Below are 72,089 nucleotides of genomic sequence, written 5' to 3'. Positions count from 1 at the left end.
TTTGTTTTTTTTGATTTTATTTCTGGATTGCTGTTTGACAGGAAGTATTCAAGGATACTCTATAAAGTACTGGAGTTGACTTTCTGAAAGTAGTTGAGGTGCCACAACTGTGAAATAAGAACATCAGGGTCTCCTAATTTGCAGCAAGGTTTTCCTGGCTCTTTTAGAAAGGAGATCACATCTGTGGTGCAAAGATGGCTGGATATGCTGTCCCTGATATGGATGGCCGGGTGAATTATAGGGCATAAGGGAATGAGGCCCCAGAATGTATATACATATTTGTGTGTGTGTGTGTACAAACACACAAGCAGAACCACTGCTTTCAGATATCACTGCAAAATGTGACAAAATACAACTGGCAAACAGGCTTCAACCAGCTGAAGAGCTGTTTTTAATTAACCACATTGCAAGATGATAATGGAAGTGCATTTTTCTTTTCCTGTTGAATGAAGATGCACTGATTCAGCAATAATTGAACCCTAAACACTTTGTAAACTTCTTCTGGGAGGAACTGCAGGAAATGCCAGCAAAGTCATCTGTGAGTCATTAAGAAGAAGAACAGAGGACTCTCTTGAAGCCAGCCTTCCCAGGCCCAGGTCACAAAGGGAAGGCAGTGATAGTGGCAGATCATCCTAAAGTGTCCTACTTGGCATAACCAGTTCATGTTGTGAGTTTTCTGAAAGTAGTTGTTATGAGACAAAAGGGTAGTCTGATGTGGTCTAAGTCTTCTTAATCAAAGTTGCTCTCATCTAACAGCTCTTTTACCCATTACAGTAGAACTGTTTTTACAGTGCTTATGTTAGAAGAGCAGAACTACATTTATGTTTCTGCTTTGTGACTGCCAGAGCCCTCAAGTGCTTTATTATAGTACATTGCCAGTTTTGTTGTAACTAAGGTGGAGAACTCCTTACGTCTGCAAGTTGGGGTTTTTTTAATGTGAAACCATAAACTCTTTCTGGTCTTGTCTAGAATTTCTCATGATGCAAGATTGACTTTTTGGTCCAGACTGGTTCAATAAGCAAAAGTTTCTTAAGATACAGCTTTCTGAACAAAACACCATGAAACCTGTTGCTGTGTCTTCATGTGAATCTCTATGTAACTGCCTTTAGAGCAAAACCTGGCTCCTATCCCAGGATCTCTTATATGCTCATTATATGCTCACTGCAAAGATGCTGTTTCCATGAAAAACAAGACCAGGAAAGCCATTTATTTTTAATTTGAAAAATAAAAAAAAAGTCGAGGAAAAAAAAAAAAACAGAAGAAAAAAGGGAAAGAGATTAGTCTTTGCAGAGAGTTATTCTTAGCTGTAAGGCACCAGATGAATCAAAGCGAGCACTGGCAGGCAGAATATCCCAGCAAGTATCTGCCCACCAGCCGGGGGTTATATGAACTTAATTGCTCAAGGGAACATACTTTGGTTGCTGATTCCATGTCACACCCAAGCAATGTAAATCTGAACCTTGCTCTTGACTGAAATTTGAGAAACCTCTGCAGGCATTTCACTTAAATGCAGCTCTGCTGAAGGGGGATATATGTGCATGGAAGAAATGTAATCAGTCTTCCAGCTAACTAGAAGCTGGTTGTGAAAAGAAAGTGCAAGATGTGTGTGCTGGATGGGAAGTGTTGGATGAATATCCAGCAGCAACTTTGGGAAAGAAGGAGGAACTGCACAGAGACAGAGAATAAGGAAAGGAATTAAAAGTCAGGGAGCAGCTAAAGGAGGGGGCTGGGAATTCAGGGCAGCAGAAGGAGGAAGAAAGCAAGTGAGGGAGGTAGGGGAATGTCAGATGGGGCTGGCACCAGAGATCACTCTGCTCTTCCTTCCCAGACGTGTTCTGGGTTACAGAAACTGGTCAAGGGTCAACAGTGCCCTCCTCCTCCTGTCTCCAGTTTTGTCAGAAATTGGACTAGGTAAAAAATAAAGAGAGAAAGATCATATGGATTTAATCATTAGAAAAGGAGGTCATTTAAAGGTAAGACATGGACAACTGGAAGAGTGCTGGTGGCCTAGATGATGTGTTGTGAGCAGAGAAAGTTCTTGGAGGTGCATGGATCAGATAAACCTAGCAAAAAAGAAAACTGACTAAAAAAGCTGCAGTGATGTCCTAGACGTGACCTGCTTGAATGATAGCTCCACAATCCAGGAAAACTTCAAAGCCTGTGTTATTTCTAGCATCTTCTGCAACAGAGGATGCTGAACAGAACCATCTCCTGTTATGTGCTAGCTGGCTAGCTGGCTTTGGCGTAGTAATTGTTCAAGGAGAGATAGAGCAAAGGAAGGAGAGGGGCAGATGGAGGAAACAACTGAAAAAATAGAAAAATTGCAGGTAACTTGTTGGGAGGGAAGGAAAGATGAAGAAGGAGAGAGACCACGTATTTGTATTTTCCCTACAATATGAATTTTTCAAAAATGAAATTTTTCTGGAAGTGTTTGTATGGGTTGTACAGATATTCTATCAGGTAAACAGCTGTTTGACAGTGCTGGCAGATGAGATGTGGTTGCTCTCAGTCAGAAACTCCATCCAGGCTGCCATACATCCAAATGTCTCGGGTATGTTTTTAAGCAACTGAGCAATACACATACATGGATCTGAAGAGCTCTGGGCCCTCTTTGTATCTGCTTCCTAGGTGAGCAGCTGTGCTCATTATCACTGTACTGAAATCACCAGATTTACTCTGCAAAAGCTAATATTGTAAAATGAGCACAGTAAGTGGATGCAGCACATCTTGACTACATCACTTAGCACAGTCACCTGTATATCAGGACTGAAGAGAAATGTGGCAGCCCTAAATTACTCTTCTCTTCCAAGTTTTTTAATTTGCTATAGCTACTATTTATTCTATACTACTATCTACATATTTGCGATTTATCTCAAAAGCCTTATTAGAAATTAAGAATGTAGGCATTTCCCTATTACCTTAGCCCCTTGTCACAGCAAAAGGTATGCTGTGTAGGAGTAGAAGTAATTAGGTCTCCCAAGAGCAACCATGTTGCCTTAGAAAGAGAAACGTTATATTAGCACGCAGACCCCCGAAGAAGCTCAGAATTAACGGTGTTGGAAGGTGCTGACAACCTGGGAGAAACTGCTCATGCCAAAATGGGCACACTTGCTGTTTGCTGCTCATGGTTTCTAGGCAAGATCAAGATCAAAAAATGGGTGAAAGGTGATCTCCAATGGGTAAAATTATACATCCTGATTGGAACTATGACGCAGTAAATGCTCTACAGTGCCAGTACAACTAACTGCTGACAGTAATTGCAGGATCAGTGACAAACACCACCCTTGGTGAAGCAATAAGTGCAATTGTGCCATAAAGTGTGAATTATCTCTTGTAAATGCTGAGCAAGAGACTTCCTGTAATATGTGAAAAATTGGTATAGATTGAGTAGGAACCTATGAGATCATGCATCTTTTCAACTTTCAGACATACGTTTCCCTTACTTCATGCAGTCGAAATTGTCTGGAGAGCTCTAGAGAAAGAAAGGAAGCTGGGAGGGGAGATTATTTTTCACAATTGTAAACATGGTGGTTCCAAAGTTCCCTGGTATCTTCACCATTTACCCATTTGAAACTATTCAGAGCACTAAATCCCTTTGCACATAGCTTTTTAGATACTATCAAGATATGAAACTCCCTTCTGAAATTTCTTTCACTTGTCTTGCAATGTTTTATATTACCTTGTTATTTCTAGCATGTAGATAATAGAAGCTTAGTCCTGGATTTCAAAGTTAAGCCTCTAAGCTGGTCTGTGATCTTCTATTAAACAGACAGTCAGAAAATAAGACTTATGTGGAAAAGCTGAGATTTGTTTAGTCTAGAAAGAAAAAGTTGAAAAAGCAAATGATAACAGGTATGCCAAGACAGCTACATGGAAAGAAGTGACTGATTTTGTTCCTGGATCACAGGGAATAGATGTGAAGAAACTGCCTTATTTTGAAACAAGACAGATTTAGATTAGTCATTAATTGAGAACGTGTATTCTGTTCTGTTACTGTTACTTAGAGAAATTGCAGAATCCCTTTAAAGAGCTAAAATATGTTCATTCAAATGCACAGAGATCTCACAGTGCAGGTACGCTTGAAGCTGCCCCCAAGCACAAGGATGAGTTGAACCTCTGCCCTCTTGGGGCACCTTCCAACCACCTGCTTCTATGATGTTGTCTCAAGAAAGTAGTGCAGGGACAGCCCTGAGACCTGCCAGTGCTGGAAGATGTCATATGACCTGACACTAAGAAGGGAAGGGGAGGAAGCCACAGAGGCCACGACACTCAGAGCACCCAGGATGGTCATCAGAAGGAGCACCAGCAGCACTCAGAAGCTCAGCTGCCCATAGTGCATGGTGTGGGTGAAGCTTGCTGTGGCTGTGCCAAGAGCAGGAAGCAGCTCCCTGCAGCCCTGTGGTGCTCACACAGGCCATTTCTTCCTCTGGACTCTCCATGCACCATAGGAGATGGGTAAACCCAACCTAATGGGAAGAAGCAAACAAGAGAATACCTCTCTTGCTCCCCTGGCTGTCTGAGAAGTCTGACCAAAGCTCCCAACAGTAGCTCTGATGCCAGACAAAACAAAAACCTTCCCTGTTCCTGCTCCATCACAGTAGCTGTCCCATCTTTCTTACATGCTGTCCTCTGCTCCTCACACAGACCACAGACTCTACTTTGATCACTCCACCATTACTTCACTTTCTGAGGTCCTGTGGGACCTCTGTGGAACAGCCCCAGACATTTTCTTTTCATGAATGCTCCAGATCCTATGTGAAGTCCTCAGGTTTGTGCCATTTAGGATGGTGCCGTGCTCTTGTATTCACAATAACAAGTTAAGGAGTGCCATAGGAGACACACACTGTGAAAACAAAATAAAGTCTCAAACAAATTTGTGGTGCAGGAGTTTGGTAGATGTTCCTTGAACCTCCTTTTTTTTCCTCCTGTGCGAATGGTGACTGCATTTCCCAATTTTTGTGCAGAAGTGGAAATTCCAAAATGCTCATGGAAAAGTTTTACTTGTGGTCTATGACCAAGGCATGGGCATAAAATACTGGAAACTTTGTGAGAACATTCTACCCACCAGCTTGGAGAAGGGTAGGGATATTTATTTATTTACTGCCTAGACCAGCTCAAGCATTGAAGCAGTAAGCACCAGGGCTTCTCAGACATTTATTTATAGCATATTTTTCTATTTCATAAACAAGAGAGTTCATACTTGTGATTGCCAGCATATCCTTCTGTACTCTGTACTGGTTCAGCATGCTCTTAAAAACCACTAAATAACACACCTTCCAAATTTCTGAACTATTTTGCACTCATCAGAGTGCTGTAAGCAGCCTCAGGACAGTGTTAGCTCAACCAGCTAATCTACATCATGAGATGAAACTTAAAAGCTTGCCTTCTGTCCCTCAGGTTGCTTTTTTCTTCTTCCTCTGGAACATATTGATAAGCTCCAGAACTGCCACAGTGGTGACATTGTCTTGTCTACTTCCCTGGCTTTAAATGTCCCTGATTCTTTGCTTCATGGGGAGCTATTAAAATACTGCCTTGGACAATTCTTAATTTGATCTCAATTTGCTGAAACCATTAACTCATTTTTCTGTTTGTTATTTTTCTTTGGTATTTGCCTTACCACTGCTACACTATTTTTATCTTTTAATAGGTATTTTAATCAAACATGAGGACAATATCTTTCTGTACTAAAAGTAATTCAGAACTTTGCTCTTTGCTACAGAGCAACAGATTTCATATTTACCTTGAAAGTTCATGAAATTAAACTGATTTTTGCAAAGGGTAGAGCCTATATTTTGAATTTCTTTCTCATTCTGACAAAGTAGACAGTTTCAACCCCAAAATCACCCAGTTCTGTACTCTCATCAGTTTGTGGAGATGATTTCCCCAATGTTACTCAACCTCTGCACACACCTGGACCTCTGGCTTTGAGGATGGCAGTCATCTTTTTCTAGGAAGGAGCTCAAGGGTTTCTTCCATTTGGCCAGATTGAAGAACAATTCAAATATTCAAGGCTTATAAACTAGCTCAAATACTAGCAGCTCTCAGAACGTCTTTGTGATTGCTGAATGAAAGATGTAGACTGACAGGTATAAAGCCAACATTTAATTTAGCTCTGAGAGAGATGTTCATGGTGTTTTATTTTCCAATAAAAAACTTCATTTCAGTTCCTGAACTGTTGATGGATGAATACCACCTCTGACCCCTGAAAGCAAACACTCCTCCACAGCCAGTTGTTTAAAAAAAAACCAGCAAAAACACACAAAGGGCTGTTTAGGGCCTGATTTTTGTTCAGATTTCATTGTGTGAATTAAAAAATTGCACTCATATTTCACAGATGAAAAGAGAAAAAATGTGACAATTAAGCATTCTAGTTTGGCAATCAAAGTTCCTAAAACCATGCTGAGTGTCAACAATTACAGGTTCTGTTCAAATGATATTACAGCCTGTGTCCCCGTGGAAACAGCTCTCATTATAGGCATTGTATTGGATCATGCAAAGAAAAAAGAGCTCAGGAGAAAAATTGATTGTCTCTCTGGAAAATCGCATACATTTCCTTTTGTCCCAAGGAATTACACTAGCACACCCACAGCTAGCTCAAAAGAACACCCTTTTGGAAGCAAATTTTGCATTTCATGTAACACCAGACTGACACCTCACCACGAGGTTTTCCAAGCAGAAAGAGAATGCACTTCCAAGCGAATTTTTATCTCCTTTCCACAATATGCAACGTATGTTCTGGCCTTTATTAAGAACATCAAACAAAACTGCTATACTGATGGGAAGCTCTTATGCAGGCCTCACATCCCAAATATTTTTATAGTTAGCCCATTTTTGAGGGTGAACATAAGATACATTATTCTTCTTTCCAACATTAAGTCGCTACATATGTAAAACATCACCAGAGGTTCCTTTTCTTAGAGCAGACTTTCCCTGCCTCTCTACATTAGTTTGGCTATTACAGCACTTTTAAGGCACTCCACATGTTGATGAGTAAACCGTCATTTCCCACTTGTAATAAGATTACTCAGTCCTTGGGAGCAGATTTATTATCTACAGTTATTTCATGTCTAATCACAGACTTACTCTCTGTAAAGAAAACGAGCAGGCATGGATTGCATTTGAGAGCTTGGGGTCCTAAATATTTGGGTTATATGAATGTAGATTTTGCTGTATGGAAGGATACCAAAAGGAAACAATAAAAGAGGGAGGGAGGGCTTTTTAACAAACCTAGGCTAATAATGGACTTTCTGCACATGTTTTACAGCTTTTACAAAGGCTGAAAACACCTTCGGCATACATTTGTCCTGCAACAATGTCATCTGTTATGAATAAATGGGTGGGAACAGAAAAATGCAAAAGAGGGAATATGTTCCAACAGTGGAATAAACATGCCTTGTAGTGACTGTGTAGTGAGAGAGACTTTGTGTGAGGTATAAACCACATTTCTATCAGATGGCATGGGCAGCTGTCCTGGAGGAGAAGGGATATGACAGGGCCCAGCTGTTAACTCTTGAACTCCAAAGTATCATTCTGACCCTGGAACCACACAAAAGGGAATTTTGGGAAATTTAAAGTTCAGACCATCTTCTTTCTTTCCTAGGTGTCTTCCAGGGTGAAATTCAGAGACAAGATCTAGCCAGAGACTTCAGCTACCAGGGCAGCTCCAGATGTAGCCCAAGGAGGGTCTGGTGAGGATTGGAGACATTCCAACCTAGGGGATATGTGGACCTGTAACTACCATTAACTCACCTCCATCTAAGCCCAGCTGGCTCTCCTCTGACACTGTTTCAGTATCCCCTGATCCTTTCAATGTCCCTTTTCTTCTTATCTTTGCTTTTACTTAGTGTTTTCCCTGCAACTATTGCCACTCTCTCTGACACTATCGCCAGTCTGAGATCTGCTGCCACTCCAGGGGTCATGTTTGTGTTTCCAAACCATTCAGGAGTCTATCTTGTCTGTTTAGAGTAGATGCTTTTAGCAGCACTGCAGCTGTGGTTCTTCCAGAGCTGTCTCTTAGGTCAGTGTTAATGTGTAGTCATTCTCCATTGTTAACACATAGGAATCAATAAACAAGAAATCCATCTTTCTTATTTTTATCAGTTTCAGAATCACCTTGGATGTCTTATTGGATGGCCAGTGCAGTTAGATGTGATGAAATAATAGAAAATACTATTTTCCAAGTATATTTCTTAATGTGGAAGTTCACTTTCCACCATTTCTCTTCTCTTAATTGGTGTGTTTTTGCAGTTTCAGGGAGTTAGTACAAAAAGTTATAAATTACTTCAGAATCTCTTACTGCTTGGGAAGAAGTTTATATATGTATTTGAATATAGGCAAATGAACTGTAAATATTTTTTAACCATGGAAACCTGAGTTTGGTGATGACTTCACTCCTACAGAACACTCCAGCGATCTTCTCAGTTTTCAAGAGAGGGTTATATTCACCAAAAGATCCAGGAAATGCTGTTGGGATTTATAGGGCTCGTTGGCTGGTGCATCTGTCACACAGTGCCTGTGTTGCCAAGTTACATGGGAAAAGCAGTGCATAGCTCCACTGCTGTAATGGCATACAGTTGGGGTGGGTGCCTGCTAAATTTGAGAGAATCATGCAGCCATAGAGTATCTGAGTTGGGACCCACCAGGGCCTTCCAGCTCCTGGTCCTGTGCAGGAACACCCCAAGATCAGTGGTGCTATCACATTGATTTAATACATTAGTATTGAGATTAGAAGTAGGAATTGAAATGGCATTTTTTCCTTTGCAAAGATAGTTCACAGTACATTTTAAAATGTGATTGCTATAATGTGATTTAATGGTGTAAGCAGTGTGCTGTTACTTGTGTCTCTGTAGTCACACAGCTACACAAGTGGAAAAAATGATACCGTGGTAAAAATGTACTCAGAAACAATACAAATGGGAATAATTAGTTTAGGATGCAAGTGCATGGTAGAAATTATTCAGTTTATATCATGCAGCTTTGCCCAAATCTCTTCAGATATGTGTGGCTACTATCCTTGTGAGTGGCAAAATGCTTAGAAGAGACAAAAAAAAAAAGAAAAAAGAAAAAAGAAAAAAAGAAAAAAGAAAAAAGAAAAAAGAAAAAAGAAAAAAATCTCATTCCTTTAGAGAACTTGCAGTTTAGCAACTATGCACAGGCAAACAGCAGAAAAGAGGGAGTTCCTAAAAACAAGCAGCAGATACTTCCCTCTTTATCTTCAGTGTAAAAAACCCTGCAAACCCAGCTGTTTGATGATAGTGCAGCATTTAAACCACAGTACTATTTTGCTTTTTTAAGAGTTGAAATGCTGCATAAGTAGTGATTGCAGTATACTTTTCCTTTGGCTTTGGATAATTCTGGGTTCACAAAAAACTTGTGTCTATTCTACTGTTTTTATTGGACTTTCTGCTGTCATATCTACTGATTCTCTTGAGATCTGACTACTACAAATATGCAGGAATTAGCTGAAAGTTTCATTTTAAATGACCTTTTTGCCTAAAGATATTATATTACTCCTTAGAGAATGTTTTCACGTATGGTCTTCAAATTAAAGATGCTCAGACGCTCCTCTGATATCTAAGTCATTCAAAACAATGTATATATTACTCATGTTATTGAGGTATAAAATGTCTTTATATTTCATCAAGAAGTATTTCAAACCAAAAAACAGACAGAACATTCATAATTAAAGCTTCCATTTTGTCCTCAGTTCAGATAGTTTTTTTTTTTAAATACTTTTTTTTTCCTGTAAATAAAAAAGGAAGAGTTTTGAAATTAGATGTGAAATCTGAAATATTGGGGAAGAAAACCAAAGCTGTCTCTTCAAAATGATGCATTAGGGGGCTTGTAGAGTGGCTCTCACTGCTGCTGGCATTCCCTTTCTCCTATAGGCTCAAAAATGCCCTTGGCCTTACTCTGAAAGAGGCACTTTGGCTGTGACAGAAGTATTTTTAATAAGGTTGACTGGTTGTTTTTTTCCCACAGGAATGCTGCTTCAGTTTCCTTTTGAGGCCCAAACTTAGCCTCTTGTGTTTGGATAGTACTATTATCTTACCTCCTTTATTATCCTAACTCCTTTCTGGAAGGAAGAATTTGAACCTCTGATCACAATACTCATTTGGAACTCAGCACAACACCAAGAACTGTTTCATCACATTAATCTCCTTACCTGAAACAAGGAGAAATGTAGGTCTTAAAGAGGCAGTATTCATTTGTAGTCTTCTCAGCTTTCCAGAAAATGATTCAAGACAGCGAGCACACCTTCACCAAGGGCAGGTCCTGTCTGACCAACCCAGTGATATTCTGTGATTGAGTGACTCCAACAGTGGACAAGTGACAGGATGAGGATGCCCTTTATCTGGATTTCTCTAAAGCCCTTGACATCATCCCCCCCAACATCCCTCCCTCTAAACTGGAGGGCAATGGATTTTATAAGCAGCCTCTTAGATGGGTAAGAAAGCAGATGGATAATTGTATCCAGAGGGTAGTGATCAGTGGCTCAGAGAGATGGACATCAGTGAAAAGTATTGTCCCTCAAGGATCTGCACTGGGACCAGTGTCATTTAATATCTTCATTAATGACATAGAAGAAGAGGTTGAGTGCACCCTCAGCAGATTTGCTGATGACACCAAGCTGAGTGGTGTGATTGACACACCTGAAGGATGGGATGCCATCCAAAGGGACCTGGACAAGCTCAAGAAATGGGTCCATGGAATCTCATGAGGTTTAATAGGACTGAGTGCAAGGTGCTGCACCTGGAACAGCCCCCGGTATCAATCCAGGCTGAGGGATGGACAGATGGACAGCAGCCATGCTGAGAAGGACTTGTGGGTGCAGGTGGATGAGAGGCTGGACATGACCCAGCAATGGCACTCCCAGCCCAGAAAGCCAAAGGTGTCCTGGGCTGCATCCAAAGCAGCGTGGGCAGCAGAGAAGGGAGGGGATTCTGCCCCTCTGCTCCTGTATGGTGGGACCCCACCTGCAGGGCTGCATCCAGCTCTGGGGTCCCAGCACAGAGACATTGATGTGTGGGAGCAAGTCCAGAGGAGGCCACCAAGATGATGAGAGGGATAGAACATCTCTCCTATGAGGAGAAGCTGAGAGAATTGTGATTTTTCAGCCTGGAGAAGAGAAGGCTTAGGGTGACCTAATTGTGGCCTCCCAGTACTTGAAGGGTGTACAAGTACAAGAGAGGTGGAGAGGGACTATTTACAAGAGCATGTAGTGACACAACAAGAAGGAATGGCTTCAAACTGGAAAAGACTAGCTTCCTAGATATTAGGAAGACATTCTTTGCTGTGAGGGGATGAGACAATGAAACAGGTTAACCAGAACAGCTGTGCCTGCCCCATTCCTGGAAGTCTTCAAGGCCAGGTGAGATGAGATGAGAGCAACCCAGTCTAGTGGAAGCTGTCCCTGCCCATAGCAGGGGGCTTGAAATGAGATCCTGTTAAAGGTCTCTTCCAACACAAACCACTGTGATGAAACTGAAGCAACTTTCAGTCCTCTTCCTATTTTGATTTGAATTTTTTCATGTTTAATTTCTCTTTTCCTTTTGTCAATTGTAGTTGACAATTTAAGTTGTCAACTACATTGTGTTGCCATTCCCCATAGCAACACAAAACAATGGAAAGCTTTCTGTGTATACATTGGAAAAGGCAGAATCAGAAAATTTTTGATTAGTGACAGAGCTCCAAATCACTAATCAGTAGCAAAAGTGTTTGTCATTAATGATGAAAAGCACACTTTCTTTAGCAACTGGCCTAAAACTGTCAAGTTGGGACAGACTCCTACACCCATGGAGAGGCCAAGATTCCCTGCTGATATTCACATATGAAAAAACAGTCCCCCACTGGAAAAAAAAGGACAATAGGACATCTCCGTGCTTCTGGCTTCAATTTAAATTCTTTTTTTTCTAGTTATACAGCTTCCTGATTGCAGTTATATTTGTAGTCATATTTTCTTATGCATAATTTGGTTTATTCTACTAAATATTTAAGCAACTGTCATAGCACAAGTAGTATTTTATGACTCTCTGTAGCCAAGATGCATAAAACTGCATTTCATTTGCTTTCTGTTAATCATTCCCAATTTTTTATCTTTACTCTTAGCTTGTCAGCTGTCTGTTCATTAATTAATTTTAAGGAAGCATATAGAATGCTAATATGATTTTAGTTATCAAGCTCTAACACTTTTTAGTAACTCAAACACTTTGCTTTTTTGTCTGTTTACAAATGATATTCATTGAGGTCCAGTAGAATTAGCAGCAAAACATTTCCAAAGGATGTTTATGAAGGTAGCATATTTGCAGTGCTAAAGGTGTTAAAACAGGCATCTTACTGTCTCTAACATTTATCAGCAGACAAACCATATATTTCATGAAATCATTAATAGCTTGCAGCCTTCTATTTTTTTAAACCTACACTGATATGGTCACAGCAATCAATGAAGAATGATTCAATGGCTTTTAAGTAAAATAAAGAGAAACCATACATTCAACTGGGTGCTTAGCTGCTAGGAAATCATTAGCAAGCCCCAGAAAAATGCCCTAATTTTCAGATATGAACAGATATGGTTCAGCAGTCTTGTTCAGTAATGAGCAAACCAGTACTGGGCCAAGATTTCAGACAATATATCTAATAATAAGTGGGTTATGTTTTACTGTTTAGAGGAAGAAAATTATTCCCTGCTAACAATTTCAATTTTATTTTGTGTCCACACTTGGGCATATCTACAAGGTGGATCAAGAAATATGATGGTGCATGTCAAAACCAGTATGTTACCTAATATTTACAGTGCGTGGATTGACTAATATTTATGACCATCTTATAAAGTATAATTTTAACTCAGACTAATGCAAGCAATAATTTATCTGTGGGATCCTAAGGCTTGCCTGTCTCCATGAATCATATCCAAAATCTCAAGCAGCTGTAAGCATATTTAGAAAATGTGAAGTTGTTCCTAAGATTCAGCACCTGTCTATAGAAATCTCTGTCTGAAAAAACATGAGCTGGAAATTGCACACACCTATGGGAATTAAAAGGTATTTAACCAAGACTGAATCCTGAGTTATCGCTACATTTGGGTGCATATAGGGGCAAAATATTTTCAAATATTCGAATATGTTGTAAATTATTTTCCTTTTTTTTTCTGTGTTTGTTTTTACTAAACTTATATACATGCGGAAGTTGGTTCAAATCAACATCTGAATGCTACCTTCTGCAGAAATTGCAACAACTGTCAATATATTTTAAAATCACTGAGAGAGAACAGTTCAAAGGCAGAAATTATCCATATTTGAAAGACAAGTCATATGCCAAGAATGTTATTCCAGTTTAGTGACTTTTGCTGTTTTCTGGTTGCTGCCTTTGTCAATATCTCTGTATTTCCATTAGTGCTGCTAAATGCAAAGTACATATTCCTAAAAGACTGCAAGGACAGAACACAAAAATCAGCCTTTCAAATGTCACTTAAATATATATAATTATAATATTATTATTAGTGCCATAGCTCCTAGAGTACTGATGAGCTTTGTTTTCATGTAACTAGATAAATATCTGAAAAGAAACACTTCTAGTCAAACCCCAACAAAGTCTACAGATTTAAATTTTCTATTTTTTCAATTTTTAGGTGGCAGAAATATGTTTTCTGGCATAAAAATTTTTCCTACTTGATATTTAGAAGTACTCCTAGTACACTGAAAAGCAATAAGCAAAAGAGTAATGCTGCCAAGAAGTCTGTGCATTCTGTCTGGATAATTTACTAAACATGTTTCCACCATAAGTGCCTGGTACTCTGCCCATGGTAATAACATAAAACTCAGCATCATGAACACACAGCAGTATATTCCATGCTATTTCAAAGATATTCCCTACATGAAGAATGTCAGGCCAAGGAAGACTAATGTGTTAGATACTGGAGCTGGGGGATGTGAAATGGGTCTTAATTATTAGTGGAGAAAAATGCAATCTGGGCTAAATCCATATTAGTGAAATTAATGGTCCTTCTAAACATGTCCTGCAGAAATAAAAATACAAGTCTTTATTAAAGTGTATGCAAGCCAACAATTTTTGAGTACATGAAATATCTGCTCACTCTTCCGCTAACATTTTATTCATACATGATTTCATAGTAGCTTAAATTTTCTAATACAACTCCCAAAATATATGCTTATATCCAGATGTGTGGTCTCATTTCAGAAGGACAGAATTTTCCCACAAGTCCCACTAAACAATCACAGCTGAGCTGATGTGCAAAATTGACTTATTTATTTATGGTCTTATTCAAAACTAACTGAAATAAAGGAAGAAAATATCTTGTGTGCAATAAGATGAAGGAATTTGCTATATACTTTAAATTTAAGCACTCACACAAAAGTTTGTCAAAAGAATCTTTAAAATACAAGAACAAGAATGTGGTTAAGGAGTTTGGGTTTGGAGGAAAATTATTATTTCTGATCATTTACCTATTTTGGGAAATGTGTTTCTAAGTCTTTCCTGTTGTAATTTATCTTTAATTAAAAGAAGTTGCAAAAAACCCTCTATATTACTGTATTTCTTACTCAGAATATCACGCTCGCACAAAGATTTTCCTTCCAAACTATTTTTGAGAAAAAACTGTTTCAGTGTTCTGCCATAGGGCAGAAGACATGTATCTGGAGACTAATGAAAATAGCCTTGAGCAAATGCACTATAATGATATGAGCAAATGGCCTATAATAATGCTATTCAAACTATTTTAATTTCTCAGCCTATTAATGCAGTGTGTTTTCTCCCAGCCTCTCCTATAATCTGTTCTGTGTCTGTCTGAACAGTATGTGACTGAGAATGGTATTTATTTTATTTTTACATCATACTGGGAAGCGTTCATTGCCCTCTTTTAAATAAGCATTTTGAACTTCCTGTGGCTTGTGGAAAAAAAATGTTTTCTTTTAAATTATGTGCAAAACTGGATGAGTTTTGAGAAAAGAAAATCACTTAGTGACTAACTTACTCCAAAGAGCAGAATTATTTGTTAAATAAACCAAATTAAAGTTGTTAAATATGTGAAATAAATATTTGAGGAAAAATCCTTATTAAAAAATACAAAAAACCATGCAATGCCTATTGAGTAAACAGATTTGCCTGCTAATTTATGAATGTCTCTGAGACTTCTGCTTCTGTTGGAGCCCATCCTACATAAGCTACAGAAGCTTTCCCACATGCCTCTGACAGCTTCTTACTCTTCTGTTCTTATCTTACTCTGAGAAACCCAAAAACTACAACAAGGCAGCCCACTGAAATGTCCAGTCAAGGTCAGATAGCAGACAGGTTGCTTTTAGTGGCCTCTGTACCACATGCAGGCTTGAAAGGAGTCTAGCACTTAATGATTATTATTCCAGTGTTCATTCCACTCTGTCAGTTATCTGCCATTTAGAGATTTTTAGGAAGTACGCTTTTTAATTTAGAAACTTGGAACACAGAATTTGCCTTGTAACAATATGGGTTACTTTTTCTAGGAGTTACCCGAGAAATTTGTTGGTGTGAGAGAAAGTAGAAAGTATTACCCTGTGGGAATGTTTAAGTCTACATATTATTAAAGTCTCATTGGTGAATAATGGGAGAAGATAACAGAAAAATATATGTTTCAAGGGAGGAAAACTTTAGGTGATTCAGTCTGGTGAGCAATAGGTTTTTAATCTGTCTCCATCTAGTACTCTCCTTCCCCCTTTTCTGTCTTATCTTCTGATTTTCTCCTTTAATTTAGTTAATATTTTTATTTATTCCCATTCAATTATCTGCATGATGCATTTTTTTCAAAAGATATGTTTATTCCTAGGTACCACTCATTATTTATAGCACTATGTGCTAAAGCATAAACTTTTCAAGGCATACATATTTTTGCTTACTGGACTGCCTTACATTTAGTGACATTTACTACAAAATATAATAAACACAACTACTTTGCCTTTTCCATATCCACCCTCCAAGAAGGGCTTTCACAAGTAAATATCTGGATTGCAAACAGTCTCCTCAATGCCAGAAAAAAACCTGTGATGTCTTTATATGATTCTACAGTCCTGTTGAGTTGAATTTTTTAAGTTGCCTGCATATTCTTTCATGCCTAAAAGTCACATAATGGTGTGTCTCAGCATTAATATGTTCCCCCAGTAACTGGTTCATGTGAAATGGATTGCTATAAAATCCACATCCACATTTTCATTGTACCAATGAAAAGGAAAACTTGCAAATTTACTCCAGAATTTTCAACTTCAGATACATTAAAAGACAGGAATATATTTCTTTACCAAATTAAACAAAGCACAAGATTTATCTGAAATAATATGTGTTTCCCATTAAACATTTACAAATTACAAATAATCTATGCAAAGCTAAAAGTAACTGAATCAGTCCAATTTAAATTACTTCTGTAAACCCAGTTATAATAGGTTGAACATAGCCTTATATTAAATTTTATTCTGTAACATTTACACCAGAGATACTGAAGAAATCCAAGCCTGCAATCCCTCAAGGAGAACAGCAGTCTTTGTGCACATCTTATTTGTTGTTAAGTCTCAGAAAACTCTCTTACTCCAGGCATTTGAAGTGGATGTCCAGTGTCATTCATTTGCTGTTAAATGCAGAAGTGTTCAGAAATAACCTCCCCACCATATGTATATTTTTGCTGCTGATCACTTCCTCTGCCTCCAAGACACACACAATGGAGCTCAGCTCAAATCTGATCAGAACTGATTTGCTGGGTTCTACTAGTGTTTACTGAAGAGAAGTGCCTGTGAAGTCTTTGGAGCAGTCTTCCAGTACCCCGCTTTAAGATTTAAATAAGAGAATCCATGGGAGAATCATAAATGGTTTATATTGGACGAGACCTTAAAAATCATAAACAAAAGAATAAATGAAAAATCAGAACATTTGGATGAAAAGTGGAGCAAGCAAAATAGTTGGAGAATTAACAGTTTGGAGAACAAGAAGGAAGTGGTGACACTTCAAGTACACAAAATGTTGCTATGAAGAAGACTGTCATGAGATGTCTCACAGAAAGTAGAACAAAATGTAATTGGCTTAATTTGCAGCAGATACTCATGTTTGGGAAATATTGGGAAACCTTTGCTAACCATCAGTAGAGCTGAGTAACTGAGTTAGACAGGAATAAAATAAATGTGCTTGTACAGGAGCTACTTAGAATCCAGGAGAATCAAGTATTGAATGAAATTCTTTCCACAGAATTTTTACATGGAACAGGATGTAGAAAAGTGGTCTGTAATAAGAATTGAATTTTTCATTGATTTTACATTTGAATGTGTTGGTTGTTTTAAAAATACTATACAACATTAATTTTGATTCTATTAAATATTATTGTACTTTTTCAACACACAATTTGGAAAATCAGATTTCCTCTCTGATGATTTTGTGTCTTTTTGCCTTCAAAGTGATAGATGATTATAAAGACAAAGTAAATTATATTCAGATAAAAAAGGTTAATTCTACGATTTCTAAAACAAAATACATGTTGATGTAAAACCATTTTTCATGGTGATAGAAATTATCCTTTTGCCCAGTTACTGCCTATATGGAATATGTTGTTCTGCAAGAGCTGAGACATGGAAAGAAGAAAAGGATGCACAGAGTTCTGTATCTTATGTAATCAAGCGTTTATGGGTCTTGGACTTCTGAAAAGCTAACACAAAAATCCAAAATTTAGTAAGCAGCAGATCTAAACTAAAATCAAGCTTCTATGCTTAAGATAAGCCTGGAAAGTCTGGGAAAAGGGCACACTGTAGGTCAGAGATTGGTAAAGCTGTTGCACATGTCACATCAGTCACTTCTGTTCACCAGCTTTATACAAACAAAATGAAACCAGGGAAAAAAAGAGGGTTAGGTACTCTAAATGTCTAGAAATTCCGTATTTAATTAAGTCACATTTTGTACTAATTTACTATTAAATTGCCAGCTGCCCTAAGTCAAGAGTTCATAGTCACAGGAGTCATAGGGTCAGTACAATATTTTTTATGGTCCCACTTAGCACCCAACACAAGGCTTATCTATCCTCACCACCAAAACACAATTCCTTCTCATTTAGTCTACAAACTGGCAAATCCCTAAATGCACATCACATCTTAACCAGACAAGATGAAAATATACCCTTGTGTCTTGGTTAAAAGCTAGAGTATGGAAAAGGTAAAATTCACATTTTTCAGAATAGGCCCAGGAATTCTCAGACTGGTAAATATTGTACAAACTTCTTTCACAAAGGTGTAATTTGACTCACTTTTTCATTGATGAAAGATATCTAGTATTATTTTTAAAAGGTTCTGACCTGAAATATAAAAATGTGAATTTTCATCATCTACATCTGCTGATCTTTTATTACAAAGAGAAGGTCATATTATGGCTTTGGTTTTTAGAAATAAAATATACTGAGATATACCTTTTAAGAAAAGCTATAAAAAAAAATTGTAATCTAAAACAGGCTGAACTTTCTTTCAAGATTCAAATACTTTTATAAACTACAAAAGCCATTTTGCTGTCTCCAGTTTATTTCACAATTACATTTCATACTTTTTGGCATTACTAATATTGTTCTCCTTTAATCTGAAACATACTGTAATAAATTATAAGTGCACTCTTTGAAAAAGAAACCATACAAAGAATGCTTGATTTGGAAAGTAGCACCAAACTGTTTCAATGAACACAAAATGGAGAGGCCGTGGGAAAACTTGCAGGAAAAAAGGGAGAATTTCAGTAGATGGTGCCAGCTCCATAACTCTGTATTCATTCATATAAAATGGCTGACCAGCAACATTTGTGGATGGGAGTCAACATATTCAGAGATGAGGCTGTGGGCCATGGTGACAAGGGGTGACATTGAGATCTACACAGAGAGCAACGTTTTGCTGTCATTGTGGGTGGGTACCTGGGCTCAACAGACAAATCAGGTCTTTGAGCCTCTCGGGCTGGCAATGCTGTCTCCTGTGTGTCCTGGGAACAGTAATAACAAAGTAGAGAAGATATCCCAATCACCTCAGGTTTAGCACTTCAAAGCCACAAAACAAAATAAAGATGTATTAAAGAAATCTTAAACCTGACTAACCCTAGCTTGTCCCCAACAGCCTGCTGTAGTTTATAATACAGATGTTTATTCTGTTAAAGCTGGGGGAATGCAACATTTTTGGGACACAGGAAGGAAGAGAGGATTGCAAAATGGAGGCATAAACTATATTTGCTTCCATCCTAGATATTCCCTTAACAAATAGATGATGGTTCTTAGGCATCTCACACTAAATATCAGGTGTCCTTCAGGCTAAAATTGACCTAACCTATAGCCATAGTGAGACATCTGGGGAAAAACAAACAAACAAACAAACAAAATAAAGCCACAAAAGTAAGGGTTTTGTGAGGCCAAAAAGGTTCAACAGAGTTTACGAGCTACTAGCATTTTCTTGGATGTATTTTTAAAACCTGCTTTTCTCACTCCTAATAATTTGTACAATAATTGTTTATTTTATCTAACTTAATTCCATTGTTTCTTTTGTCAACTCTTTCTCATTTTAAATTGACACAAGAATGAATGGCATTGCAGGCTAAAAGTAGGTTAGATAGAGCCTGAACTCCTCAGAGAGATGAATTTTCTAATTGTGACTGAAAGATAGGCATTTCCTCTTGTGAAGCTGTTTCAAATTTTTTGAAGGAGATACAGTGTGCAGGAGTTCACTGAACAACATTTTCAGAAAAAACTGTTCTAACCTATCCAAGTCTCAAAATACAGTTTGGAGTGGGTTTTGTTTTATAAGTGAACAGTCTCTGAATAGATTTTTCCTTGCAGGCACATGTGGCTTCTTCGGAGGCAAGCTTTCCATCTTCCAATAAAAAGCCGATACACTAATTTTGAAACATCCTATGTATTTTTTGCAATTAAAGCACAATATGTTGATCCTTAAATTTAGTATTTGGTACAATACACTGATCTTTTCAAAAGCTGTTACATAGCATGGATGCCTAGCTTTTTTCTGTGTCCATCCTCCAGTGCATTATGCAACACCAGATTTTCAGAAACTGCACTTAGAAAATCAAAATTTATCAGAGATATTTCAAAAAGCTGTTAGTCACTTTTACTCAGCCTTTAAGGGTTTGTGTTCCTCATATATTTTGATAGATGAAGATGAGTCAAGAAAATCAGTGGCTAGGTTCTGAAATGGCATAAAACACAGGATGTTGCAATTTCAATAAGAATAGTATGATTTGTGTCTTCTGGAGATGTGTCCCAGCATGCTCATAAATTCATCTATTACATATGCAGACCAAAAGACCAAAAGTAAGACAAATAAATGCAAAAAAAGAATATTCATAATAAGAGTAGTTTAACTTTTATTCAGCTGGAACACAGAGGATGTGTGCTATCTTCTAAATTAAAATTTTTGGACATAATATTCCCAAAGGTAACTGGGAAACAAATTGTAAAGAAGGAAATAAAACAATGAGTAATGTAGAAAAAGGTCTAGAAAAAAGGATAGCCTTCTTTTTTTTTTCTGATTGCCAATTAACATTCAGCTGTAATTCAGTAAGTGGAGGAATTGCCATAACATTTAAAGTTTTTCCTTGTAGAATTAAACTCTGTTTCATTTAGTAAATCTCACTTTGTTTTATCCAGGTTGGCTATGGAAAATTTCTGTTGAGGAACATCAGTGCAATTTTAGTCAGCAGAATCCTTTGAAGAGCTCATTTACAAGAATAAAAGTGAAATATATATATATACACTTTAAATAGTAGTCAAAGAAAAGCTCATATGTGGTTAAGGCAAGTTAAAGTGAATGACTCTTCAATTGCTTAAGGTAATACAATGGATATTTTAAAGACTCTTCCCAAAATACCCAAGACTTTTATTTTTAAGTCTTTATGTTGTGAATATCAATTTGAAGACTTCTACTGCATTATTTTTAAACTTCCGTTTCACCTTTCTTTCCTCTTTAATAACAAATCCCAGTCTATACTGGTAAGTTTTGTGATGACATTTCTTATATTTTCAAAGTCACTATTTTGTATGTTTAGCTGAAGTTAGAATTTTCTTCCTCAACAGATTGCCAAAAATGAGCATTTTAGTACAGAGAAAAAGACACAATGCCTTATGCAAATGTTGTTTTTTTCCCTGTTCCACTCCTTTTTCTTGACTTTCCTCAGTAAAGCAGTCACTAGCTCCCCCTGAACAAGTTTACTCTGTGATGACTAAATTGGAAATCCAGGCTGACCCTTGTATTCACATGTTTTTCATAATCTGGGAATAGGCTCTTCAGAGCTGCACAGGATGTGCCTCATTTTGAATGCTGGTTCATAACCCATGACTAAAAGAGTACATGCAAGGAATACAGTTACAACATTTGCATGAATTACTGTCATCCTTTTCTAGGGCATTGTGTAATTCAGCTGGGATGACGAAGCTTATCCAGAGCATGATCTAAGGGCCGTCAAATGAGAATTAAGGTTTGTATTTTTCATATGAACCTTGGAAAAAGTTGGACTGCAACTCAAGATACTGCAAAATATAGAGAAAGGCCAAAATCTGATGAAAAAGCTTCTCACTGGAAAGAAAATTAATCTCCTCTTACCTAAACTAATCCTCTCTCCTCTTCAGTCATCACTTCCTTTTTCACAGCCCACACTCCCAAAATTATACTCTTTTCTGGGAAAGCGTCTTTCTCAGGGACTTGTAGACTCCTGGAACCTTTGCTATGTCAGCACACTCTTTCTTTCATACAAGAAATTTTATGGAGGGCAGAAGGTTGCTGATGCTCTCCTAGAAACCAGGCAGGAACAAAATTTAATGCTGCCTGTCACTGAAGTACAGCAAATGGAGAACCTGAGTACTGATACTCTGTCAATCAATGTGTGAGAGCAAGTGTTTTTGCCTGCATTTTCAATTTCTTTAATTATAGGTGAAGAAGTAAAGTCAAAGTGAAGTTCTGAGATCTTTAGTCAAAAATCACTTTTATTTTTCCCTCATTTTTTGCTTGTAGCCTGGCTAGGAGCTGGTATGACTCATACAAAGTCTAGTTTTACCTATTTCCTGCATTTTTGAGGCAGAGAAGTAAGATCAATCTGAAAATGTACATCTACGCTACAAAAACATGAGGGTTAGGCAGGAAATGTTTCCTCCTCAAGGGTAGAAGTTAAGTTCAGAGTGTTTGAAATCCTAGTGAGCAGTAAGGCTACATCAATATGTGGTTAACTTCGACAGCTGCTAGAAAGACCTGGACAACATTATTTGATTCAGGAGAGAATAGAAAAGCCAGTGAAAATGAAAGCTAGTGTCAAGTTTAGGAACAGATAGGACTTTCTAAAGAAAAGAGACCAAAGTGAAGGATATGATCACACCAGTCCTCCAAAGAGAGAGCTCTGTCTTTTGAAGTTTGACTGCATTTTGTTCCAACAGTTGTACGAGTATTGCTTTTCACGGAAGCATAAATAAAATGTTACTGGTAGCACACATCCAAAGTCTGATACATTAGCCCTTTTGATCTGTAGAAATGTGAAGGAATCCAGGCTGATAATTTCTGAGGTCACAGAGCACTGAAGGAAACTTTCATACTCAGAATATCCAGAAATTACATTTCTTCTCTTTAACTACCTTGTTAGGCTGTGCCTGGGTCAATATTTACCTGGATCAGTGTTTACTAAGCTGGGTGCATATTTACTCACATTTTTAGTAAAGGGACTCCACTGCTAACTGTGAAGAACAGTTTATTAAACTTAATGGGAAGAAATTATTATGCCTAGTGTAGGAAGAAGAGACAGTCTGTAGTACCTAGTGAATGTGGAAGATGAAATGCTGGGAAGCTGTTCATAAAAGCCCAGGTATGGGATACCAAGGAGGTGGAAAGAGTTCCCATGAGGCAGCCAAGCAGGAGATCTGTTTTCATCCCTTCCTGATGGGGATTGGCACTTACCTGATGGGGACTGGCACTTAACTCTCTGTTTTATGAGAGCTTTGAGGCAGACTTGCCTGCCCTTCTTTACCACAAAAACCGCAACAATGCTAACCAGTCTTTGATCATCAAAGCCAGGATTCATTAGAAGGCAGCCCAAGAAAATGCCTTCTTCTCTAGTGAAAACTTAGAATTAGTAAGAATCTGTAGCTCTGGGACACAGGACACCATGTTCCTGCAAAATGGATCCTGTCCACCTGCTTTGGTTTCATTCCAGGAGCTTTCTAGATTGCAATAAATGTTACCCATTTTTTCCCAGACTCCCTTAAGAAAGCCTTTCTTTCCACACCCAGGGACAGATTATGTCAGTTCCTCTAAGGAGTCTTCAACCTGTTCTGGCAGCACTGAGTGCCTGCTGGACATGCCTCTCTTCCAGCTCAGCCACACACTCCAGGAGCAATTGCCCCAGAAAATGCTTTCTGCTTACAGGGCAATGTTCATCTCTTTCATGCAGAGACTTCCACTGGACCCAGGTAAAGCACTCACAAGCAGGCAGGCTTCCTGCCTTCTTTCCCACCACTGCCCTTTGAAAGTTCAACAAAATAAGCTAAGAGCAAATGAAGCAGATGCTATCCATCAAAATTTAATAAAAATATTGTTATATAAATAACATTAACATGCAGTTGCCTGCAACTTTCTGGGAATCAGTATTTGGAGCAGCATGTAGCTCTAAAAGTTTGTTAAATTGGAGTAATAAAATCACATAGAAACCAAGACTGTTCTAATGATGATTTTTTTATATTGACTAAGCAGTAGTCAAAGTAGGTCAGACTGAGAAGGATAGCTGATTGACACTAGGCCCTGTGTATGATCAAGGGCCATAAAATCACATAATCAGTTAATATTGTTCTTTGGTTGGTAGTTTTTTCTATGGTTGTTTATTTTCTGTGTGACACAGCAGGGGGCAAAGAGTGGGATTCAAGGAATGCTTGTATCAGAAAGGATCCACATTCCCATGGAAGCATGAAAATATTGTGTGTGCAGAGAAGGGTAACAAAGCTGGTGAGGGGTCTAGAGAGTAAATCCTAAGAGGAGCAGCTGAGGGAGCTGGGATTGTTTAACCTGGAGAAAAGGAGGCTCAGGGATGACCTTATCACTCTCCACAACAAACTGATGGGAGGACCTAGCCAGGTGGGTATTGGTCCCTTCTCCCAGGCAACCCTGCAGTGGGATAAGAGGAAATAGCTGCAAGCTGCATCAGGGCACGTTCAGGTTGGACATCAGGAAGAATTTATCCATGGAAAGGGTGGTTTGGCATGGGAATGGGCTGCCCAGCAAGGTGATGGAGTCACTATCCCTGGAAATGCTCAAGAAAAGACTGGTCTTGTCACTTAGGGCCATGGTCTAGTTGACCAGGCAGTGATCAGTCAAAGTTTAGTCTCAATGACCTTGGAGGTCTTCTCCAACTTAAAAAATTCTGTGATTTCTTGATTCAAAACAATTATTAGGATATTACATCAATAATCAATGTCATAAATCCTCTCCCATTCAGTTGCTCTGTTCCACCTAACTCCACTTTCCATTTCAGTAAGAGCTGGAAACCTAACACACTAACTCTTCTACTTCTGGGTATCAACAGGTAGCATAAATGTTTTCATTGTTCCTAAAGCTCATAGTATCTTTTCCTCTCTGAACTTCTTGGAATGGAATTCATGAAAGAAAACAGAACCCCCAGCCCATCCAGCAGACACCCTGTGCTCCACCTGTTCCCACCTATATCTTCATATTTTGGTTTGAATCCTAATCATGCCCAAGAAAAAGAGAAGGAGAGATGGCTGTTCATCCCCACCCTGCCTCCAAAGAAATTACTGAGGCATTCAATTACAACACCTTTCAACCCCATGACAGATATCAGAACAAATGTGTATTAAGGCTTTGCTGTGAAAGGATATGAATGGGTTTTGTGAAGCAAACTGACAACAAGTTTACCCTGACCTGTTCCTCATCAAAATCTTGCTTTGAAATGTTTTTATACACCAGATGCAGCTGGTGACCAAGGTTCAAATAACTGACATTACTAAGATGCAGCCAAGATTTCAGCAAGCCTCATGGCGACACTTCTGGACAAAGATAAGGCTTTGTTGTAAGCATGAAAGCTTGGAACACCACTAATCATATGTAGGAAAATGTCACAACAAAAACCATTAGCAGTCTTGAATCCAGTGGAGAGGCAGGGAAAAGAAGTTAGCTTAAGGACTAGGGGTGAATAACTGATCCCTAACTTTTAGAGTGAGCTATATAAGGAATCTGTAATGTAAGATGTCTGATTACACCTTTGTTCTACAGAGACCAAAACTAACAGACAATTATTCTACCATGCTTTCTTCCACCAAAGGAGAACAATTTTAAGATCTATTATAAGGGCTTTTCTTGAATTTAAATGAGAAGGACAGCTAAACTTTCAAGAGTCTATTATGTTTCTAAAAAATCCTGACTTCTTTTAAGCATCATTTTACAGGCTTCAATTTCAGATTTGCACCTGGTCTTGGCCTAGGGGCAGAAATAAAAAGGATGCAAGTCAAAACACAGAGACACAAGCCTTCAGTATTTAGATAGGACAGCTAACAGCGCAGTGAAGTTACACATGTTCACAATGTGTTCAGTTTACTAAATAAATAGCAATTATTGTATTTTCTCTCATTTCAGTTCACTAGACTTTCAAAATTATGTAGGAATAAAGAAATTGCCTTTTGTCTTCCAGTGACATTTACATAAAACCAGAAATTACTAAAGTAAAATATAAATCTGAACAATAAGTCAGATGCATTTTTCATCCCATATTTTAAAAAAAATCTCTTCTGTCTCTTAAAAAACCCTAACTAAACAAAAAAAACCACTAAAAAATTAAAATATACATAAAACCACCAACACAAAACCCAAACAGTTAAAGCTAATTTCCCCTCTGTTTTGCTGTCCTGGTGAGAAGGCAGCGAAGGAAAAAAAAAAAAAAAAAAGCAAAGTTTATATAAAGCAGCTCTAACCACAAATGTTAGAATCATTTTACTAATGAAAACATGATTTTCCTATATATCAAAACCATGCTGTCATTTGAAAAAATACATGCAAACACTATTATTAGACAAGATAATAATGCATTAAACTATATACTACTTAGTTTGACAATGATTATAACATAAGCAAAGGCAGGTTGATATCTGTTTAAATAGTTTTACTCAAAGCTAACCCATTTCTTCTGATACGAATCTCTAGTTTGCCTAACTCAAAGATTAATTTTATATAATTTCCTTGATTTCCAAAAACTATAAACAAGAGGGAGAGCTAAAGATTCCTTTCATTAATGAATCGTAAAACCCCCTGTAGTTAAAACCAAGAAAACTTTCCTAAATATATGTTGTGGGGACATAAATAAAGTAAGTAGGATGAATTACAGCTAAGAATCTGTCTTATAATGTGCAAGTAGTTTGGGATTGTAAACAGATGAAAGAGAAATAAAGCAAATGAAAAGGAAAAAGGAGGAAAAGAAAGCAAAAGAGCTGATAAAGTTTCTGGCTGCAATACAGGAGACATATCATTACCATATGATCTAATGTGGGTGTCAGCCTGGATTGTGTTCATTGAGAGAAACATTTTTTAACTGTGCTATGGAATAGAAGCAGGAGGGTTTTCCACCAAGTGACAGTCACTGAGCTGAATTTACCCCCTCCTCCTTTCCACACCTGCAAAGCCTTCTGCCTGGGTTGAATATTTAGTTTAATTACATCTCAGCTTTGAGAGCTCCTGTTGCAAATTCCTGGATTAAAAGGTACGGTTTTTAGTAATTCTCTTGAACTATGGTGCACTAATAGAACTTCGGGCAAGTCTACGGCAAGAACTATTTGAATTTTAAAAGAAGCAAGTTAAAAATGCTCCTAAATGTTTACTAATGTTAAGTTTTCTATGCAGCACTTTTGTTTCTTGGAAACATGAGAATACATTCTCAAAGACTGTGCAGATTTCCTACTGTTTATTTGACTGTTCTGTCTCTTGTTTTGATTTGTATAAGCACTGCTGTAGTCCTTTCTTTTTCTTTGCTGTAAACTTTTACAGCAGTATATTCTCTGCAATCCAGTGTTTAGAATCGGTGATATAGAGAGTGTGAAAAATGTGTGTATGATTACATTTCTGCTTTAAACTGCACTCTGTGATTTTTTCTCCTGTGTTTCTTCCTATATTTTTCAGACACTGATGAATATAATTTCAATTTCAGAGAAAAAAAAAGCGTAGAAGTAAGTTAAACAGGCTCTGTGTATGCCTTTGTAATGTTAGAAAGTGCTGTGTTACAGGGTACAAACAAGGGAATCATGATTAAAGAAAGTTCTTATGAATGAAATAGTAGAAAAGAAAATTCATGCAGTTGAAACTCCTGTTAACAGAGTTTTATTCTCTAAAACATCTAACTCCTATGTTTGCATATATAGACTTTATTGCACAAAATGAGCAAAACATAAAATGGAGGGGAATTTTTTGAAACTGGAAAATATTGTTTAGCTGGTCTTTGTGGAATTTTGAGAGATTTCTGACAGTAGGTGAACTAATAATTTAACCTTAATATTAAGGTAAACTGACAAGAAGACCACCAATACAGTGGTGACGTGAACTGATGGAGCATATTTTCAATGGTATTTTAAAATGAAATGTGGCCAAGCCTATGGTATAGTTTCCTCTGCTTGTGGAAAACTCTTCTTCATTGTAAACACATAATTAAAGGAATTTTAAACAGTTATATCCTGCAGACATAAATATTGTGTCACAGAATTCAGATTTTTTTGTTCTCCCTACTCTTTCTTTTTGTAAGTGAAGTGTAAACATTTCTTGGTCGTACAGCTTTGTGTATATCTTTTCTTTTATTTATGTTCAATTACACATGCAAACAATAGGGACAGATGCATGTGTCTGCAGAATGGATGCATATATGCCTGGAGATATCTGTTCCTATATCCTGATTAATATGTGTCTGCTGTTTTCTCTGCTGTATCCTCAGATTATATACTTGATATCCTTTGTTGTCCTGCAGTTTTTCTTTATAGCCAGCTCTTTTTTGATTTCATAAACGTTTTTACAAAACAGGGACGAAAAGAAAGGCCTGCTACAGGGTTTAACTGAGATAAATGAAGTCATCAATATTAATGTGAATAAGAAGCAAAGTGTGAAGACACTCCAAAGTGCCTTTGCATTTGTTTTTCTTTTTTGACTTTTCTGAATGGTAGTAATTAAACTCCAGGATAAGATCCTGATTGTGCATTCTTGGGATGGGTGGTACTTCAGCAGCGACCCTGAGAGGAAATAAAGAAGTTTTAAATATTTTAAAATGTTTTAAAAATGTATTAATACATAAAAAAGACTGAGGATGGTCTTTAAAGGTCCTGACTGCCACTGCCATTCAAGGATTAGTGTACAGCATTCCCAATTTTTTATTGCTGTTAATATATATTCTGAAAATTAATTTGTACTGGGGAAATGTTTTATTGGTCATTTTCACAAAGCAGCTTGTTGTGATGAATGGTGATGGTTTAGCAAATTTTTCTTCTTATCTGAGATAATAAATAAATTGCATTTTTATTTTACAATAATTTGCACATGATGATTACTCTTTCAAAAATCATGTTTTAGATGAAGCCCTGGTAACAGCTCACTGCCATGCATTAACAGCACTTGGCCGTGGCATCCTGACATGTCCCTGTGCACTCTGCCTGCAATGGCAGGGGTGTTGGAGGGAAAGGGACACAGCCCCAGTGTCAGTGGGGAGCCAGGGCAGGAGGAAGCACAGGAGGATGATCCACATGGGGACACAGCCTGCCCCTGCTACATGTCCTGAATTTACAAAGCACTGGCTAACAGGACATACTAAAAACTCTCCAGCTGATGTTGGGGTCTATGATCCCCCTCAGCACAGGCTGTCAGTAAGGTGTCTGTTCCAGGAACAGAAGTACTTTCCTGTCCAACTAAGAAAACAAATATGTCCCTGAAAGAGACAACATTAACAGTGTTTTACTCCATGTGATTTCACTTTGAAGTCTTTGGGATGTCTAAAGATTGTAGATACATGTCTTCCTGTCAGGTAGGTCACAGGAATAGAGGCTATGATTTTAAGACACCAGCATATTTTATTGGGCAACCTAATCATCTTCTCAAGAAACAGACCTAAAGGTTTCTGGAGAAATGTATACTTGGCACCTGTAGGTAGAAATTCATAAAGGAAAATGAACTCCGACACAACATAAATTGTATCTAAATCCAGTCTCATGGCTTTTTTATATATTTAGCTTTTTTCTTAACACTAATCATTCCTTTTAGAGTACCTGGTGGTAGCATGTTAGAAAGGTAGGCTTCAGTAAACTCTCACCTAATATCATCTGTCCATTCTTGACATCTGCCTGGTAGGTTCCATATGTCAAAGTAGAGAGGAAGACAGTCCTCCCCTTCTGCCTCTCCCAGTTTTTTATCCAATAATAAATATGGAGCTGAAAAATGCTCTACCACACCCAAGCTGTTAGATAACTTCTTCTAGAAAAAGAAATAATCCCAGCTAGCATCCAGGCAAGGTGTTTCTAAGATATTGACCTGAAGATGCAAGTGGACATTTTTGCTTTCATTACCATGAGCAGCATCTGCATTTAGGACTACGCCATCCATTTTAAGAAAAAGCTTATATATAAATGACAAGTTTCCCTTTGTGTCACTTGGCAATTTGAAGGCAGATTTGGTTTTGGTGTTTTTGGTTGCTTTTTTTTGTTTGTTTGTTTTGTTTTTTGGGGGTTTTTTTTGGTGGATTTTTAAAATCAATTAAAATCAATAAAGTATGAACTTCATTTTATAAAATAGACAATAAAAGAAAATAATATTCAGAAAATTAGCTATTCTTTACAGTTTTGGTACAAAACCTGCAAACAGTTGTGCAATTTCCCTTTAATGGACATCAAGACAGGTAGCACAAGCTAGAGTGTGTTGAATTGCATCTAGGCCTAAGTCCTAAGAACATGCATTTAAGCAGCTTTTCTTGTTAATATCTATGGCAATACTTACTTGTAAAAGTTGCTCCTGACCATGAAAGTCTGCGGAATGAAGCTCTGAAGTCCTATTAGAAGGTGTGCACACAACACTTCAAGCATCAATTCAAATGCTTATGCAGTGCAAAGCAGAGGATTCTCAGGGTGGATGTCAAAATTTAGAAAGAAAGCCAAGAATATTCAATATAACACAACATTGTATTCCATTTTATCGTGCTGTTTGAACTAGGAAAGAAGTATAGTGCATTTAAGCAACTAGAGACCTTCCCCTCACTTTCCACCCTTTCACTAAATCCTAGTCTTTCTCAGTCAGTTTTACTAGGCTATAATTTAAAACACGCAGCAAGCTGACACTTAAAAATATTTCTCAAGACATGAAATACTGAACTACAGTGAGTTTGGGAACCTCAGGTTTGTCCCCAGGGTCAAACCCATTGCTATGAAATAAATGCTAATGAAATCAAATAGACTGTTACATTGGCAGAAGAAAGGCACATGGAAAATGTGGCTTATTGCTTTGACTCTTTTGCATAACAAAGTTGACAGTGCTGCCTATCCTAAAAAATATTACTCTAAATATGCAAGCAGATGTGTTTACTGTTGCCTTCAAACTGCTCTGCAAAAAAAAAAAAAAGGCCTATTGACAAGCAGTTACCAGACTCCTATCACATAACTGTCCTATTTTTACAATTCAGTTTTCTTTCATTGAGAGGAACAGTTATGCAATTGGTGGATGTTCTGGACCTCCTTCAGGAGGAACTGTGCAGCTTTGGGAAACTGCTACTTTTGTTTTTAATCCGCTGCTTTGAATCCTAGGTTCTGCCAGGCGTCCATGAACTGAGCCATGAGGAGGCTGGCTCTGCTCCTTGTGCTCCTGCTGCCAGCATGCTTGGCCAAGCCATTCCACCAGCAGGGCCTCTTTGACTTTATGCTGGAGGACGAGGGCTCGGCCGACATGGCTCCAACGGATGATCCCGTCATATCCGGCTTCGGGCCCGTGTGCCCCTTCCGCTGCCAGTGCCATCTTCGCGTGGTGCAGTGCTCCGACCTAGGTAAGCCCAAGAGCACCTGCAGAGGCTCTGTGCTCACACTCCAGTCACGGGCTAGCAGCTGGGATGGTGAGGCTGCCATGGACTGTCACTCCCTAACTGGCTTTTTGCAAAGAAATATGCTACAGCTGCGCTTAACCAGAATTTACTCTACAAAGTAGGCCACAAAGCCCTGGCAAGATGGGCGTTTGTTGTGACCATGGAGAATGTTTTGATTTTTTAAATGTGTATTTTGAATGTGTGCATTTAATTTGTTCTTTGAAATGCCGCAGATTTCTCTTGCAGAGAAAATAAGTTTTCAAAGTATTCCTTCAGATTAATATTAAATAACTGCAGTGAGGTCAGACATGGGGATGGAAATATTTTAGAAGGTTCTAAATTGTGTGGTCTAAGGTCCAACACCTTTAATCATACTGTCTAGTACCTCAACATAGAAGTCATCCAATTTCCATAGAAATATATAAGCATGAAATAAGCAACTGAATCATATATCCTGGAACCAGCTTTTTGGAGTAAAGAGCTTGGAAACCCACCAAAATAATGAACACAGCATGGAATTCCTTATTAAATATCTTTCTGAGCCACTATATGAGCTGAAACCATGAGAACATTTCTCACAAACACTCCTTACTCCCTTATGTAAGGGAGGGGCTTGTGTGCACAGTCAGAGTAGCAGGATATGAAGCCATGTCTGCCATCATTTGGCTTTTCCATGCAGAAAAGTCTCAAGTAATGAAGTTGACTTCAGTGAGACTGCTCTTAGTTTAAACCAGTATAACTCAGTCTTAGTTAGTGTACAGTGCAGAAAATAATGTAGAATTGGTTTTGCTCACAGGAAAACAGATGAATAGCTTCTCATGATTTTATAGAGCTTTTTTTTTCTTTTAATCATCCTAGTTCTTTAAATGTATAGCTGGGTGTTTCTATTTTCTTGTTATGACATTGGCGTTGATAATTACTGTAAATCATGGCACAAATCCACCAATTAGGACCTGTGTCTCATTGTATTAGGGGTTGTATAATTACAGAAAGGAGGGGAAACTTTAGCTACACCCCTAGAAACTTCTGTGAATTTATTAAACTGAGCCATGTAATTATGCAATGGATATGTTTGGCAAAGACCCAGTGAACAATGCAAGCCAAGCTGCACGAAACAGAGTGGGTAACCTAAGCATACTTTCAGAAAGCTTCCATAGTACTGTCTCTCTTGAAAGATGTTTTTTTTTACCATTTAGGTGCCAGAGAGAGCAAACATGGATTGGGGGGTGGGGAGGAGGTTGCCCCACATGCCATGAAAGCCTTAGGTTTTATTGTTGTTACACTTAGTAACGCTGATGGAATTTAAGTTATTTAGAGAACTTGTTCTCAGTCTACTTCAATTCTGCAGAATGTAATGAGCTTTCACTTGGTGAAAAAGTAGAGACATTCACACAGGGACCCTTTGCTCCTGTACTTGCTCCTGCAGTTGTGCACTTCTTCACACACACATTGCATAAGATACTTTTGTGTTAGTAGAGTCCCACTGACAAGGAAACTCAGAAATACAGCAATTAATGCCCCAGGTCAGTGTTTCCCAGATAATTTCAAGTGGTGTGAATAGAAAGAGATATATTTTGAGCTTTCTTTATACCCACATGCAATGAAAAAATTGTGCTTTTGGATCAGCTAGGCTGATAACATCCAGCCCTTGGGTACAAAGGAAAAGAGATCTCCCTGGGCTCAAAATACGCAGGCCTGAAAAATGGTAAATAATATTTCCCTGGCAGAACTCAAGGAAGTATTTATCAAGCAGTGCCAGCCTTGGCATCAAGTTTCAGCCATCTTCGTCCCAGCCCCTGATGGGGCACGGCCCAGCTGGGAGGCTCATGAAGAACACAGGGCTGCTGGCTGCCCTGCAAGCAGGGATAGGTGAGCCTGTGTGGCACCTGCTCACAGGCAAACCTGACCTCTACTCTTCTGGATTCACTTCTGTGTAACACACCCAGGCAAAGTCACATTTACCTACTGACTTGAGACAAGGCACTTATTGGCCTTTTGCTGCAAACTGTGGAGGCGACCTCGCGCGCTCCTGAGCTGTGGGATGAAGGACACTCGTGTTTCAGGGATCAGGAGTGCAATTTGCACACAGAAGGCATGAAACTAGCAGTGACAGTTCTGCCTCCCTGTTAACCTGTGCTCCTGGCCTGCTTCTCCCTTCAGCTCTGGGCTTTTCCAACCCAACCAAATTAGCTACATCCGTCCTCCAAAATTATCAAATTTAGTCATCTCGTCCCATGGGTACTAGTTGAAGAAAAATTTCAGGCACAATAACAAGGGTCCTCACAAGGACATATTAAGACTTCCTAAATAAATTCTCACAAAGGAAAGTTGAAACCTGAATCAGGATCCTTTCCCCTACTCACTCTCTGGCATGGAAGGAATGTTTACAGACATGAGCCCATGGGTGCAGGGGACATGCCAAGCAAGGCAGCTGGAGGACCCTAACATGGGCAACATATGGAGACATCTCCTCTTCCTCAACCTGTTTCTTTTGTGCCTAAATGACATTTGCTATTTGTAGATTCTTACTTCATAAGGAAAAAACCAACCATCTGACACAGGATTGTGTGAATAAACCACAGGAGAACTATTGAATCCAGAGTCCAGAGATCAGGTTTGCCCCTTTTATCATGAGCACTGGATGGAAATAGCAAAAAAAATAAAATCCAAGTTCAATAAAAACAGTGAACAAAAATGCCCAGTAGTCCAATTACACTCTTGTCAGCTGAATTTTTGCATTCCTATAGTCTTAAACTTCAGTCACATCTTCCTAAACACATACCTACAAATTAATTTATTTTGCTTCCCAGCCAAGAGCTGAGTTGACAAGAAGGATAATGCTGCCTTCTCACATCCTGAAAAAGAATTCTTTCTAAGTTTTGGTTACTGATGGATCAAAAGCAGAACTCCATTGCCTACATTTCATGAGATGTATTACCTTTGCGAACAGGCTCAAGGATCTTATCAAGGAAGGCCACTGTGCTATCTTTATAAGAGTGCTGCCTTTTATTAATCTACCTCCTGTTGTTAAAAGGGAGCCACAGGTTCACTTTTTGATCATGCTTCAGTATGAGGCATTGCTATGCTGTACCCAGGCTTTTCATAGGAATCACAGGCATCTTCCTTATTAGAGCACAGTACAGGTGGGGAGTAACTGATGTAGCTGCTCAGAGGCCACTTTTCCTGCTCTAAAGTAATATATACAGGAAGATGTGCAGTCAGCTGGGCAGGCAAACACGCCTCAGAAACCCCAGCAAGGATTAACAGTTCCATTTAAAGTCTCATCCCCCCAAAGGGAGTCTCAAGCAAAGTTCATCCAGAGTGTCCTGGTAGGCAGGAGGATGCATGTGTGGTTACTCATCCCTCCAGCAGATGCAGAATGCTTCATAAGCACACTCAGAGGTGGTGGCCAGAGCTTTCTTTCACCTTCAGATAAGTCTGGCAGTCCCTTCTAAATAAGCAGTGTCTCTATACAGGATGCAATGAGATTGCCCTCCTTGGAGAGTTACAGGGCATCGTGGGGGTCTCTCCACCGTGTCACTTGGAGTACCCATGGAGGTTTTGTGGTTTCCTAAAGGTGTGTGAGAGAGACATGCCAGCAAACAAAGATCAAGTGGTATTATAGCTAAAATTGAAATCTTGCCTACAGCTCAGAAATGCAGGGGTTCTCCAGCTTATATAAAGAAGGTTACATTAGAGCTCAGCATGGATGCTGGAGGGTGTGTTTGAAAAGCACTTTGAGACCAGGAGATGAAAGGTTCACAGATATGTAAAGTATTATCAGTAATTATTATCTGGTAACATGAGGCAGTTTATCTGAACAAATAGTGTCTCAATATATCAACTGATGGCTCTTCAACACTTGAACCATCGTAACATGGCAATATATTTGTTGGCAAAAGATAATTTATCTCATTGTAAGAAATCTACCAGAAATATCTGAACAACCATTTTCTGATTTTGACTTCATGTGAGAACCTCATTTTTCACTATAAAGGAGTTATCTCCTTTGCAATATACCTTGTTTTGAAACATAATCTTTGAGGCTAAATGCTCAGCTCAGAAGCCTATAGGTAAATAAACATGCAAAAGAAAGCACGGATTCTTAAGCGGCCAGGCATTAACAAGTACAATTTTTAAATAAAAAATTTTTGTGAATTTATATCATCACTGATGGACCTTTAGGACTAGTTATTCAATTTTGATGTGGTTTTTTTAAATTTTTCTTTTTTTTTTTTTCTTACAATAAAGATTAAAGTCTTACTCCTTTATGTTTAATAGAAGCTGATACGCTCATGAAATCCCCTGGCTTCATAGAACTGGATCATTTACCAAGTTATTATTATTAAAAAAGGAGCCATGAAATCTGGGAAAGTATTCTGTAACTTATACTGAGAATAGCATCTACATCACAAGACCCTGGCCTTAAAACTGACATTCTTTAGCCCAACGTAACTTAGGCTGTCAGCAAGCACAGGCCATTGGGCATTCCACATGCTGACTGGGTGAACTCTTAAAGTGTTGGAGGTCAGACTGGAGGATCTGTAGGAATTATCATAGGATGTTAAGGATCTGAGAGTGGTCTGCTTCCCTTTCATAGTCATTGGGTGAGTTAGGCTGCCCATGCAGGGGTTCATCCTGTCTAAGGTGGATGTCAGTGACAGAAGCATCCCTCTTGGAGAACCAAACTGCCAAGACAGGGCAATCACCACTGGAGGTTATAAAACTTATTTTCAGATTAATGAAGTTATTTTTTTAAAAAATTAAGGCAAGGAAAAATAAACCCACATTGCCATCTTCGTTTAGTTATAAATTTGGCATGGATTCCTAATTTTTTTGTATATACTCTGGTTCGATACAATTTTGGGGATGCCCTGGAAGTTAAAAAAACATTAATTAAAGCCCCTGTGCTCAGTACATTCTGAAAATGTATTAAATGAAGAATCCAATAATTAGAAAACACTCTTGAAAAATTGTCAAGAAAAATATTATTGGCCTGGATGTAGACTACTTTATATTAACAAAAAGCCGTTATCTTTGCCAGTATGGCAGTAAAAGACAGGCCTTCTTACGCCACCACCTGAATTACTGATGTTCCAGTTTCAGCTGATAAGCAGGATCCTAGATGAAAATTAAGCCTCTCTAAGTACATCCCTTCTTTATTTACTGTTTACTCCAAGGTAAAAGTGAGCATCTTTGTATGTTTTCTTTTTTGGTCTAGGTTTTTTTAGATTTGTTTACTTGCTTCAGACTTGGAAATGCCATTTATGAAGTCCTGGTGGCAGGAATGGAAATGCAGACTGCCAAGTCTAAGTGATATAGGAAGTGACTGTTTTCTGGCTTGCTCTGTCACAATTGTTCATTTCTAAAATCTCCCAACGCAATAATAAATAGCTAATAGATAGCTAATAATATATGAGTAAATTAAAAGTGATTATAGGTGATTATAATGTTTAAAACATGCTGAATAACCATTCCTTACATGACCTACTGTTATGGACTAACAGGTGTGCATGTTCTTAACACATTTGTAGGGAGTGTTACTTGGTAAGGGATATAGCTATTTTAAAAATACCCTGTGTTTTCACAACAAAAAGCCTCAAGTATTTAATTGTGGAGGGTTCTCAGCCATAGAAGAGATAAAGAGTCCAAAAGCTCCTTCCCAGTGTTCACTGAGAACCTATAGCAACAGGGAGGAGATCTAGGAAATCAGATCCTGTGTGAAAGATAACCAATGATAACAGCCAGAAACTTCTGGTATCAGCACCCAGCCCTCCAGAAAAACTCTGTTCACACAGTCCAGTTACCATGGTATTTCATAAATCTAATTTTAAGCAGATTTTCAAAACACCAGTTTCAAACCCAAATTGGATTGTCCCAGCCTTATCAAATTTGGACTAGGTGGTCTATAATTTGCTTTACACATGCCCTGAATCTTTGATCAAAAGGAAGTGGTCCAAAAGAAGGTAATCAGTTTACAGGAAAATGAAATATTTTTCTGAATATATTTTATTCTTTTCCTAAAGTTCAAATGAAAAACTATATTCTTCAAACTATATTGTCATTTTTTAAAATTTATTCATCCTCTTTTCCATATCTGCCCTGACAAAAAAAATATTGATAAATGCTGGAATTTTATGTCTCTTTGGCTGTATTGTATTTAATATGCTTACACAGAGCACTGCTGTCCTTTACATTATGAAAGCAAAGTAGCTAGATAATCACAGAATCACAGAATATTCTGAGTTGGAAGGGACTCATCAGGATAATCAAAATCCAGCTCCTGGCCCTGCAGACAATAGCCCCAAGATTCACACCATGTGCCTGAGAGTGTTGCCAAGTTATTCTTGAGCTCTGCCAGGCTGGTGCTGTGACCCCTTCCCTGTGGAGCCTGTGCCAGTGCCCAAACACCTTCTGTGTGAAGAACCTTTTTTAAATATCCAATCTAAACTTCCCCGAACTCAACTTCAGGCCGTTCCCTTGGGTCCTGTCACTGATCACCACAGAGAAGAGATCAGTGCCTGCCCCTCCTCTTCCTATCATGGGGAAGTTGTAAATTGCAATGAGGTCTCCCCTCAGCCTCCTCTTCTCCAGGCTGAATAAAAGAGTAGAACTTGCTGTTGGGCTTCTCTGCAAAGACAGAGGTGGAAAAAATAAACACCAAAACACAGGGATCTCAAAACCAAGGACCATGGGTTTTTTGGGAGGAAAAAAAATATATATTTGTGTTGCAGTTTTCAGCTTATGGAGCCAATAACGAGATTCAAACAGCTCTCTACAAATGACCCTGATTTTAGTAAAATTCCATTTGTTATGTAGGCAACTCTACTGCAAACCTCATATGCAGTCAATAGGAGTTGAAAAACGGGAAAAGCAGTATTTAAAGAATTTATGTACTCTGCATGCATACTCATGTGAGGGAGCATCCAAGAGAGAATCCCATACCATCTCTGTAACATTTTCAGGATTAGGGGATAAAATTTACTTTCTCTTCTTTATTCTTTCACTCTGTGGTAGAGTTTACATCTTCTGGGCTGGAGATGACTGGTAGAGTTGCAGAAGACCTGGGGAAGCTCTATCACTAAATGTCTGACAAAATAAAAGGAGTGACAAAGCATATATGCCTAAGAGTTACAAAGGGTATATAAAACACCCTCTAGTAGAAAGAAGGAATTAGCAGGTCTGTAGATTTCCTGATTCAGTCAGGGAATTCTCTTCCAAAATTTGTTTGTTATTCACTGTGTCCAGACATGACCACAGCAGCTACTTCCATTTTATGACTGCATGACAACAATTCTAAAACATTTATGAAAAATGGCTGTGTTATGTTTAGAAGTACCTGAAATAACTAGGAACATGTCTCTGCCCTCAGGTTATAAACTAGGGCTGTGTAATGACCATGTGGTCAGAACAGGAAGGGGTAAGTTCACTTGAAACCAGAGAAGACGTCCCCCAAATGATTCTTTATGACATTTTGTTAGAGCCAATTCTGGTAAATCCCAAAGTAAAAATTGAGGGAACTATCCTCAAATTGTAATCTGTTGCCTGTTGCTAACTTAAACTGCAGCAGAGGTAAACATCGAATTGCATTACTCCAAAGGGTCATTCAAAACATAATTTGCTATATAATGCTCACTTTTCTGAGTCACTGAAGTGCTCTCTTATGTCTGCTGAAGGAATAAATGTTTCACCTTACTGTGTGAGCACTGGTAGATAGCACATCTGCCTTGCATCCACTTTGAGTAAAGCCATTACACACATGGTGCTGGCAGATTGCATGAATCACAGGGGTCACTTGCTGCTCTCTGATGGGATGTTTTATGTCTGCAACCACAGCAGTGGGAAATGTAAAGCTGATGATTCTAGGAGTTAACTAGAAAACTCATAATACTTGATTTTTATTTCACTTAATGTCTTAATCCCTGAAGTATAAAGATTATTCAGAATATTTTTCTGCCTATCTAAAATGCTAGTGTTCTTTAGAAGGCATATACATTTGAGACCATTGTAATTAAAAGTCAGAAGTAGAAGTTACATGAATTTTAGCTTCAAAAATGTATCATTACTCTTAGGTATTAACTTTTGGAGCCAGGAGAATAACTCTATCTGTACCAAAAATGTGACTAGCACTGAAAAATAATTCATAACAGCTGTGCTTTGCAATGTTCGTTATGCTTTGAAATATGTGTTCACTACTCAGAGTGGGTGGAGGTGGAAAAGAGCAGAGAAAGCCATGCATTCACTTTTATACCTTTGCTAGGGCTTTTATCATTATTAGTACTATCATAGTGGAGAACTATGCATTCGATCTCAGTGTGTGTGAATTAATTTCCATTTTTCTGTGTTTCTCACTCTGTTTTGGGAAGCAAAGTTATAAGTATTTGGGGGGAAAAATACTCCATGTAGTAATAGGTCAGTAGGTCTACCCTTGTGAGGGGCCATCTCAGCAGGGAATGGAGTTTGTTTTCTTGTTCTTTCCTACGGGAAGGGTCAGCCATATACAAAACCAATAATCTGTGATAAAAATAGCCCTAAAATGGATCTTATGAGACTTTCAGACTGCCGAACAGGAAAAGTATCTAAAAGATGGTTGTGAATCATCCTCAAGAAGATATATTTTAAGAACCTTATTCATTCCAGAGTGGTTTTTATATCTAATTTATTAGCAAGAGTGGAGAAAGTGGAGAAGAAGCTTTTAGTTTGAAAGTGGGAGAGAGAAGGAGGCCATGGATACTTGTCTGTAGAAAAAGACAATTGTTTCTTATTTCATGGATGCAAATAATGAAATTACTCCTATTTGCAAATCCCACACAATAGAGAACAAATTTCCAGTAAATACTGTAGCACATTGCCTGAGAAAGTATCAGTAAACTTTTCTAAGTCAAAGCATTCAAGGCAGTTCCTTGCCATCCTTCCAGAAAGCAGTCCTTGGATCCAGTTATTTTTCCGTGACTAAGTATCCTGACCCTGTAAACTTGCCTTTTGCCTCGTTTGCCCCAGAGTCCACTCAGGGCATGGCTGAGGTCGTTCACCTCTGGGAGGATTACTGCCCGTCAGTGGGATGCAGCAGAGCTGGGCTCGGAGCAGGGAGAGCAGGCAGCAGAGAGCACAGACAGCCCAGGCAGCTGCTGGAGAGGCTGCCTCCACTGGGAGAGCAGCCACTGATGATCATGGCTGGGAATTACACAGAGCTCAGTCCAAATTCCTCAGCTGGCAGCAGCTGCTTGCGGAAACTGAGAGAGCCTTGAAACGAGCCCCATTTTATGGCCCCTGTGATAATAATCGTAAGTGTTGCAATGTAGTAACACATGTATCTGAGCTAGAGCCTTCAGATGTCTCTCTGCCTTTTGGCCCGTGCTCTCCAGCTGGGAAAGCAAAGGTTTATTCAGAGGAATAAGCCCCATCCCTGCTGCTTGTGAAATGGATAGGTGAAGGAAAAATCTACCAAAATACCCTAAAGACAGCAAAAAAAATCAAACCACAAAATTGTAAAAGTTGTTTATCACTGTCACTGTTCACATATTTGTGACTTAGGCTTTGTGGTCTCAGTGTGGGAAAGATGCAATTGTCAGGAAAGCGTCCTCATCTCTGGGCTGCAGACTCAGACTTCTGCTTGCTTGGTCTCCCTCGCTGGCCCCATAAATCTTGCATTCCTTTTTCGCACAGTCGTATGGCTTCAGCAGAAATGTGGCTCCATGCCAAGACACAGCCTAACTTGTGGCTCTCACTGCCGAGAAGCTGGAACAGTGAACTGAAACCTCTGCACAGCCAGGAGGGCTCAAAATTCTCCCTTCTCCTTTGTGGTTTGAAAGATTCCATGGCCACTTGATCTCAGCTCCTGTAGCTGAGCAGGTTATTCCTTCAGCTGCAGAAATAATAAAGCCTGCTGTGTACACCAAAACCCATAACATCCTCACACTATTCCCAAATTCCTGCTGCATCTCCCACACCTGTTTGGCTGGCTAAAGAGCAGCATGTGCTAGCTGGGCTGGTGCAGTGCTACACAGAAGAGGGTTAGTCACTGATTGATTCTTTCTCAGGGGCCAAACAAGGAGTGAATTATACCAGTCTTGGCCCTTCTCTGCCTAATTTCCCATCTCATAATATCTCCAGACCCACCAGCCTTCTATCCTCTCCAGGAGGTGAGGCTATCACAGCTGAGCAGCCAGACACTGCCATTTGCTTAAGAAATGATGACAAAAGGCTACACCTCACAAGGATGAGATCCCACAGAGACAAGCTTGATTTCTGCAAAGTTACCTTCTCCAACCTCCCCCTAAGCAGGGATTCCTGGTCCATGTAACATCTCCCCACCAAAGGTGACTGTGGATGAATCTTTCTTGTGTGAGAAAGAAAATGGTTAACAATCCAATTATTCTGGATTTTATTGAATAAATTTTGATGTTGCATGTTATCTCAGAAATCTGTTGTGTAACAAGGAAGTATACAAAAAAGTTAGGAAAACTTCTGTCATGAATAATAAAAGCTCATCTTATCCTAAGAAAAGGAAATACTCAAACTTCCTTACACAATTTTTTGCCATTTTGTAGCTCTGTGGCTTATTCTGTTCTTCATGTGTTTTCATGTGCATACATTTTTACACAAGTAAATGTATACTGGTGGGAAAATTGCTTGCTCCAGGTTGACAATGCAGAACAGTAGGAAGTTTCTGCTTATAAAAATTCATAAGGGATATTAGAGATCTGAGCTGGGCTACAGGAACTGATGGCTGTTAAGCTTCTATAAGGAAGTAATGATTTCTCCCAAGAAATATTTTAGTGCAAATCAAAAGGGTATTTTGACTAAAATACATGAACTGGTTAATTAAACATCTTTTCTTTCCAGAAGCTTTAAGCTCTTAATCTCAGTATAAACAAGAATTTTGGAAGGCTGGAGCTGTACCATTTCCTCTTGTTTGTGAATAAATTTATTTTTAAAAAATTTATTTATCAACTTTAATTTTATTCAGCCAAAATTTAAAAGAAGATATATGTATTTCATATGTATAAAATATGTATAAAATACATAGATATATGTATATATGTATTTTCAATTTAACATTAGAAAGGCAGATGGATCTAAATTTTTAATAAGTTATAAGTTAATTTTAGGAACTAGAAGCCTGAAATTCTTCTGGGGAGTTAAATACCCAACTGTGTAGCAGTGATTATTGACATAAAAGCTCAGAGGGCTATGAGAGATTTTCATATGGCTTTTCAAGAAGCAAGTATTAATGTATGAAAACATCACAGCTAAGAGCTGGAATCTGAGTATACTGTTCTTAAAATGATGGAGAGGAAACTCAATTGATATTTTCTGACACCAGTTTTCCTTTTGGTTGGCATTACATAAATTTCACCAGAAGTTATCAGTAGGTGGGTGTGTGATTGCACCATACAACATGGCTTCAGAAGTACATGGGTATCTCCTGAGTCTCTCAGAAATGAGTAGTAAGGACAGCCCACAATTCCCCTCTAAACTTCTGTCTCCCAGACAGAAGAACCAAAAAAATCTCTCTGGGACATGATAATTCTATCCCAGGAGCCATCTGAACTTCCAGTGGGATTACAATTTTCTCCATTTGATTTAAACTCTGCCACACTGTCACATCAGTTCAGGCTCCCCCATTCATCTGAACTGGCTGCTGTTGGCCAGAAAGGTTTGAAGCTTTGCTCTCCAGGCTGGGAGCCTGCAGCACAGGGATGAGTTTGCACGACACCAATGCTCCTCCCACATGGATCTCTCTGGAGGTTCATCAGCTTGTACAGGGATCTGGAACTGCAGGCTGAAGCACAAGACAAGGTAGATGTGGGTCTGGTTTACACCTCAAATGCAGTTTAGTCCTGAATTATTTAAATGCTGATTTTGCAGGTCAGTGTCCAGGTTCACACATTTATAGACTCTTCCTCCACTGAAGAGCTTTAGATGATGTACGTTTCAGCTGGAGGATGTCTTCAATTGCTTTCACTGATAATGCAAGATCTCCACAGCAGCTGGTATGCACCCTGTACTCATCTACACTTTGCTCTTCAAAGCCCACACAAGTCAATTAAAAAAAAAAAAGAAATATAATGTCTATAGCTGGTTTTGAAAACATTTTAAAAAACAGCTTCAGGAAATGCATTACAATATATGTGGCTTAGGTAAAAAAAAAGCTCAACTCTTCAAGGGATGGCAATTATACTCTGCATGCAGAGCTATTATTGTATTGTACATCCTTCTAGTTTCTAATACAAGACAGGAAAATGATGTCATAAATAATTTTCAGAAATGGAATTCTGATTATCAAATTTGTCTTATCTTTATAATATGAAACATTGAAAGTCTAACTTTATTGCTCTGAGAAATTATCAGTTCTACCATATTAATGAATAACACTACAGCTTTTGTAAACTGAAAATTACAGCTGGAAGATGTGGGTGAAGTTTAGTCTCTGGGAAATTATCCCTTCAGTGGCAAGCCAAGTGTTCACCAAGTACTCTTACAAAGTGTGTTCCAAGGACATCCCATAAAGCATGGCTGCATAGCTCTTGCACCCTATTGTCTGCCATAACCCTTATTAGAGGTACCAGCCTACCAACACAAACGTGCTGACAACCAGAACATACTAATGCTACTTTGAGTCTTTGAATATAAACAATTAAACCCTTCAGGTTGGTTTTTTTTTTTTTTTTTTTTTTTAATATTTGAAGAATGCTAGAAAAGTTGCTAGACTGTAGGAAGTTATAACAAAATTATGGTCTTGAAAAAGCAGAGTTTTTGGGAAAGAATTTTATACTTGCTGACATCAGTCCTGTTCACTGAAGACAGAAACTGTCCAAAGACAACCAACAGGCAAATTATACAGTATCATATTCTTATATATTTGGAACTCTAGTACTACCCTTCTGGAAGTAATGAAGGTTTTGCAACTGTTGAAGTAAGAACAAAGTCCATGCCTAAATGAGTAAAAGTTATTTTAGTAATATGAACAATCTTAATCTGTATCAAATATTTGTGCACTGACCATCATTAAGGTAAACAGGATGGGATTTGAGTTTTGGCTGATGTCAGTTTATGAAGCTTTAACTAGTTCATCCCAGGCCACATTATTCTGCTTTTTAAAACCTTTGAAATCTCTTGTAATTAAAACTCAGATAAATTTTTATTGCACTCAGTTTTAATAAAAATCTGATCCAAATATTTTAATATTTTTTATGTCACCAAACTTTTCTCTTTACTTTTCTCTTTACATATACACACATCTATTCTAAGAAAGGATTGAAAGAGAAGGAGTTTTGCTATACGCAGCAAGATTTTGACAGAGAAACCAACATTCTGTGTGTGAGAACAAATTTTTGATGAGCAATAAGTATCACAGAGTCACAGGATTGTTGAATTTGGGCATCAGCTCTTGAGACCATCTAGGCCACTCCCCTGCTTAGAGGGTTGCTTGGGGCTGTATCCAGACAGCTTTGGAGTATCTCCAGGCATGGAATCTCAACAGCCATGGTGGGCAAAGCAGCTTTTCTCCAGGAAGCATATCCCACTGTGTTTGCAATGCCATGCTTGGGATTAGTATGCAGGTTTAAAAAATAACATATATATGTATATATCTTTCCTCTGAGAAGAATATTTTGCAGTTCACCATCGTTCTGGGGAGACACTGGAAATACTTGCAGAGAGATCTTTCCCAGAAGAGTTCAAATATAGCTTCAGGAATACTAGTTAAAACCTTTACTGGTAAAAAGACAATTTTACCCAGAGACATCCACTTCTGATACATGCCCATATAGAGACTTTATTAGTGTCTAAAAAATTTTTACTACCAACTATTCATTTACCATTTCACATTCTGCTAAAAAAAAAAAAAGCTAGTTAGGAAAGAACATTTTAATTTTGTGGTAAATCAGAATGACTGTAAAAGATTTGTTTTATTCCAAGTCACAGTATGAAAGGAAAGCTGGGTAAAGCAAGTGTTATTTAACACTAAATAATTTCATTTCCATGACTTCATCAGACTTACATATCAGCTATTCAGAAAATAGTCCCAAAGAGAGTCTTTAATTTAAACTGTCTGATGTTCTTTTGGCAGTTGTAGTGAAACCAAGAGATTTGTTCTCCAGAAAACTTGGACATAGTTTCAGTTCAAAGAAAAGGGGGGAGGTGGATTGGTAGTTTGGGGTTTTTTTTAAGGTGGACTTTACTGCAATTTACTCAGTTTCTGTCAAACAAAATGTATTTTTTCTGGAAATTATTATAATTAACTATCATACTTGCTTCAAAAAGCCTAGTACCTTTTAAAAGCAGGAAATGTTCTCTGTCTACAAAAGCTAACACCCAGTGAAAATAATAAATACTATATCTCTGTCCAAATACTATATCCCTGTTCTATTTTTTATTCACACAGTTCAGTGGAATAAAACATGTTAGAAATTATTTCCCTAAACTAAATCCTTTGCTTCAAGCCATACCTCAGATATTTTCTCAGAAAAGGCATAATGGAAATGTGAATAAATAAATGTTGGTTCAACTTAGCAAAATAAAACTCTTTGACTGGCTGGAGACAGAAACACTTTCAAATAAGTCTTCATAAGCTGCTTCAGGAAATTAGTTCTATAAATGGTGTTTACTGAAAGAAAAATGCTACTAAGAAAGGCACTGTCCCTTATTTAAAGTTTCTTCCAAAGTTAATTGTTCTTTTCACTGTCACTAGGTCTGGAAAAGGTGCCAAAAGACCTTCCCCCAGACACAACCCTGTTGGACTTACAGAACAACAAAATCACTGAAATTAAAGAAGGAGATTTCAAGAACCTGAAGAATCTCCATGTAAGTGTAAAAATGAACTGGTATTTACCAACAAAAATCGGCAGAAAATGTGACTTTGGCCTGGCAATGCATTTTTTATCAAAAACTGATTAAATAATTTGTGATCTTCCTCCACCAGCCCAGCCTATTTATTTCTATCCCCATTTCTCTCCTGCAAGCTTTCTTGCCCAACTGCAGAAGATTCTCAGCTCTTTTCAGCTCTTCATGCCTGTCTCCTGTCCATTCAGTCCCCTGATCTCCCATCATAGCTCCCCTCACATATTTATTTATGTTCTCAGTCTCTTTGGCACAGTTACTTGGTAATTTCCATCTCAGCCCTGCCACCTCACTCACTTACTGCACTCTTTCCCCTCCTACCTCTGAGCTCACAGAGATTTCTATGTGCCACGTTTGTCAGCAGACATTCTGTACTAATTTTGGTTCAAGAATCTTTCCAAATTACTCTTCTGCCCCCTGGACTACAATGAAATTATGTTTTTGCAATAACCTTCTCCCTGCAAAGCTTCATCCTCATCCTTTACCTGCCAGTCTCTTCTAACACTTCTGTCTGGTTTCCTCTTTGCTGAAATATTTTCCTTCCTGGTTTCTGTGACTATTTTTTTTTCTGGTTCACCTCTTCTTTTCCAAGTTTCCATCAGACAGCTACCTTCCTCTCTGTTTCTATTTTTTTTTCTCTGTCTGAGGTCCTCCTCCCTGTCTATAGTTTTTATCAAGATTTTTAAATACACATCTCATACTTCTGCCTAAATTTTGTTGAAATATTTTTCTTTACAGAGCAGAAAAAGGCTATTTTCTCTCTTTGAAAGTAATATCCTAATTCAGGCATACATCTGAAAAAATTACTTTCTAGGCTTTCAAAAACTCATTTTATTCTGTGTATTCCTCCATTTGATCCTTTATTATTATAAACAATATCTTATTTGGCTTTTCTTGCCTGGCTCTTCACAGCCTATTTTAATTCTATTCTATTCTATTCTATTCTATTCTATTCTATTCTATTCTATTCTATTCTATTCTATTCTATTCCATTTCTTTCACAAACAAGAAGCCAACTCCCAATTTTTTATCCATAACTGGTGCCAATATCATCACCCAAAGAATCACTGTTTAAAATAAGAATCGACATTCAGCCACTCATATTTGGAAAAAACCTATAAAATTTTACCTCTTTTAATTTCTTCCAAATTCCATCTTAAATATTTGTTTAAAGGCAACATCAAGAAGATAATTTGAAATAAAAATATGAATGCCAGACTGTCCATAGTGAAGGGATCTGCATGAGTGAATCATGATGAGGTTCATGTCATCTAATTTTAGCATAGGTGTCTATAGTTGATCTAGTTCCATAGATAACCTCTAAGGACAACAAAACATGTTCTTCCACATCACATTTCACCAGTCTAGCTTTAAGAATGAGATAATTTGTTCCCCAGATTTTTTTTTCAATTCCCTTCTTTGGCTACAGGACAGATTTGACACAGTAATTCCTGCCCATTGCTTTGGTTTTCTTCCACCTTGGAAAGAAGTCCTGTGTTTTCAGTGAAGATTATCTGTGAGGTGCTAAAAGAGACAAAATTCTTATCAGTGAAATTAATCTTTTGGCAATCCTTCTTCATGACACTGTATTAAATGAGTCAGAGCATTGCAGATGAAAATCACTGCTCCCAGTGACTTCTACCCACTTGGCATTTGGTCCAGGTCTCAATTACACATCCTGCTGTGAGCTATGCTGTTGTGACCTTATTTTATGTCATTGAAGTTAACTGTAAGGGGTTTTCTTTATTTTGTTTTTTTTCGGTTTTCCTTTTTTCTTTTTCTTTTTTTTTTTACAACAGATGCAATTTAATAGTGAATTGAATATGTAACACCTCAGGGAAGAAATTATTTGTTTGACTTACTCACAAAAGTACCCAGGAGATGCTTAAGGACCACTGGAAATCATGCATTAGCAAAAATTTTAACATGTAACTTCAAAACTGCAATTTTCCTGGATTTACTCAAGAACAAGTAATGATTCTCTCAAGGTCCCCTTCCAACCCAAACCATTCTAAGATTCTATGATCTCCTCCCCAAAAAAATAATTTAGTCATGCAGTATATTTATGTAACTAGGCACCATCTTTGCTCTCAGCAGGGATATTCCTGTGTAATATCTGGGAACGATTCCCATTCCCCAACTTTCAATTAAATATTTTTCAGAGGGAGTATTGTTTTTAGAAAGTAAAACTCAAAAGCATTGTTGCTGACAGAACTCTATTATCTCATTTATTTTAAAGATATATGAGTGTGTGAGGTACATATAAAAAAGGCATGTGCTTTTTAATCTTATTTCCAGAGAAACATGGCTTGGGTTAATGCCACAGTTGACAGTGTGATGTTCAAAAATTTCTTAGACTTTACTAAACTTTCTTGTACTCTACTAAACAAGAAGATTTACTAAAATTAACAGTAGTATTGTTTCAAAATCTAAAATTGGAAATTGGACTTAACTGCTTGCATGAATGATCAATTAAGGGAAAAATTCCTTAAACCCCAATTTTCATAGCTCTTGAAAAATGAGCAGCTTACACAGTTTGTTACTTTTAAATAATCCATTAAAATACCTTCCTAATACTTACAAACGTCACCAACCACAAGTGAATCAGTTAATCAGTTTTAGAAGTGATTTTCATGAACAAGTTGGGTTGAACCTAAGGTTTGACTGGTTCTAAAATCCAGAATAGGTAGCAAGAAAAGAAAGGATTTACCCTGAACTTGTTCATGGCTTCTCTTTCAGTACAAATGTAACTGCTTATGCTACACATCACTGTGTAGTGACACAGTGCTGGAGATGAAAGAGAAATTAAAACCTACCAAAATATTCTTAGTATTGAAAATTTTCCTAAGTAGATTTCCCAAGCACAGCTAAAATTTGCAGCTGTGGAAATATGGCAAGCAATTACAAGAGGACACAGCTAAAGGAATATTTACCTGCAAATAATAGATTTCTGCCAAGAAACATCCCAGTCAACAGTTACAGTGCACTTGATATTTTCATAGCTTTAAATTATCCAGGAAACGTGGCTAAACTATTAATGTACTATTAAAACTCAGTGAGACTTCACTCTATTTGAAAATGAAAGATTGTTTGTTTGTGTGGTTTTGGTTTTGTTTTTTAGCACAGGGATTGAGAGAACAGAGGAAAATTTGAAGTCTTTTTTACAGGCTGAGGACCGAGTTTCACGTTTTCAGAAAACTGTCTGATATTATTATATAAAAAAACTTGCTTATGACTTAGACCTGTGGCAAAAAAGTCAGACAGGAAATCTATTGGAAAAGCCAGGGAAAAAAAGTCTCTATTTCTATGAAACAGAAAGAATTTTCCAGGCAGACTGACATTTCTGGATGGAGTTCAGTACTTTGACCCCATGGACACAATAAAGAATCCAAAATACTGCATGAGTAATCTCTCATGCAGAGTAAAGGAGGAGCCTACACAAACAGCACATGGAGTTGCAGGCTGTGTGGCAAAGCCAAAGCAAACCAGAAGAATGCCTGCACCTGGAAAAAGAGGTGAAAGAAACTGCTCTGTGTTAGATCATTGTAAGAACAGCACAAACAACAGAATAGTGACTGCATGCTTCTCCAACAAGAATTTTTCAATTGGCAGGGTGCTAGTGTAGTGAAAGAAGATGAGTGCACTATTGGCCTGAAATCAAATGGAACATTACCTAATTGAAGCTAGCAGAACTGTTCAAAGCCATGGCTGTACATACAAAAATGCTAAACCAATCTTTGTTTAAACTGAAGGAAAAGATCTAAGAGATAAAAGATTTAAACTTGGAACTTAAAGTTATGACCATATCCACACTAAATGTGCAGGCAGAGAAACTGAAACTCTTTTTGTAGTAACAGCAAGTGGAAAAATAATGTATGGCACTAGAAAATTTAATGCCATCCTTTTTTAAAACAAACAAACAAAATAAAAATCCCAAAACACCCAAACAAAACAAAACAAACCTGAAGAAAAGTCTAAGATCTTTCGGAGATACAGAAAACCCCCTGAGATCAAAACATATCAATTAAATAATCCAGTCGTCTGATGACTCATTGCAGCTTCAGTTCCCTTTTCCCAGGCATAAAAAGAAGTTAACACCTAATCTCAGTAAATTGCAGAAAGAAGAATCAGTAATCACCATCCTACTGTGGAAAAACAAAGACAGATATGTCTGTCCAGGTTCTACCTCTGAACCCAGTTCCTATTATCATCAGTGGAAGGACTGAGGTGCAGCTTTACGTTCCTAAAAAATATTCACAGGGGGGAACAAAAATTAATCTTTCTGAAATACAGCACTCCCTTAGAGAATTTTCACTTCCTCATACTCTCCTTTGCATTATGCTTAAGAAACAGTGAGATTTTCCACAGAAACAAGTATAAAACAGACCACATGAACAGAAAACATTTTTCTTGTACAATTGGTAAAGATTTTTTCATGCGAGGAAAAAAGCCAGGACCAAATATTTGAGGTCCTTAAAATTCTGGAGAGAGTCAGCATTCTAGGCTAATAAAAAAAGGGAAATTTTTATAGAATAGAACAATAAAAAATCAGATCAATTGTAATAAATTTAATGAATGACCAAAATTTCTTGCCACAGTAGACATGGACAGGGTTGAAAGAAAAAGGAAAATGCAGAACCACCTGTTTCCTCATCATCTGTGCAAGTCATGTTGCATGAGAGGTACCAGTGAGAGCTCAAAGGCCAGGCAAACTAGGTCTGCAGCAGGCTCCTCTGCTTTGTGAGATTATTCAACAAGGTCTTGTGCACATGATTAAAGTGCTTTCCACAGGCTTCTGTTGTTTGTAGGCTGCTTCTCCAGTGCCTTGACATCTCCTTCCTTCATAATTCATTCATCTCTATTGCTTCCATCTCATCCCTTTCCCCTTGCTTTTCTTAGCTATGTCCTCTTGATCCTAGCTTTGGATGATTAGAGAAAAATGTCAAGTTCTGTTTTTTTGGGGTTTTGTTTGTTTGTTTTGTTCTTGGGTTGTTTGGTTTTTTAGTTTTTTCCATAAATGTACATACATCCTTAATAATTTTGAAGAAAGTCTTCCCTCTATGTTCAGGTTAAATGTATGACTTAACTTGAAATGTAAGGTAAACAAAAGGGATGAATTTTATTATTATTTTTATTGAGATGCCTGGCTCCTGAGGTTAAAGTTCTTAAGATATAACTGTTCCTAGCAGAACTGTAATGAAAAACATGTAATAATGTAATTCATAACCCAGGAAATTAAAGAAATTCCATTGGGTCAGGGATTGACTTTTCAGTTTAAACCCTGAAGGATGCATGCATCAGTAAAGAATTGATGTTAGATAAGAGTTCCATCCCCAGCTGACAAAACAGGTGTATAACTATGTAATATGGCTGATGAAAGTTTGCTGGTAATTTTCCATTTTAATTCTAGTTTTGGCAAGGCTCTCACTTCTAACTATGCTAAGTTAAGATGAATGGGGATTGAAACACCTCAGAACAGTCTCCTGAGATTCTCATATAATGAAATTACACCAGAAAATTTAATTCCCCACCCCTAGACAGGGCAAAAATTGGAAGTTTTAGTAACCGCAAGAAGAACAACCCTATGCTAATTCCAACCTGCTGCCACACGCTGCCTCTGCAGTTTGTCAGGGTGTATTTTGACAGAAGCCTGCCAACAAAGGTTCCAGAATTTTCCTGAATTGTGAATCCTCCTTTTTGTGTTGGGAATAAATATTTGATGTAGAAACCAGGTCAGAGAGAGCTGAATGGCCAGACTCCCACTGACTTCAACATAGCCAGGGTCTATTCCTGTCATAGAGTGGTTTTTATTTTTCTCCTCACTACAGAAATACCAGAAGTGTTTCACTAAAAGAGAAGTCATCTTTGGAGAAAAGTTGGTTTTTTTTTTCCACTCTGAATGCTACTTAAATTACTGGTCATGATAAAGTGGTGCAATGTTATAACTGAATCAATGTTTACTGTGCATTTTACATGCTGTATCATGACAAAGGAAAAAAGCTTTATCTCAGGAAAATGAGGATGGAAGTTGAGTTTTCTCTTATCCATGGGAAATTGCTATGAAACATCTAAGCCTAACAAACTGATGTATAAATACTTGATGCATTTTTGCCTCTTTCTTTCTTTCTTTCTTTCTTTCTTTCTTTCTTTCTTTCTTTCTTTCTTTCTTTCTTTCTTTCTTTCTTTCTTTCTTTCTTTCTTTCTTTCTTTCTTTCTTTCTTTCTTTCTTTCTTTCTTTCTTTCTTTCTTTCTTTCTTTCTTTCTTTCTTTCTTTCTTTCTTTCTTTCTTTCTTTCTTTCTTTCTTTCTTTCTTTCTTTCTCTTCTTTCTTTCTCTCTTTCTTTCTCTCTTTCTTTCTCTCTTTCTTTCTCTCTTTCTTTCCTTCCTTCCTTCCTTCCTTCCTTCCTTCCTTCCTTCCTTCCTTCCTTCCTTCCTTCCTTCCTTCCTTCCTTCCTTCCTTCCTTCCTTCCTTCCTTCCTTCCTTCCTTCCTTCCTTCCTTCCTTCCTTCCTTCCTTCCTTCCTTCCTTCCTTCCTTCCTTCCTTCCTTCCTTCCTTCCTTCCTTCCTTCCTTCTCTTAAGGCCATATATTTTTTGTATCCATACCAGGTCATGTTGAAAGCTGTGCATTTTTTTGCTCAGTCTTTATTGTGAATTCATGATGTGCTTCATTTTTTGGGGAGGGGGAGGAAGTTAGAGCTTAGGGAGCATATTTATTCTAAATGAAATATCCTTTTTCCTCCATTAAAAGTGGAAGTGTAGAAGAAGGTAGATTTTCATTTTCAAATAAGGGCATCAGTTCATGTGACTTTTGTTCTAGGATGCCATTTCTGACAAATTATCTCACACCAGCAACATTCTAAGTGGTATCTGTAACCAAGGGCTCCAGCGTTCTTGAGCACTTTCAGGATGACCCTTATTTTTCTCTCCAAATGCTTCTTGCCCTGTACAAAAAAGTCATGTCCTTTAACACACTGAATGTAATGTCCCATCATGCCATCTGGGCTTTATTCTGCATAGCTGGTCCTGTGGCCTGCTTTTGCTAAGATCCATTCCTCTGTAACACTGCCTGCAGATGTTTTCCCTAGCCTTTTGTCCCCTAGTTCCTGTTTTCATTGACCTCTAAATCCCCCGAGTTTTTAATTTTATTTTATTTTGGTTTGGTTTAGCTTTTGTTACATGCAAACCATGCGGGACACATTCTGAGGAAAGTAAACAGCCTTGCTGCAAGGCTAATAACTTAGTTCTTTAAGTAAGGGATATAATAGAGGCATTGTGAAGTGGGAAAGGAATCCAGGGGTATGGCTTGCCAGGTGCTATACTGGTGTGTTATCCTCATCATTTGTTGTTGCTCTGGGAGACAGTAAAATGTCTCTTACAAACTGTAGTGTGTGGGTTTATTTTTCCTTCTTTACAGCTGCACAACAATGGAAAAATAATGCAGGTTTAAAATACTGGGAGCAGGGACTAGCAGAGAGGGCTCTAAGTGGGAAAAAATAATCTGGTACAGAAAAAGCTGTAAATTCTGGCTTGTGTTCACTTCCCACCTTGTGCCACCAAACATATGTTCCCACTGTGAAATTAGTGGCTTTATACATACCTTTGATAGAATACCATAATTTCTAAGTGAGAGACTCCTTGAGTGTTTGAATAATAAAAAAATCTGTGTATTTCCCCAGGATAACATTAACATATTCAGGAGAAAGCATTGGAAAAGCATAATTCTAGGTACCTAGATAACGTCTGAGTTTGGTCAGGGGTATCAGTTACATTCTGAAGAGATATAGCAATCAACTACTCAGAATATTTACAGTGCCTAGCTGGATGTATGCCTGCCTATTTCCCTCACGAAATATTTGACACCAAGTCATCAGCTGTGATTACTGTTGCCCTTTTTTTTTAATTTAAAAGAAATCCAAAAAGGCAGACTTTTAGCTGAAACAAATGGTTACATAGTACAAAACAAGATACAGGATAAAAATTTCAAATACTCATAACATGAACCCAAACTCATTGAGTGTTGACTTAGAGATTACGAAAAAAATACATGGTGAAATTAATAAAGACCAATGTAATTAGCAGTAGCACATTTGATTATTGAAATAAAAACAATGCAAGAGACTAATCTGCATAATTCCAACTGTACCACCTTTAAATAACTGGATTGCCATGTCCTAATACTCTACAGGTAGCAGAATTTCACTATGGGAAGAAGCTACATCTGTATCACAATTCTGGTAATCATGAATCAGAAAACCACTCCCAATGTGTATCTATGTGTTGTCGTGCCATTTTATCATACAGGCCCAAATAAAAGAGAGTTGGTGTCAGGGCCTCCACTGCCCAACGTATTTATTTTGGGATGGGCTTATTGTTAGGGGAATACTCTGCTGAACTGTGGGTGACCTCTTCTACCTCCTCTTGCATGTGAGTTATTTCTAGCTAGCACACCAAATTGAAACCAGCTATGTTCAGCTTTACGTGCACTCAGTGAAACTGTGTCCAGTACACGCTGCTGGCTTTGCTCAGGGTGATCTGCAAGAGGAGTCCATCAGGGGAAAAACATATCATTTTATCTGCCCACTTGTCTTTCCAGTTTACATGATGGAGAGGTGCTCTCACAGAGGCTGATAGTCTTGTCACTGTTTTAATACTTACCTGATTATGGAATAAGTCAGACACTCCATTTGCCTCCAAGAAACAGACTAAAGTGTAATTCTGAAAATACTGAAAGTGTATGAAAATGCTCTGATGTTCACTATAGTATTTACAACAATTTTTGTCTTCTGTTTCTGAAGCTAGCACAATGGAGGTGGTGAAAAAAGATGCCCTATTAATAAATATAAGTAGATATTATATCAATGTTTAAATGGCCCATTCTACATAATCCACTGTAAAAGCATGCAGCACTGTAAATCTGATAAGCAGATAGCAAACAGATGGAATGATGAGTCATTCAAGTATCTATTATATCTGAAATACTCTCCATTACTGTGTTATGTCCTGACAGTAGTGAGACCTTCTCCCTTTTTGTGTCACGGTTCATTCATCTATGAGATTCAGAAGTAATGTAAAATTTCAGAGGCATGCAGAGAACACTGTTGCAGATAACAGTGCTTTCATGGAGGTCTTTCTCCCCTGGCTGTATAGAGAGATAATGTTACAGTTACCCTGAGTCTAGATATCACAGTTATGAGAACTGGATTAGGCACCAACAGGGAGGCAAAGTACGTATGGTCCGTGATTCCCAACAGGAACTTGGAGCCTGATGCTTCAGATTGTTCCCCTTCCATACAAAATTTTTCTTACCAAAAAGATAGCTTATACTCTGAAAAAAAAAAAAAAAGGTTGTTATTTGTCAGAAATCTAGTAAGTGCTGTTTTATAAGAATAAGAGTAATGAGGTGAAGTTATGCATATTTTTATTAAGCTGGGCTGTGCCTTCACTCTATTGAGTAATAGAATTTCCTGTTCAGGAGAAACTGATTAGAAGGGTTGTGCGATGATGGGTAAGGTATGACAGTATCCTTAGGACAAACAAAATCAGGAAAAAAATGCCCAAATAAAAATTGCATTTTTTTGTGACTGTCCTGTTCTTCCCAGCTTTCAAATGGAATGATTGTCTTATTCTTAAACATAAATTATGGATGCTAACAGAAGCTGCATTGCAGTCCCAGCAATGAGGTAACACTTGCACTTGTTCTATAGGACTTATGTTTCACTGTTTCAGAAGTTTATAATCTTTTTTTTTTAGTGCTGCATTATATTTACTTCAGCTCACCAAATTTGCCATCAGAAGACCTCAAAAGGCACTAGAGGATGATAATAATAATAATAATAATAATAATAATAATAATAATTTTTAAATGTTTCACCACAAAAATAATTTCCCTTGTGGTCATCTGAGATCTCCTTGATTATTACTCCACAGGCATTGATCCTTGTCAACAACAAAATCAGCAAAATAAGCCCATTAGCTTTTGCTCCTCTGAAGAAACTGGAAAGACTTTACCTGTCCAAGAACAACCTGAAGGAACTCCCAGAAAACATGCCGAAGTCTCTCCAGGAGATACGGGCTCATGAGAATGAGATCTCCAAGTTGAGGAAAGCTGTCTTTAATGGACTGAATCAAGTGATTGTCTTAGGTATGAGCATGAGAAATTATAACAAACACAACTGAGTGTTTTTTTAAGATGCTATTTGTAGTTTGATCAGTGATTATAGTCAGAAGGCGACAAATGCCCCAATAAATTGTACCTCCAAATTAGTTTTGACCTGAAGACTATAAGTACCTACACTGCAGCACAGCTCACAACCATGTTTTGTTGGCAGAACTAGGCACCAATCCAATCAAGAGTTCAGGCATTGAGAACGGAGCTTTCCAGGGCATGAAGAGGCTCTCCTACATCCGTATCGCAGACACCAACATCACGAGCATCCCAAAGGGTAAGAAATTCCATTAGTATTTCAGAGAATTGCACAGGTATAATGTGGTAACTTCTACTCAGTTGGGAAAAAGATATTATGGAAGCTTTTTAAGTCTGTCCTTAAAGTATCTGGTTTTAAACCAGATTACTTTTATTAGTTTAGAAAATTTTGTCATTCGGTTACAAGAAGCTTCATGAGAGGTGCACTGTGAAATGTCATTTTATGTTATTTTGCTTTTGTTGTCTTGTAGCTGAAATATAAAATGGAAGAATGTTTTCAGCCTCCAAGCCTGGTTATTGAGCCTGATTAACATTACACAACTGTAAACTCATGTAGAATTAGCTGAAGTTGTACAAGCATAAAATCAGCCCTCCACAAGTCTGTGGGTTTGAAGCCAAAAATAGTGTCCCTATAACAAAACAGAAATCTTTGCTATTTTTCAAAGTCCTTAATTGCAAATTCCTAGAAAATAAGAACAATTTCATTGTAATTTATTAAAAACAAAACAAACAAATGAGAATGATTCTAATACAGAGGGAATGATATTCAATTTATTCTTACTTCAGTCAAGAGATTGTTTGGAAATGGCTGAAAACTTTTTGAGAGATAATACTGATTTTTATTTTTTTTCTTCCCATATTTCCTGTTCTGGATGTTCTTTTGAGGGACCTCAGTTAGGTAAAATGTGTTTCGTCTTTTTTTTCCCTGATAAACAGAATTTGTAAACTAGTATGCACCCTAAGTAAAATGACATTAAAATTATTTTACCTCATACGTACAGATGCATTTTCTACTGCTGTTTCTTGTTAAATATCTAGGTGGCACATGTTTGCACATTTATGTATATGGATAGTCTGGCTAAAATGAGAGACCTTTATAGGTCCTATTTACATAATCATGAAGGGTAGAATTAATAAACGAGAAGAATTTAATTTTTCAAGAGTTAACTGTTTTATAATGACACTAGGAGCTTGGTCTTATTTCATACTAAATAATTTGTTATTATCTGTTTCCAGTTTCCCTGATTGTGAAAGTTCTTTATTTCATTTAGTGAATAGTTCATGGGCATGTTTCGAAATAAAATTTTGTCAACTGTGAAAGAGTCTTGTTATGGGACAAATATTTTTTTTAAAATATAAGAATCCAGTTTAATCAAAAGTAATTTGATGGTGTTCTCTCTTTCAGGCCTTCCTCCATCCCTTACTGAGCTTCACCTTGATGGCAACAAAATCAGCAAAATTGATGCTGAAAGTCTCTCTGGACTCACTAACTTGGCAAAGTAAGAATTAATTTCTTCTTTTCACATAAAATATTAGCTGAAATTGCAATCACCACACACAATTATAAAACATAAGTCTGGCCTTCATGAATATTAGAATCATTGAAATAATCATAACTTAGCAGGAAAGGCTTCTAAGGATTTGTGTAGTGATTGAAGAGAACAAACACTTTTTTTTATTTTCCTGACAAAACTTTTCATCTGTTTTCAATTATGAGTTCTATATGCTCAGGACAACTGTTTATTTGATTTACAAAAAACAAAAAACAAAAGAAAAGAAAAGAAAAGAGAACGAAACGCACACACACAAAAAAAAAGCCGAACAAAAAACCCAGAACAAAACAAAGCAAAAAACCCCAAAAAACCCAAACAAACAAACAAGAACAATTAGAATTTTAAAATTGTATCATGCTTCTTTCATTTCATGTCCATCTTTGGTTTATGCAGTTTTCTTGGAACACAGCAATGCTCATGCAGTTTGCCTGGAAAATGAGGAAAAAAGTACATGGGAACCAAAACTTCTTTCAACAGTGGTTCCTTTGTTTCTCAAGAAAGGCAAGTCTGCAATGAGTCCAGGAACATGATTAAGAAAAAAAAAATCATAAAATTTAATTGAAAAATTGTTACTGTCAGAGTGACTTTACTCTGCTAATCTGTGACTGTTGTTGAATAAGTTTCTCTAAGTGTAGGACAATAAAAAGGACAATTCCCAAAAAGCCCTTATATAGAATTATTTGTGAATTCATTCACATAAAAAACATGTAGCAGAGAAAACTGGTCCTTTACTACAAGTAATTTTTATAATTTAATATTAAAAAAATTACTATGAAAATGGTTTTTAAAAAGACTGATAATCAGACTTCTAACCAGATTACTGGATTAATGGATTTTCATCATTCTGCTTGTCATAATGAGGGTAGAAAATAGAAATCAGAGAGAGATTACTGAGTAACAGGAGTTAAGTTTACAACTATTTATAGTAGCTTGGACAGCAGTTCAATGCAATGAAATATATAGTAACCTAATACTTATTTTGAATCTGAAAATTCCAAGATATAAGCTTAGAACAGCTTTCCAGATCTTATAAATTAAGACATTTCATCTTATGTTTTATGTTAATATTTCATTACAGACTCAAAAAGAAATCTGTCCTAGATTTTAATGAAAAAATAAAAATATTATAAATATGGACTAGAGGACTATGAAACAGTTATTGTTTATTACAGAGGCTTAGAATAGATTATAGGATTCTTCAGAGAAATTATGAAGAAAACTTCCAAAACCAAAACAAGATGATAACTACTCAGGTGGAGAGTAATTTACATTACTGGAGGTGGGGGTTGTGGGGCATGTGAGCTGTCCTGCAGATGACACAGTTTTTCTGTTTTTCTCATTCACACTTGGAAAACACCACAGGCAGCATCACATGGACAACATTGTTGGAAGTCTGCCTTAAGACATAAAGTTTTAAACAGCAGGTGCCAATGGAGTCCTAAAAATATCTAAGCTTAGGCTGCTCCTATTGTGGCTGTAGTGTATGGAACAAGATAGTCTGTTGACCATGATGTGGAAACGTGGAGATGCTCAGAGCAGGCTCCAGGTTTTAAAGCACTCTCTGCCCTGTACTTAAGCAGGCAACGTAAGCATAGTCAGAGATGCTCTTTTGCAAAGGTGAGAGGTAAGGAAGAGCATGAACAAGGAGCACCTTGCACAAAACAAAACAGACAGATGAGGAAACGAGGGAGCTACGGAAGAGCTCTAGCCCACCGTTGAAGAACCCCAGCTTTTTTTTATATGACTAAGTTTTCAGAGATATTAGGACAAGGTCAGACAACCTTGTTCAAGCTTAGCAGTCTAATAGCTGCCCTAAAGCACAAATAAACTTTGAGAAGCAGGTAATTTTTCTGGCTGTGTTAAGGAATTTTAAACTGTAAAATGCAAGAGCTTGGTGTATGTCTGTTCATTCTCTTTTGAGTTTTCTTGCATTCTAGTAAATGCACAATATTTGTCATTTTTGTTTGTTTTCCTTGTAAAATTATTCCTAAGTCTTTCAAAAGCCTTCATTGAGTGATTCAGTAAAAAACCAATAATCTTCTGAACGTAAATCCAAAAAAGACTTTGCTGATTACATGCAGGAATGAGTTCTAAGAGAACATTCACATTACACATCCTTACACATTACGTGAAGATATTACCAACATCTAAATTCTAATAAAACTTATGGAAATGGTCTAGCTTCAAACAGTGGAAATTGAACCAAAAAAAGGGAGTTTTCGATTAGATATTAGGAAAAATTTCTTTACTGAAAGGGGGGTCAGGCACTTCAACAGGCTGCCCAGGGAAGTGGTAGAGTCAACTTCCCTGGAAGTGTTCAAAAGGCATGTGGATGTGGCTCCTGGGGACATGGCTTAGGGGTGAATGTGGTGGGACTGCATTAATGTTTGGACTTGGTGGTCTCAGAAGTCTTTTCCAACCCTAATGATTCTATAATTCTAAACCCATAATAATAATAATAATAACAGTGCTGAGCATCATGAAGTTTCTTTCAAAAACACAGTAGAAATGATTCAGCAGGGATGTTAGAGAAAAAAGGTGAAAAATTATTTGAGAGTTTCTTCAATTTTGAGATTTGTTTTTGATGATGCTCTTAAATGATTTAGAACACTTGGATGAGATTTACTGAAATGCTGGGAAAATGTTGCTTATTCACTAATGAGAAAGGAAGTAATATATCAAATGTATGAAGCAAGAATGATTTGTAAAATTCTTCCTTTCTTTTCCTATGGGAAGGGCGATGGAGACCATATTCTTTCCAAATCACCCTCTGTTTTACACAATAATATTGACTTCATCTGTAAGCATAGCCCCAAGTGACTGAGAGTTTTTGTAAGACATTTAGAGGAGATGTAACTGCATATCATTTCATTCTTTCTGGGATTTAGGTCCACTTCACTACAGACTCCTATAATTTCATTCTTTCCCTAGAAGACTGTGCAAAGGGACTATTTTTCTTCAATAGACTAATATGAGAGTCAGAACTGGTTTTCTTGGCACTGGTCTCCCAGGTTTGAGACATCTGCTTGTAGACCTGCATATGTAGTGAGCACATATTTAGATATGTGTCAAACAAGAATTTATAGCCCTCTGACAAAACATGGAGGTGTTTTTTCCAATCTTTTCAAAGACATTCACTATGAGTACCCATCACTGAAGTCCATTGTAAGCATTCTGTAGAACTTCATACTGAATTGATATGTAGGATCCAATTCCCCAAGCTATCTTAAATCTTGGTATACCCTATTCAAAAGAAAGTTAATTCCAATAACTTTTAATGAAAATTCTTCATTATCAAATCCTAGCTAGGAGAACTGTGAATTGATTTCTAAGTGAAGTAAATTCATGTTTATGTAAGTGGGAGCTTTCATGAAACTCTCCTTTGTCATTTAATAGTTTGAAAGCATCGCCATATTTAAATTAGTATGATAAGACTATTTGCATTATATGTAATGCTAATTAGTACTAGGAAACCTCTCAGCTATAAAGATTGAGCAAGGATTTTCAGTCCTGCAATTTGTTCTAGTTTCAGGCCCTGACTTCTGAAACTGATACAAGCCACAAAGAATGACAGGTTATTAGATAACTGTGAAGAAGGCTTTCTTTAAAAGTACTCCTCCATAGCAAATTATTTTAACATGAAGTCTCTTATTATCTGTATTAAATTCTCATATCAATTAAGCTCTTAAGAAGTCTCAGAGCATTTTCCCCCTCAATATTAAATTATGTTTTTTTACTTTTTCAGACTGGGTCTCAGTTTCAACAGTATTTCTTCAGTTGAGAATGGCTCTCTTAACAATGTACCTCACCTGAGGGAGCTCCACTTGAACAACAATGAACTTGTCAGAGTACCCAGTGGACTGGGTGATCACAAATACATACAGGTAAAGTTTGTCATACTCTCTCAGAGAGCAGTGGTTGAAAGTTTCCTCGTGGTATTTGTGTGTTTATTCATTCTTAAACAGAAATGTGCACAGTATTTTTAACTTGATGCAAGTTTCATAAATGCTTGAATTATCAAGGAAATGTTGAATACAACAGGAAGACTCTGATTCCAATTTTTTTGCGGAAATGGTTATGGAGATGTATAGATCTGGAGGTGTACATTCGTTGTCTCTGTATGTCTGAAGGACCACAAAAATATGGGATTATTTTTGTACTTTGGTTTCCTCTTTACGCACAAAAATGATTTCTAAGATAATTTCTTCTGTTGATTTTTTTTAGTTTCTACTAAGTGATGTTTTGCAACCTATCCCAATAACCTTTCCTTTGTTATCTCACAAAACAGTGCCATCAGGAGGGCAAATAGACAAAATAGGCATTTCACATCACCAGTATTTTTGAGGTCCTTTTGACCAGATATCTAGAAATACTGTCTCTGGGAGCAATTTAAATTTGTCTTCACCCAGACTAAGGTTTTACAGGAAAGAAAGCTCCCAAAGAATGAAGACTCTCAAATGTAAATTACCCCCTGCATGTTGCTCGGAAAAATTCTCCAGAAGTGGTGAATCTGGAGCTAAATAATATTCATCAGCTACTTTAAATTGTCATTAGTGGTTACTTTGGCTCTGAGTCCTGTATAGCTGCACTCATGAGAATGAAAATATTAGAGCTGGAGAGAAACCAATTAGCATCAAATATATTCTCTGTATGATGTTGTTAAAGAGCACGACACAACACAAAGTACCACGACTCCATCAGAAGGGTTCAAAAGAGATTTATTATAGCAACATGTTGCTTTTATACTTTTTCAAGATATTTACATTCACTTAACATGCACATTCACTGCCCATTGGTTATAAGAAAGAAACAAAATTCTCAGTAGGTGACCAAGGTGCCACATCATTCTGTGAGCCAGCTAGGGTTCGTATCTTTTAACTTTCTCTCCTTCATCATGTTGCCATGGTGGCAACCTTGGTGTCTTCCTCAGGAGAGATATGGGGCTTTCCTTATCTTCAGGAAACTTTTGCTGGCTCACAAGAACAGCACAGAATGTGTTTCCTACAGTATACAGAGCATGCTCCAGAGCCACAGTGCTGTATTCATAATTTCACATCTTTGGCTTCTCTTTTGGTTACAGTTCCACCAGCTGACAGTAACATTATTGTGGTGGTGTTCACAGGGGTCCCAGGATGAGGGAAGAGACAAGAATGTTGACTCCATGTTTCAGAAGGCTTGATTTATAATTTTATGATATATATTATATTAAAACTATACCAAAAATATAGAAGAAAGGATTTAATCAGAAAGCTAGCTAAGAATAGAAAAGAATGATAACAAAGGCTTGTGACTGACTGAGACAGTCCGGACAGCTGGACTGTGATTGGCCATTAATTAGAAACAACCAACATGGACCAATCACAGATCCACCTGTTGCATTCCACAGCAGCAGATGATCATTGTTTACATTTTGTTCCTGAGGCCTCTCAGCTTCTCAGGAGAAAAAATCCTAAGGAAAGGATTTTTCATAAAACATGTCTGTGACACATTATTAGATTCTTGCACAGTTTGTGCACTTTCTATAGAAATTATGTCAATTGGGTGTATGCTAGGTATTTCAAAAAGTAAACAGAGTCAAGGATTTGTTTGGAAAGAAGACATATTTGTATAATGTTGCCAAAATGCATATGAAGCATTTAATATGAAATAATTTCTCTTATTTGCTGTGATAGCTCAATTTCTCACTTCAGTACTTGTATGCTTTTTAGGTGGTCTATCTTCATAACAACAAAATTGCTTCCATTGGAATCAACGACTTCTGCCCCCTTGGCTACAACACCAAAAAGGCCAGCTACTCCGGCGTGAGCCTCTTCAGCAACCCCGTGCAGTACTGGGAGATCCAGCCCTCTGCCTTCCGGTGTATCCACGAACGCTCCGCAGTACAGATTGGGAATTACAAATAGATCTCTAGGGATGGGGGTCAGTTGTGTTCCAGCTAAAGTGTCTGTCCTCATAGGCCTGTTCAAAAAACCGTTGCTAACAATTAACGCCAAATGCCAGAAACTTCACTTTAAAGTGGAGATGATCCATTGATGTAGAATAAATGCGACATAACAGATGTACAAGAGCGAGCATACCATCAATAAGAATTGCCCACTGTGCTTTAAACTGACTTATTTCAGCCTTCTTTTCCAGCATGCTTTCTGTGGCATTTTTCAGTTTGCTGAATGCTGCAGGTTTTCAGATTCCACTGTATATGAAATTCAGAGTAAATATTTGTCAAGTTATGATTTATTAAAAAAAAAAAAGACAGTGATTGAGGTTATTTTTATAGCCACACACAGAGAAAAATAGCAGAGGGGAAAAAAGACTCTCAAATCATCTTGAGACTTGAGAAGGTAAGAGTTGCCTCCTTTAAATTTATTTCAAGCCCTGGAGGTTTAAAAATATCCACTATAAGATAATTCTGAATGTATCTATTTAGCAGAGGCAAATAAAGTTGTTGCTAATGTCATTATTTTTGAAAAAAATAAAATAAAATAAATTTGTATTGTACACATAGTTCTTTAAAGTTTGCCATTTTTCTAGAGCAATGCTATTCAGAATTAGCCTAACATCATCCTAGTGAATAAAATATTGAGTAGTCTGCAGTAAAAAACTTGTAACCTATATCTGGAGCTCAGTGACTAAATTTCTCTAGAGCAAATCCTTCTCACCTTAGTCAGAAGAGCAGTTTTTACGACTGTACTGCCTTGCAGAGTATGGTATAAGGGTTTAGTAATTGTTATCAATCCATGTATTTATCTAAAAAAAACCCATAGCAGTTCACTTTTCACTTGTTCTTCATTTTACATTTATCAGCATCCTTTACTGGTTTTGGTTTTTTAAAAAAGGAATTAATTGTGAAGTAGAGATATGCAGGCTCCTCTGTCCAACAAATTTGTGGAATTTTGACTATAGAAGCAAAACCATAATTATAGAAATAGATGAAGTGAAATAGCTGCTATTGTGGACATTGTTGGGACATCATTTGTAGCTGTATCTATTTAGAGTGATTTGGAGCCCTCTGTAAATTGGGATTCTTCAACCCATACCAGTGGGTAGCAAGCACATCAAAGGTAGGCTGCACATATCTACTGTCAATCTTCAAAGCTAAACATATATTCAATAAAAACATCACCTGAAAAGAACCTTCTGCAGACTCTTAATACTCCAAAGTCAATCTCTCTAATTTGTAAAACTTATATGTCATTTATATTAAAGAATAATGTAATACAGGCAAACTCCAAAGTGTTTGTCTTTCTTCTTTTGTTTTGATAGAATAACATATGTATGTCAGAACTTTAAATAAGTCTTGAAAATTGAACATCTTTGGCATGGTGATAGCTAAGAATAAGTTGCGTGAAATTCTTTCGCCTCAAGGAACTTTTTCATGCCTGACTCTCATGGGTATTTTCTCAGCAGCAAACAAATATAGTCTTTTTATAGCTGCCATTTATTCAGTAGTAAATAATTGGAAACAATTATGACTCACTATAACCACTGCACAGAAAAAGCAGGTTTGCACTCTTCTGAGCTATCTTCTTCATATAGTAGCCAATGATTTCCCTGCTTTCTATCTGTTTTTCTTCTGCATTTCACATTTTCAGAGAGTTATTTTTAAATAAAACAAACAGTATATGATATCTTTTTGTCACAGGAGGGAAAACACTCCAGAAAATCATCAGTTATGGTTTATTTTTTTCCTTTTGGTTCTTGGTTGGATGTTGACTATTGTGCAGACAGAGACTTCATGCAGAAAACTAAGCATTGGTATTTCAAGAGAGAACAAAGGCATTGTCTTAGCCTGAAAAATTCCACAGAGTTTGTATGTACATCGTTACAGAAAAAGATTCACACAAAAAATAACAACAATTACATAAAGCGTCATGTAAACATATGCACAAACTCTCCATTTCTCCATCCATAGTTTTAACATCTCACATACTAAGGCTTTTGTTTCAAATTAGAACAAACTTCAACAAGTCCAGAAGCAAATATCTGAGTCTGGTCCTCCTCTGTAATACTCACGATAGGTCCCCTATCAAGCTTGCTGCTTGCTGCTAAAGCATAAGTTATTTCTCATAAAATACATTCCCTTCTAACAACCCAGGGCTGCAAAGATAGCAGGACTTCCCTGGTTCCCAGTCTTTCTCAATGAAACAAAACAAGCAAATCCTGTAACAAGAGACCTAAGCAAGATCATGACAAATTTGAAAGGTAAGCACACTGTTGGTTTTCCATAAGTTGTGCAGCCACACCAATAATATTTGACTGATGGGATTCTATCCATTCACAGCATCTGCAGAGACTTCAAAGCAGTGGGAAGCCCAATACTTTCAAAACTACTCTTCATATAAATAAAGAACAGATGGTTCTTCCACATAAAAACACAACAAGGAAAGGAAAAAAAGGAAAAAAAAAAGAAAAGGAACAAACACAAACGATGTATAAACAATTGCATGGAAAGAAATAAGAGAACTAAAGTAGAAAGCCTTTGGGCCTTGCAGTGCATCCTCAACTTCTTCATAAAGTATGAAGACAGTAAATGGTCACAACTGTTGGACTCAAAACACATAAAGAATAATTAATACCCTTGTTTCCTGGTGCAGCCTAAAGCATCCCTGACTGCCAACAAGGGTGTGGCCATCTTTTAATCTGGTTTCTCCTACAGTGCACCAGGTTATGGATAGTTGTCATATACTCAATTGCTGATGTATAAATGACACTAAATCTAATTTCATTTCTAGGAAAGGACCAGCTCTTAAATCCTTGGCATCAGTGTGTTGCTCTCATTTCCAAGACTGTACATTTTTTCAATTGCCTCCACAAACTGTTTCTAAAATTATCTAAGCACAAGGTCTGGTAACAGGTCTTTGGCCCATAATTTGGTTTTGGGGGCCTTTTTTTTTGGGGGGGGGGGGGAGGGGGAGGTTGGTTGAGTTTTTTCGTTTTGTTTTTTTGGGGTTTTTTTTAAGCTTCTAGTGAATGTCTCTGATATAATCTATTTCTGCTTATGTTAGATATTTTTGAAAATAGAGAACATTTTCTACCTCACACTCACTCATGTGTAAAAAACAAGAAAAAGCTGAAAAATTGTGTTTGTTCAAAGCAAGCATTAACTTAATGTATTTCTAATATCATATGCAAAACAATTAAAAAAGATTACAGACTTTCTGATCCCACCACTACTCTGAAGTGCCATCTAGTGTCACAGAAGGACAGCACCAAAGGTACTGTTAACTAGAGAAAACCAAAAGGAAAAAGGTTTATGAAGCTTTATGAGAAGAGGGTACTTAAATTCACATACTCTGTTGTTTTGGTTTTCTCTTTTTATTAAGTCAGAGATGCAGAGCTGTGATATCAATAGTCTTTTTGTACACCCACAATCAAATACATTTGCTTTGAGCAAGGATGTGTTTTTGCTCATTCTCTCTGTATGCACACGTTGCTCTGAAGTCAGTTTTGCTTCAGAGACTTGCCTACATCTGTGTTTTCTGTTGTTTTTTTGGTTTTTTTTTGAAGAGTTGCCCTAATTTAGCTGAAAATAGTTCATTCAAGAAAAAGGAAAATAAATTAAAGAGTCATGTTAGTGACAATTTGCAGAGCACTGAAGGGAAATATAGGCTGTGAGATAGAAGTTCCAATATTAACTGCCTCATCTTCAAAATGAAATTGTGAAATTCAAAATAATTGATAATTTTTAACATAAAACTTTATCTTAAAAATGCTCCAGCAGCTCCATCTGCAAAAGAACAAAGTTTCTGTGGTGTCCTGAAAAGGCACAAAAACTGTGTAGCTGTTTGGATTACACTCAACACAAACACTCAAACAGCTAGACTCATCAATGGCTGCATTTTAAGTGACACAAACCAGCCTTTGGCCTCCTGCCCTACTTCCTGCTCTGGAAGTTCAGGGCTGTTACTGTGCCATAAGAGGATCAGTCTGGATACAGGCACTACTGAAGGCTGTTTACCCTGCCTGTTAAACACCACATTTTCCTTTCTGAGATTTAAAGAAGTGGTTTCTTCATAACTGCTTTGTCAGGCAGTTTTCTTTCTCAGTGTGTACATTATGCTGCTTGAAAGCTTTGGAGATTACCTCTATGTGGGTGTCTTAAGTCAGCAGACCAGAAGAATGTTAATGCTCTGTTACTGCCTGCTTGAATTGGACTTAAATCTGCAGGAGAAACAATGGAAAAAAACTATGAGAAATCTTATTGTCCTAATTATATATTTATTTATATATTTCACACATCTTTTTAGACTATAGCAGAAAACTAATAACAAAATTACAACAGTGTGATGAGAAGCAGCGATGGTTGTGTTTCTATATCCACAAGTATTTCTTGAAACACAGTGAAGCATGAAACACAGTGAAGAAGCTTTTGAAAAGCAGCAATAATTGTAGGCCTTGCATCTTGCATCTGCAAACACTTAGCCACACAAATAGCTCTAATAGTTTCACTCAGAGGAGCTGAAAAAATACAGATGGGCATCAATTTTGAAGGTAAACTAAAAAATAATTAAAAAAAAAGACATTAACTCTTTAAATACAAAAGGCTGTTTTAAAACAAAAAAATTCTGAACTGTCTAAAACACCTCAATCCAGGAATTTTTCATGCCAGGAATTGTCCCAGGTACTTCCTTTGGCTCACTCCCAGAAGGAGAGAAGGTGAATACTTGAAAATTATTATGATTTCTAGTCATAAATGGCATGATACTTTGTTTAGATGCAAAAATATTAATTCATAGAAGGGATAGTGTTGTTAATAGATTTTTGCAGAATGGAAAGTGGAATATGTACTGCTTTATTCTGGATATTCCCTGGATGAAAAGATAGAATGTACCCTCAGAAATTTCACTGATGATACAAAACTGAGAGGGGGGATTGTTGGCTGATCAGTTGAAGGCTGTGCTGCCATTCAGTGGGACCTTGATAGACTGGAGAATTGGGCAGAGAGAAACCAATGAGGCTCAACAAAGGCAATTTCAGGGTCCTGGACATGGGGAGGAATAGCTCGAAGTGCCAGCACAGACTGGGGCTGACCTGCTGGAGACCAGCTCTGCAAGGATGGGCCAGGCAGTCCTGGTGGGTGACAAGGTGACCACGAGCCAGCAGCGCCCTTGAAGCCAGCAGGGTCAGTGGTATCCTGGGGTGCACTGGCAAGAGTGTGGGCAGCAGGCTGAGGGAGATGATCCTGCCCCTCTGCTCAGCCCTGGTGAGGCCACTCCTGGTGCTGTGTCCAGTTCTGGGCTTCTCAGGACAAGAAAGAAAGGGAGCTACTGGAGAGGGTCCAGTGGCGGGCTGCAAAGGTGATTAAGGGACTGGAGAATCTTTCTTATACGGAGAAACTGGGGCTGCTGGGCCTGTTTAGTCTGGAGAGGACAGACTGAGAGAGGATCTCACCAACACCTGTAAATATCTCGAAGGTGGGTGTCAAGGGGATGGTGCCAGACTATTTTCAGTGGTGCCCAGTGACAGAGAGAGGAGCAGTGGCCATAAATTAAACCACCTGAAGTTTCATCTCAGCATAGGAAAATCTTCTCTACACTGAAGCTGGCAGAGCACTGGAACTGGTGGCCCAGTGAGGTTGTGGGGTCTCTGTCTCTGGATACATTCACAACCTACCTGGACAAGTTCCTGTGCAACCTGCTCTAAATTGCCCTGGCAACTCTCAAGGTCCCTTCCAATTGTGATTCTGTACAAATTATTACAATTTACAAAACTTTTTCCATTCATATTTAACATGAAATCAAGCAAATTTTTTCCAACTCTTTATATTATTGTCTAACCAGCATTGAAATGTTTTATGATAAATCATACTTACACCTTTTACTCATTTTCAACTAGTGTATTAAAGCATATATTATATTTGAATAAAAAAGCTTTAAGAATTTTGTTGCTATTTTTGAAACTACAAGTTTATACAAGTTACATTATTGTTTCCAGATGAAGACTTTAATTGAGATTAATTAGGTTAGTCCTGCTCTACAGAGTAATTTTTGAAAGTGTTCAAATCCCTAAAGTCATGGAAAATAGGGACCATGTGTCTGCTACTAAGCACATGTTAGAAAGCCCTTTCAGCAGGAAAAGCTCAGAACCAATTAAAGCTAATCACGTAGCATTCTGATGCTGAATCCCTTAATCTTTTAATTTCAAGGTATTGAATCTTTGCAGAAATCAAAAGCTTGTAAAGAATAAACCAAATTCCAGCGTGCAGAAAAAAAAGAAATTTCAAGATGCATAAAATAATCTCAACATGAAAGACAGAATAATTGTAACTACTGCTTCCCTATGCTAGAAACTCTAGACAATTGAAATGCTTCAAAAGCATTTCATATTCCCTTCTGAGAATAAACCTTCAGAGGTTTGTCCCTACACATCATTCTAACATGGAAGAAAAACATGGATACATTGCAATGAATTCTTGAAACAAAGCACTGACTTTGAAGTGTTGGCTAACAGAGAGAGACTGAGAGATCCTAAACCTCAAGTGACTTAATATTCCATCATGCCATCAAGAAAATGAAGCAAAAAATTAGCCTTTTGGCTATATTTTAGATTTCTATCCTTTACTGCTCATTTTCAGCACCAAATTCTTTAAAGACATGCCAATCTTTTATATACAGGGGAGCCTCTGCATGTGTAGATTGCAGACAGATAGAGAAGACTGTGTGAATTTCTCTTTAACAGATAGAGATAATTGGATTGTTATGGAAAAACTCAAATATATTAGCTCCTTACTGCTGTCAAAGGACTAAATTAGAATGAAGTGGCAATATTCCCTTTGAACTGCCTTGTTAGAATTCTGACACACAGGATTCTAACATGTTTCCTACACCTTAGACAGTGGGAACGGTCTCACACTATGAAAAAAAACTGCAACAGCACAAGGATTTTCGCTTATTCTGCAGAACTTGGGAATATGAATTGAAGAAGACATGTCCCACTTACCAAAGCTCTGTCCTACAGAGAGGAAGCTGAGGATGCCTCCAGCCCAGCTCCACCCTCCCTCACCTTTCAAGTGAGGAAGTTGAGATAAAAGAGCTTTCTACCCCTTGGTTACCTCATGGACAGCTTCTGGGCTGGTATGAGAGCATGTAGGACATGAACACATGTGAACCTCATGAGGATCAAAGCAATCCCAGCATTGGTGCAGATTGGGTGATGAATACTCTCAGACCAGTCCTGCAAAGAAGGATTTTGGGATACTGATGTATGAATAATTGGATGTGAACCAGCAGTGTGCACCTGTGGCCCAGAAAGCAAAACATATCCTGGGCTGCATCAAAAGCAGCATGGCCATCAGGGAATCCAGGGAGCTGATCCTCCTCCTCTTCTCCACGTCCCTGAAGAACCCACCTGCAGTTATGCATACACTGCTGGGGTCCTCAGCACAGGAAAGAGCTGGTGCAGTGGGACTAGAGGACAGCCACAAGAAAGGTCAGAGGGCTGGGGCACCTCTCCTGCAAAGAAACTCTGAGAGAGTTGGAACTGTTCTGGGGGAAGAAAAGACTAGGAGAGACATTATTGCAGCCTTTTGCTATATAAAGAAGGCTTATAGGAAAGACAGAGGCTTTTTACCATGGCCTGTAGTGACAGGGTAAGGTGCAATGGTTCTAAGATGAAAGATGGTAGAATTAGCCTGGACATGAGAAAGATTTTCCTAAATTAAGGCTGGTGAGACACTGGAACAGGTTGCTCAGAGAAGCTGTGGCTGCCTCTTCATTGGCAATGTTCAAGGCCAGGTGGGATTGGGTTTTGGGCAAGCTGGCCTCATGGAAAGTGTTGCTTATTACAGGGAGTTTGGACTACATGATCTCTAAAGGTCCCTTCTAAACCAAGCCATTCTGTGGCTCCAAATGCAATATCAGGGCCCTGGGTACACCAGTGGGCTCTTGCTGCCATGACTATCTCTTCCACAGCCTCTGTCCACCTAGATTTCCACCACTCATTGTCCAAGAAGTGCATTTAAGCTCAATTCCTTGTCTTTTCCCTGAGCTTACAGCTGGGTTTCAGCAGGAGAGAGCATCTCTGCTAGAGGAGAAGGCAAGCTGGGAGCCAGCAGTCACACAAGGCATGGAGCAGCCTCAGGATTGAGCAGTGTCACAGCCCCCCATGAAGCACAGCAAAGCTGTTTGGGTGGCTGTAACAGATGTCCCCTGAGAGGGTAGGCTCAAGGTCAAGCTCAGATTGCCAGTCAATGATATAATGCCAGGTACAAAACTAGGAACAGCATGCCCAGAGCAGAGCTAGGACTGGGATCCCGCTGGAATACAGCTGCTGGACAAGAGGTGGAGGCAGTGTGGCTGGAGAATGTTGATGAGGCTGGACTAAAATCTGCATCATCTGAGTTAATTAGGAACCCAAACCCTGTTCTCCAAAGCCTTGAAGGCACTTCTCTAAAAATGTTTTGATGTATGTGACAAGTCATTAGCGGT

The 72,089-nt window shown here is 37.8% G+C and overlaps 1 protein-coding gene across 1 annotated transcript; it reads left to right on the top strand.

Annotated features, from left to right (window-relative positions):
- Positions 1–26,574: 26,574 nt before the first annotated feature.
- Positions 26,575–64,889, top strand: DCN (decorin). The gene is made up of 8 exons (XM_036401434.2): positions 26,575–26,733; positions 30,794–31,029; positions 45,761–45,873; positions 55,837–56,050; positions 56,238–56,351; positions 57,519–57,612; positions 61,412–61,550; positions 63,375–64,889. Exons 2-8 carry the CDS (start codon positions 30,822–30,824, stop codon positions 63,567–63,569), a joined length of 1,077 nt encoding a protein of 358 aa, XP_036257327.1. The 5' UTR covers positions 26,575–26,733; positions 30,794–30,821; the 3' UTR covers positions 63,570–64,889.
- The last annotated feature ends 7,200 nt before the right edge of the window (positions 64,890–72,089 follow it).

The sequence above is a fragment of the Molothrus ater genome, chromosome 5 (genome assembly GCF_012460135.2).
Source record: "Molothrus ater isolate BHLD 08-10-18 breed brown headed cowbird chromosome 5, BPBGC_Mater_1.1, whole genome shotgun sequence".
In the NCBI taxonomy this organism is placed as follows: domain Eukaryota; kingdom Metazoa; phylum Chordata; class Aves; order Passeriformes; family Icteridae; genus Molothrus; species Molothrus ater.
This window is presented reverse-complemented; position numbering and strand designations above follow the sequence as displayed.

Coding starts and splice junctions, on each gene's coding strand:
- DCN (XM_036401434.2), top strand. CDS start 30,822: ATGAGGAGGCTGGCTCTGCTCCTTGTGCTCCTGCTGCCAGCATGCTTG. Junction 45,874..55,836: donor AGAACCTGAAGAATCTCCAT/GTAAGTGTAAAA, acceptor ATTACTCCACAG/GCATTGATCCTTGTCAACAA. Junction 57,613..61,411: donor GGACTCACTAACTTGGCAAA/GTAAGAATTAAT, acceptor TTACTTTTTCAG/ACTGGGTCTCAGTTTCAACA.